A 72,089-nucleotide genomic window follows, 5' to 3' on the forward strand; every position below is an offset into this window, starting at 1 on the left:
CTGTTGAGCTCAACCTTAAGAAGGTAAAGCCTAACTCCATTTTGATGGTGCAAAATCATAAAGGCAAGGGCAAGCCTAAATGTAAGGGAAAGTCCCAAGCCAAGTGCAAAGGCAAGGTAATGAAACCTAAAGGAGGGGTTGCCAAGGATGCTACCTGCTTCCACTTCGGTCAGACCGAACACTGGAAGAGGAACTGCAAAGGATACCTGGAAGATCTTAAGAAGAAGAGAAATGAGATTTCTACTTCAGGTATATATGTTATAGAAGTCAATCTCTCTATTTCTTCATCGTGGATATTAGATACCGGATGTGCTTCTCACATTTGTACTAGTATACCGGCGCTGAGGAATAGCAGGGCATTGACGAAGGGCGAGGTGGACCTATGAGTAGGCAATAGAGCACGGGTTACTGCTGTTACATTGCCTGTATGGGTGACAATATGAATCCAGAAATACATATTTCTCAACCATCGGCTCACACGGCCGGAATAATACACACAAATAGTAAACAATCCATGCAGTTATATTCAACATTTCACACAGATATAATATGAACAATCCACGCAGTTATATAAAGGAAGACGATATAAAATCATCATAGATATATGTAAAACCTCCTATTCCACTATAATGAAGAAACGAAGTCTACGAAGTAATAAAAATATCCGCAGCGGAAAACCAAAAGTAGTAAACCCAAGTATTCGATATAAAGTCCACAATACAAAACTCACATCACAAGTATATAAGATGCAAAAGCAAAACATATCCCGACAACAGGAAATCCTCGCAATAAAGGGGGCTAGCGATTGGAATATCTCCCGACGGCATCAACCTGAAATGTAGTAATATAACGGTGTGAGTCCAAAGAACTCAGCAGGTAATCCAATAGATATGTACAGCAACATATAACTACCAGCAACAATCCTACGGTACAGTATCCTAACGGTACAACATATAGTACAGTCTCCTAATAGTAAACAAATATGCATAACTGAATAAACTGCAGTAACCAATAATAGGCATGTAATACAGTCTACTGCAAGAATAATAAGAAATGTAATACTGAAATAAACTGTACTCACCTGAGAGGCATGGGCAAATGACTGTGGACATACACAGACAAAGATAGTCAGAGCAAATAAGCATGTATCCTGTATGCATGTCAATCATATGCAGTCACCCAAGTGCATCATCCAATATGCAACAATCACAAAAAAATGCAATATGTGCATATGATGCAATATGACATGGTCACCCCTGACGTCAGTCAGCCATCTCACACACAATTGTGAGACCGAGTGGGTAGGGCTGTGACACCGTGCACTCTGCCGTCACTATCCCTGAAGAGTGACCGAGTGGACGGGATGCACCGGAGTACACCTATCCTCCAACCTCAACCATAGTGAGGGAGCGCAATGCTCTCATCTCCCTGTATACAATGACGGGGAGGGACCCCTGTCCTGCTACTACGCTGCGTCACACTAACCCATGAGTGTACTAGCGGAGTCCTCGACATAGCAACCTACCATACACACCCTGAGTGTTGTGCCACTACCCATGTAGTGATCACGTGTGTAGAGGTCCATGTAGTCGACCGACGAGCTCAATAATAATGGAGTCGTCAATCGCCCAGCATACAATCATACGATATGGTGCATGCGGCTACAATATGTCAACCTGAGCATATCCTCCATATGTGTAGGTGCCAAAAAGATAAACACATATATAACAAGGATAATAAACAACATAAACCCAACATCACATATCAAACATATCTATCAACTAATCCAGTATAGAGGGAGGCACAATAAATACCTCTATCTCTATGAACACAGATAAACATAGGCACAAAGAAAAGCATGGCAGACTAATGTATAGCAGCTAACAGTAGAAGCATGTATCAGGTATCAACTAAACTAAACCTAGGGAAAGTGCTAAACTACCAATCACTAGTAATTATATATAAACTATACATATCATAAGACAATATCGAAAACATAAGTCAAAGGGTACCCGCCTCAAATAGCAGGTAGTATCACGCCAAATCCAACGTCGAGACACCTGTCTCGAACCGGAGTCCTGTGTAAAACAAACAATATATATATATATATTTTATTTAGCTAAATCCAAATGAATAGCTAAATAAATCCCTAAACTAAATTAGGGTAAAACCCTAATCACATCCAGCTAAACCTACCTAATTAATCTAACGGTCAATTAGGGTTAGTTATCTAATCCCTAATCACTAGTTAGATTAGTAATCCAACGGCTGACTAGGGTTAATTACCTTAACCTTAATCATTCCATTAGACAAATTCTAAACAAAATAAATCTATACATGAACAACCATCTTATAATCATCTACCACATGTATTAAAATCCCGACACATACCTCGATTCACAGCCCCTGTTGATTGTTGGATCAAGGAATGCTGCTGGAAATCACCTCACAACCACAATTCCAGCATCACAGCAGAACTGTGCTGAAACCCACTCCACTGTTCCGATCAAGCAGTGAGTCTGTGGCAGCTGCCAGTGATCGACGCTGCTTGATCAACAAACCACAGAGATGGAAATCAGATATTCGGTTTCGCTCCCAATGAGCACTTGGTGATCACGACCAAGAATTTGTAGCCGACGGCCAAGATCCCTCTCCGACGATGGTTCTAGAGCACAGATCCGAGAGAGCGAGGGTCAGAACAGGGAAGAACCCTAATCTAGCTAAGCACATAGATCCGACGATGCCTTACCTCCAAGATCACTCCTCGGTGGCGTCTCTCGATCCAAATCCGGCCGTGAAGAGGTGGATCGCACTGTGAGGGGAGCGAGGAGAGGAAAAGAGAAGGTCGATTAATTGAGAGACGACATGAATCTTGCTCCTCACCGTGCCCTAGCCACCAAGGAATCGTCGTTCGGCAGCAAGCACCACCGGAGCAAACTCCTCGGCCGAAGACAACCCTGGACCCCGTTGGTTTCCGTCGAGCTCCGGGGACTCCCTTGCGTCGAGCTCCGGTGAACGAGGATGATCGTCAAAGGAGAAGCTCCGCTCCCATCACCTCCGATTCGTCCGCGAGAGAGAGAACCGAGAAAGAGGGGAGGAAGGGAGGTTGCGTCGAGGCAGAGAGGAAGGTGATCGGGATCGCGAGGGTTTGGGGGGGGGGGGGGGGGGGAAAAAGGGGCGGCGTTTTGGGAAAGAAAATAAGGAAAAAGGATTATATAAATAAAACATTTCCTCACTTAAACGGGTATCCCAAACAGGCTTTATCCGAATCCGAAATTGATCCCCTCAAAACCCATCTTACGAGCTCCGAAAACTTTCCATAAAATTTCTAAAAATTTCGAAAAAAATTTATAAGGTTATTTCTCAAATAACCCTATTATTTAAATTTTTCCGATATCTCACATTCTCCCCTACTAATAAAAATTTGGTCCCTAAACTTTGCTATAACCAACAGCAAACACTCAAATATAACCAAATAGTATAAATGCTGAAAAGAACTCTAACCCACATACCTCAAGTAAAAAGATGGGGGTATCGAGCTCGGATTGTATCCTCCAGCTCCCAAGTAGCATTCTCGTCAGAATGATGCTACCATCCGACTTTAACCAGTCGGACCATCTTGTTCCACAGCTGACACTCTCTATGGTCCAAAATCTGTACCGGAACCTCCTTGTAAATAACGTCAGGCTGAATAGGAACTAATATATCTGACAGAACATGTGATGGATCGGATACGTATCTACTCAGCATAGATACATGAAATACATCGTGAATGCTCACTAAAGATGGTGGTAGCGCCAGACGGTAAGCTACTGCTCCAATCCTCTCCAAGATCTGGAATGACCCAATATATCGTGGAGTTAACTTACCTCGGAGACCAAATCTCTTCACCCCTTTCGTGGGTGAAACTCTCAAAAATACATGATCACCAATAGAGAACTCCAGGGGTCTCCGTCGCCGATCAACATAACTCTTCTGACGGTCCTGAGCCTCTGACATCCTCCGTCTGATAATACAAATCAACTCTGCCTCCTGCTGAGCTCTCTGAGGTCCTACCAACGGGGCCTCCCCAACCTCTTCCCAGAGGGTGAGTGTTAAACAAGGTCTACCATACAACGCTTCAAACGGTGCCATCTGGATAGCCGAATGATAGCTGTTGTTGTAGGTGAACTCCACCAATGGCAGGTGGTCCTCCCAACTGCCTCTGAAATCCATAACGCAAGACCTCAGCAAGTCCTCCAAAGTCTGAATGGTTCTCTCTAACTATCCATCTGTCTGCGGATGGAATACAGTACTGAAACGAAGCTGTGTGCTCAAAACCTGCTGCAGACTCTGCTAGAACTAGGACGTGAATCGTGGGTCTTTATCTGATATAATACTCAAAGGAACATCATGCAACCTGATAATATCATGACAGTGTAACTCTGCTAATCAATCCAGAGAATCAGTCTTTCGGATCGCTATAAAATTTACGGATTTGGTTAATCGGTCAACGATTACCCAAATCGCATCATGACATCGTCGAGTCCTAGGCAATCCGACCACAAAATCTATAGTAATATGCTCCCACTTCCACTCTGGAATAGGGATCCTCTAAAGTAAACCAGCAGGTCTCTGGTGCTCAGCGTTCACCTACTGACAGATAAGACACCTAGCTACAAAATCTGCGATGTCTTTCTTCATACCGTTCCACCAATAGGAACGCCTCAAATCACGATACATACAGGTCCCACCTGGGTGGATAGCAAATCTAGAACGATGAGTCTCCTGAAGTAACTCCTCCATGACCGGGTGAGAATGAGGTACACATAATCTGCCTCGGAAATAAATAATACCCTCGTCATCTCGTGCAAACTCGGCCTGCTGTCCGGAAGCTATCTAGCTGCCAATGAACTGTAAATGTTGATCTCCGGCGTGGGCCTCTCGAATCCTCATCCTGATCGACGACTGAGCAACCATGGTAACAAGAATACCCTGCTCTGTCCGTCCCTTCTCCTCAAGGCCCAACTCGGAGAATCCCTGAATCAAGTTCGTGACTAAAACTCGGTGTCAAGCTAAAGTCCCTCTGGACTTCCTGCTAAGTGCATCAGCAATCACATTAGCTTTACCCGGATGGTAGCTAATAGTACAATCATAATCCTTCAGGAACTCCATCCATCTCCTCTATCGGAGATTGAGTTCCTTCTGTGTAAAAATATATTTAAGACTCTTATGATCAGTAAGAATCTCAAAAGTAATACCATAAAGATGATATCGTCAAATCTTCAAAGCAAAGATAATAGTGGCTAGCTCTAAATCATGTACTGGGTAGTTCTTCTCATGCTCCTTCAACTGACGAGAAGCATAGGAGACTACCCTACCGTGCTGCATCAAAACAGCGCCCAAGCCCTGAAGAGATGCGTCTATGTAAAGTACGAATCCGTCATCACCAGAAGGAAAAAACCAAAACTGGTGCTGATACTAATCTCCGCTTCAGCTCCTGGAAGCTGGTCTCGCAAGCCTCTGACCACGTGAACTTCACGCCTTTCCTAGTCAGACGTGTCAATGGCATAGCAATACTGGAGAAACCCTCAACGAATCATCTGTAATATCCAGCCAGTCCCAAGAAACTGTGAATCTCCTGGACTGACTTCGGTTGCTCCCAGCTAGTGATAACCTCGATCTTTTGAGGATCTACTGAAATACCTCGGCTTGACACCGCGTGTCCTAGAAAACCAACTGAAGATAGCCAAAATGCACACTTACTGAACTTCGCATACAGATGATGTCGTCACAGAGTCTCCAAGACTATGCGAAGATGCTGCGCGTGCTCCTCCTCAGAACGTGAATAGATCAGTATATCATCGATTAACACAATAACAAATTGATCTAGGTACTCCAGAAAGATACGGTTCATCAGATCCATAAATACTACGGGAGCATTGGTAAGCCCAAATTGCATCACCAAAAACTCATAATGTCCGTATCTAGTGCGAAATGATGTCTTCTGAATATCAAAATCTTTGACTCTCAGATGATGATATCCAGACCGCAGATCAATCTTAGAATACACTGATGTATCTCTGAGCTGATCAAATAAATTCTCAATCCGTGGCAAGGGGTACTTATTTCTGATAGTCACTGCATTCAGCTGCCTATAATCGATGCACAACCTTAGAGTACCATCCTTCTTGACTAATAGTACAGGAGAACACTAAGGCGGAATACCGTGGGGTTTTTCGCAAGGACACCGGAATGCTCCTGCCCGTGCATGCCATATGCAGCTTCTGCAGGAGAAGTTGTCCTCTGCTAACGATGCGAAGATTGGGCTTTCAGCCCTCCTCGCTGAGTCCCAGACTGACCAAATGGCCCTCTTGAAATAGAAACTCCGGAAGCTACATGCTGAGCCTTCAACGAACAACCTCGGCTCAAGTGCGCGAGCAGTTTGCAATAATAGCAAACTGACTGTCCCAGGGTGCATGCAGAGGTGATGTGATCTCGGGATCCACATCTGGTGTAGCGAGGGTCAATGGTGGACTGGTTCCGATTCTGCTGAGCAGACCAGGAACGTCCTGATGAAGATCGTCCTGACTTCTGGGGTTGGCCTGATGACCCAGAAGTACCCTGACCCGTCTGAGTGCGACTGCTCTGCTGTTGTCCAATAGTCTGTGGCTGCTGGATCTATTTGAAAGTCCGATCAGTCTACTTCCTCTTCTTGTCTGCATTCACTCTCTGATGAGCAAACTCAATCATAAGAGCTCTACCCAGTGCCTCTGTATATGATGAACTACCAAAACCGGCAATCTTCACCTGAAGATGTCCGTCTAGTCCCTAGACAAACTGGAGCATACGAGATTTGTCATCGGCAACTAACTCAGGACAGAATCCGGCCAACCGATTAAATTCGGCATTATACTCCGTCACTGAGCGGTTATTCTGTCGAAGACTCAAGAAATCCTACCAACGTGTCATCTGATACGCGCGGGGAAAATACTCTCTCAAACGCCTCCCTAGATCTCGTCCAGGTAATAGGCTGCTCGCCTATAATTGAGCGCTGTGTGTCCCACCAGATCTCTACCTCATCTCGTACCTCAAGTACGCAGTAGTAGGCACGATTGGAGGGGGTACCGGGTATACTGAAGGTGATACCACTGATGGGAAGGAGCCGGATATACCAACGGTGGTACCACTAGTGGTACTATCGAGGTAGGTACCTATGAAGCCAGAATCGTCGGGGTCTGATAATTTGACGTACCCACAATACCCTGAGGAGTCTGTCCCTGACGGACAGGCTCAAGCCTAGCAGACCTCTCTGAAGACTCTGTCTTAGGGGAATCTATCGACCTCTTACGTGGTCGCCCACATCTCGGTACCGGAACACGTGTATGTGTCATATCTGTAACAAAATGTTACCCAGATATTATTACAGATATGAAAACTATACAGTTACCTAATTTACCTTATTTGCCGTCTGGAGATTTCCTGTCGCTGCTTAGCCCCCAATAGAACCTCGTCAAAATACCTCGAAATTCTGAATCGAAAAATCGACGAAAATCCGCAAAATCCGAACATATCGAGATAAGCTCACAAAACTCGTAAGAACCAGTATCAGAACTGCTCTGATACTAAATAAATTGGTATCAGATAAACTCACAAATCCATAACACAGAAGCAGATATCGCAAACTAGCTCTGATACCAAATAAATTGGTATCAGATAAAATCCTGAAAATCCAGAATGCCTAGCAAGTATCATAAACCTGCCCTGATACCAAAAATATTGGTATCAGATAAAGTCGAAAAAATCCAGAACTAGCAAAACAGGTATCATAAACTTGCTCTGATACCAAATAAATTGTCACGCCCTAGGTAGTCCCTGCCAGAAGAAATTTCGACAGCATCTCTCCGGTATGGGTGACAATATGAATCCAGAAATATATATATCTCAACCATCGGCCCACACGGCCGGAATAATACACACAAATAGTAAACAATCCACGCAGTTATATTCAACATTTCACACAGATATAATATGAACACTCCACGCAGTTATATAAAGGAAGACAATATAAAATTATCGTAGATATATGTAAAACCTCCTATTCCACTACAATGAAGAAACAAAGTCTATGAAGTAATAAAAATATCCGCAGCAAAAAACCAAAAGTAGTAAACCCAAGTGTTCGATATAAAGTCCACAATACAAAACCCACATCACAAGTATATAAGATGCAAAAGCAAAACATATCCCGACAACAAGAAATCCTCGCGATAAAGGGGGCTAGTGATTGGAATATCTCCCGACGGCATCAACCTGAAATGTAGTAATATAACGGTGTGAGTCCAAAGAACTCAACAGGTAATCCAATAGATATGTACAACAACATATAACTACCAGCAACAATCCTACGGTACAGTATCCTAACAGTACAACATATAGTACAGTCTCCTAACAGTAAACAAATATGCATAACTGAATAAACTGCAGTAACCAACAATATGCATGTAATACAGTCTACTGCAAGAATAATAAGAAATGCAATACTGAAATAAACTGTACTCACCTGAGAGGCTTGGGCAAATGAATGTGGACATACACAGACAAAGATAGTCAGAGCAAATAAGCATGTATCCTGTATGTATGTCAATCATATGCAGTCACCCAAGTGCATCATCCAATATGCAACAATCACAATGAATGCAATATGTGCATATGATGCAATATGACATGGTCACCCCTGACGCCAGTCAGCCATCTCACACACAATGATGAGACCGAGTGGGTAGGGCTGTGACACCGTGCACTCTGCCGTCACTATCCCTGAAGAGTGACCGAGTGGACGGGATGCACCGGAGTACACCTATCTTCCAACCTCAACCATAGTGAGGGAGTGCAATGCTCTCATCTCCCTGTATACAATGACGGGGAGGGACCCCTGTCCTGCTACTACGCTGCGTCACACTAACCCATGAGTGTACCAGCGGAGCCCTTGACAGAGCAACCTACCATACACACCCTGAGTGTTGTGCCACTACCCATGTAGTGATCACGTGTGTAGAGGTCCATGTAGCCGGCCGACGAGCTCAATAATAATGGAGTCGTCAATCGCCCAACATGCAATCATGCGATATGGTGCATGCGGCTACAGTATGTCATACCTGAGCATATCCTCCATATGTGTAGGTGCCAAAAAGATAAACACATATATAACAAGGATAATAAATAACATAAACCCAACATCACATATCCAACATATCTATCAACTAATCCAGTATAGAGGGAAGCACAATAACCTCTATCTCTATGAACACAGATAAATATAGGCAAAAATAAAAGCATGCCAGATTAATGTATAGCAGCTAATAGTAGAAGCATGTATCAGGTATCAACTAAACTAAACCCAGGGAAAGTGCTAAACTACCAATCACTAGTAATTATATATAAACTATACATATCATAAGATAATATCGAAAAGATAAGTCAAAGGGTACCCGCCTCAAATAGCAAGTAGTATCACGCCAAATCCAACGTCGAGACACCTGTCTCAAACCAGAGTCCTGTGTAAAACAAACAATATATATATATATATTTTATTTAGCTAAATCCAAATGAATAGCTAAACAAAATCCCTAAAACTAAATTAGGGTAAAACCCTAATCACATCCAGCTAAACCTACCTAATTAATCTAACGGTCAATTAGGGTTAGTTATCTAATCTCTAATCACAAATTGGATTAGTAATCCAACGGCTGACTAGGGTTAATTACCTTAACCTTAATCATTTCATTAGACAAATTCTAAACAAAATAAATCTACACATGAATAACCATCTCATAATCATCTACCACATGTATCAAAATCCCTACACATACCTCGATTCACATCCCCTGTTGATTGTTGGATCAAGGAATACTGCTGGAAATCACCTCACAACCACAATTCCAGCATCACAGCAGAACTGTGCTGAAACCCACTCCACTGTTCTGATCAAGCAGTGAATCTGTGGCAGCTGCCAGTGATCAACGCCGCCTGATCAACAAACCACATAGATAGAAATCAGATATTCGGTTTCGCTCCCAATGAGCACTTGGTGATCACAGCCAAGAATTTGTAGCCGATGGCCAAGATCCCTCTCCGATGATGGTTCTAGAGCACAGATCCGAGAGAGCGAGGGTCAGAACAGGGAAGAACCCTAATCTAGGTAAGCACATAGATCCGGCGATGCCATACCTCCAAGATCACTCCTCGGTGGCGTCTCTCGATCCAAATCCGGCCGTGAAGAGGTGGATCGCACTGTGAGGGGAGCGAGGAGAGGAAAAGAGAAGGTCGATTAATTGAGAGATGACATGAATCTTACTCCTCACCATGCCCTAGCCACCAAGGAATCGTCGTTCGGCCGCAAGCACCACTGGAGCCGACTCCTCGGCCGAAGACAACCCTTGACCCCGTTGGTTTCCGTTGAGCTCCGGGGACTCCCTTGCGTCGAGCTCCGATGAACAAGGATGATCGTCAAAGGAGAAGCTCCCCTCCCGTCGCCTCCGATTCGTCCACGAGAGAGAGAACCGAGAAAGAGGGGAGGAAGGGAGGTTGCGTCGGGGCAGAGAGGAAGGTGATCGGGATCGCGAGGGTTTGGGGGGAAAATAGGGTCGACTTTTTGGGAAAGAAAATAAGGGAAAAGGATTATATAAATAAAACATTTCCTCACTTAAACGGGTATCCCAAACAGGCTTTATCCGAATCCGAAATTGATCCCCTCAAAACCCATCTTACGAGCTCCAAAAAATTTTCAGAAAATTTCTAAAAATTCCGAAAAAATTTTATAAGGCTATTTCTCAAATAACCCTATTATTTAAATTTTTCCGATATTTCACAGTCATATCGAACTAAATCCACCTGTAGAGTTTAACATGACAATCCTTATGAGCTCCTCTTGGGGACATTCTCAACCTAGATAACTAGGACACAATTTTCTTCTATAATCAATAACATACACTATAAATAATATCATTTCTCAACTTATCGGACCTTTTGATTTATCGAACTAAATCTCACTCTTTGATAAGTTAAAGAAATAAATACTAAATATATGTGCTTATTATTATATTAGGATTAAGAGCACACACTTCCATAATAACTAAGGTCTAGTTCTTTTATTAAGTCAGTATAAAAGGAACTTACCTTAAATGGTCCTACTCAATACACTTAGAGTGTACTAATGTAATTTATTAGTCAAGATAAACTAATATCTAATTATACTACGACTATTGCAATGGTTTGTTCCTTTCCATCTTAGTTGTGGGAAACTTTTTATAATTTATAAAGAGCTAATAACATGATCTTCTGTGTGTGACACCACACACCATGTTATCTACAATATAAATTAATTGAACAACTACATTTAATAAATAAATATAGACATTTGACCAATGTGATTCTTTTATTTCAAAAATAAATGTTTACAAAAGCTAAGCTTTTAGTATACACTCTAACATAATGCACTCATAATAAGGAGCTCATATTGTAATATGGGGTTAGTGCGGTAGTTCAATAATAACCCTTTAGTGGTATGAGTTATTATTGATGGACTTGAGTTGGGTGTTCGGGCCGAACACTGGAAGCCCAAGCCCATCAAGAGGCCTAAACCAATTCCTCCTTTAGGTTTCTGTTGTAGCTTCTATATAAAGCCTCGCATCCACCCATCCGGTTTGGTTTAACTTAACTTAGTTTGGTTTAACTTAACTTGGTTTGGTTTAACTTAACTTAGTTTGGTTTAATTCGGTTATGAAAAGAGAGATTTTTTCTAAACAGAATTTGGTTATGAAGAAAGAGATTTTTTCTAAACAGAATTTGGTTATGAAAAGGAAGATTTTTTCTCAACAGAATTTGGTGATAAAGAAAAAATAAAAGTGAGATTTTTTCTAAACAAAATTCTGTTATTTTTTCTTTCTTTGTAACCGACGACAAGCCTATAAAAAGGAGTAGGTGGTGGCTCCTAAAAATTAACTTTCTAATTTTCCTAACCTTCCTCAAGCCCCTTCTCCACCTAGGGCCGGTGGCACACATCCTTCCCCTTGTGGCCGGCGCCCCTCACCTCCCCTCTTCCTCCTTGGTGGCCGGCGGCACCTTCATCTCCACCTAAGGCCGACGCCATTCTTCCCAAGGTAGGGTCGGCGCCCCTCCCCTCATCCTTGAGGGTCGGCGCCCCTCCTACTAGGGTCGGCACCCCTCCTTGGTAGATCACTTGGTGGTCGGTGGCTTGGAGAAGAGGAAGAAGTTGAAGAAGAGGAAGAAAAGAAGGAAGAAGATTAGAAGGTACCCCATCCTAGAGCCTCCTTTTGTAGCCGGAGGTTTGGAAACTGAGAAGAGAAGGAGAGTAGTGTTGTCTTGGAAGATCGTCGTCCACACAACGTCCAAGAAAAGGAGAGGAATACGCCAGAAGATCAAGAGGTCTTTAGTTACAAAGAAAAGGTAACTCTAGTTCTTAATTCCGATGCGTAATTAGTTAGTTTTCTTTGTATCATTTTTTGGAATACCAATACAAGAGGCCAACGATCTTGTACTTCGATCAAGGTGTGCTTTGATCCATCAAGAACTTTCTTGATTGATCAAACACATGTCTGATCGAACATGCGGGTTGCTAGGAAAAGTTCTATACTTGTACAATTTTTGTACAGGGAAATTTAAACAGAACAGAATTCCAGCGCCTTCACCTAGATCATTGTTTTGAACTTGGTTTCCTTTCTGGTACACATTATGAGGAGGCTGGTATTTTTCAGGATTTACATGGTTAGTGTCATGCACCATCTTGCACTATTGCATGCTGAGCGATTGTTGGCTTCATTATTGTTGAGTACATCGCCAGTTACATGGATCTGCACAAACAACCATTCATGGGTTAGTGATATATCAGGCAGGTGTGTTGCAGCAGGTTGCTCTGTCAGGGCTCCATTGGTCCACTCATGGGTAGTGTGATTGTAGCGTGGTAGCGGACAGGGATCCCTTCCCTCAACTATGACACAGGGAGATGAGAGCATTATGCTCCTCCACTATGATTTGGGGTAGGGATAGGTGTACTCCGACAGCATCCTGTCTACTCGGTCACTCAAGAGTAATGATGGAAGAGTGCACAATTGTCATAGCCCTACTCACTCGGTCTCACTATCGTGTGTGAGATGGCTGATTGTGTCAGGGGTGACCATGTCATTTGCATCGTATGCATGGATTGCATTTATTGCTTGTGATTGTCACATATTGGATGCTACATTTTTGTGATTGCATATGATTGACATGCATACAGGAGACATGATGTGTTTGGTTTGACGACCCTTATATCCGGATAGGAGGTCCTGGTGAGTACAACTTCTTTGTTTGTTCAGTTTTCATATTTCCTGTTATTGATTAGGAGACTATACTCCATGACTATTATTATTAGATATATCTTACTATGCATGTCAGCTTGATACCCGCTGAGTTCATTGAACTCACCCCGTTGCTTTATTTTCCTATTTAGGTTGAAGTTGTTAGGAGGTTCCAGTCGCTAGTCCCTCACCTCGTGTAGATATGATTTTCTACTTTTAGATTATGTTTCCTTGTTTTGTGATCTACATCCGTGTGATGTGTAGATCTTGTACTCGTGAATTTTATATCAAGTTTTGGTCTACTACCCTTGTTTTCTACTGCAATGGTTTTCTGTTGTGGGTTGGGTTTTCCTCGAGTAGTGGAGTAGGTTGTATAATGAACTGCGTGTTGTGATGTGTTGTGTAGTCAGTCGGAGACTGATTTATTATAAATTGTGTGGATTGTTTATTTATATTATTGTATATGTTCCGGCCGTATTGGTCGAGGATCGTGAGGGGCCTTGAGGGCTATATAGTCAAGTTTCAAATTGTCACCCGTAGGAGAGATGCTGCCGAAATTTCCTCGACAGGGACTCCTCGAGATGTGACACTAATAGGTCGGGTGGACTGAGGGGCAGAAAGACCTAATAGTTTGGTTGGACCAAGGTGTAGGAAGATCTGATGGATCGAGAATCGGACATGAAATGGATATGCTTTCCGCTTGGGGGGGTCCTGTGGTCCTTCGTTTGAGGGGGGATTGATGGAATTGTAAGTTTGTAAACAAAGTCCTATATTAAAAATACATGGAAAAAAATCATATCCTTATAAGAGAAAGATATCTCCATTGATTTAAGATTTTTTGGGTAAAGTATAAAAAATAAAACTATGAGGGTTTAGGTCTAAAATGGACAATATTATATTATTGTGGAGATATCTAAATTCCTTCGGTCTTAACATTACAGTGGCTATTACTATAGTTGTACTATCTTCTTGAATGATGAACTTATTAAATCAACCATTTCATTGAGATAATTGATCAATTATCTTTTGAGTACATACCCAATTCTCATTTGAAAAAAAATCTTCTTTATTAGAAGAAGAAATAAAAAGAAATTCAGAAAAGAAAGTAAAATCTTTGAAATCCGTATTCGATATAATTACAACCAATGTAGAAAAAATCATTGAAGAAGAAGAAGAAATCCTTGAAAAAATCATTTAAAAAATGAAATATATTTCCTGTAGTCAAATCTGAAAAAATAATATGATTAAAGTGGATATAACAATTTTTTAACTAAAAAAACTCATAGATTTGGAATTAATGTTAATTCCACGAGGGTAGTTAAGTATTAGAGTCATTCCAACTTTTTAAGATAGATGATATACTTTTGAGATTATTCTATCTGCCCATATAGTTTCAATATAATTATCTTGCTAATCAGCTATACTTCTAATCCAAGATAAACTAGCAAACTACTTACAAGCTTCGTTTTGACTTGATTGTGCTTAGAGATGGTTCAATACAGTATATTGAACTCTAAACTCGTATACTATATCAAAAAGTTCGGTATAAAAAAAATATACCAATACCCTATCAAAATTTTAGCATACCAAATTTTTAATATGGTATAAATTTCATATCGTTTATATTAAAATTTCAATATTAGTACAGCATATGCAACATACCGATACTAAATCCCATACCGATATCGATATCAAAAATTAGGTATAATATAATACCATATTTACATTTTTAGTATACCAATAAAATTAATATGATTTTATTATATTTTATTATAGTATATACAGTATACTGAATTTTTGATATATCATTAATGATAATTTGGATGTCGATTAAGTGCATATATCCTAACAGCTCTTTCACAATCTAATTCCAAGGCTTAATGCTTAAGTCATCTTACACGTGCAGCTTCTTTCTAAAAATTTATAATTTTTACTAATCTAGTGCAACTATATATATTTAATGGAGCTAGCTTCTTCTTTGAATGCTTTTTGAATGACATATTGTGTAAGGGAAAATTTATTATTTTGAGTATGATGTCCCATTAGAGATGTTAATTGCAGCCCATATGCTTTGGTTTCATCTTGCCAGAGCACGTCTACCTTGGTAACTATGCTCGCAATAAGAATTAAGAAGATCTCTTTCAAAGTCCTCTTTTCTTTCCTTGGCTTTCTCAGCAGCAGATACAATGACTGACAAATAATCATCCAACTTTTAATTAAATTGGGATTTGTGGGAGAAGAGCGGAGTCAAGAAATACGTAATTAAGTATTGTAAATTCCTGATTCTAGTTCAATTCGAATTCAATAAAATCGGTTTAACCGAATTCAAAATTTTAAAATTGAGAATGATGTGAATGAAATAATCAATATTTTAAGAAGAAAAAAATGAACTTATGAATTAATGTAAATTTTAACATGAATACATTGAATCATGAAACACCGATTTAAATATAACAATCGATTGATATCAGCTCGGTTTAATTCAATTTTGAAATTGAGACCGAAATCAAATAAATTGGAATATTTGATATTTTTTTTAAAAAAAATCTAAATTAACTTAATAATTCGATCTTATTCCTATTTATATTTTGTTCATCCCTAATACTTCAGTTTCAAATTTAGTTTATTATTGTGAGCAAAAATTAATCATAAACTTAGAAAGTAAATAGGTTCTGGACTAGCATTTCTAATTTTTGAGTGAAATCAACTAGTAATTACTTAATGGACAAAAAAAAAAATAGAAAGGAATAGAATTTATCTTTTAATTAGAAGTTCAATAAGTATTCAGTAAGCTTAAGAAAAAGCGATTAAAATTTTGATTTAATCGAATAACTAACTAAACTGAATTAATTTGGAAATTCAATTCCATCTATTTGAAAGTTTAATTTTTATTTTTATTTTTGGATATTTTGATTAAATCGGTTTGGTTTCATTTATGAATTTTGAAATTCAATTAAATCGATCAAACTAATATTTTTTTAATTAAATAATAAATAATTTTAAAATAGTAAGATTTCTAATTTTTAAATTTTTTAATTAAATTGATTAATTTTTTAGTAAAAGTCTTAAAATGTTTAATTTAAAAAATAATTTATTTGATTACCGATAGAATTGATTGAATTAACTAATTTTTTATTGTCTTAATTTGTTTGATTTTAATAACAAAAATTGATTAGTTTAATTTTAATAGATTCAATTTAGTTTAAGATTAATTTAGAATTTAAGATTTAGGATAGAGTTATTACAAACCATGCATCATCACTAGCTTATTTGTAATATGCTTAAATTCTAAACAAAATTGAATATGTTAAACCTTAACCTCTGATCTTTAACTTAGAATTTTGTAATATGCTCCATGCTATCTAGATCTCCTAAATTGATTCATTTCTTCTGTGAAATATGACAACATGACCTAATGTGTTTAGGTAGGGTAAGTAAGTGTAGATGCTTGATTTGTAATAATCCTTTCCTAAATTCAAAACAAAATCTACGACAATAAAATGATAATAGTCTAACTTTAAAATTAGTCGTATAACATAAGTATAGAACTTATGAGCAACACAAATTAGAAGTTTATTATATTTGATATTATTTGAAAAAAAAATAAGATTAATGTTTTTTAGAATGTTTATTCTATTCAAAACAAATAAGATGAAATTGAATTTCTAATATAGAAATCAAATAGTATTGTATTAGAATTAATTCAATTATATTTGTTTTGATTCAGCTATATATATATATATCAAGCTTTAATTATCCAGTTAAATTTTTTATTATTTTAAAATCATCCGATGACAAATGAAAAAATTTTATAATACCAAAACTTTTATCTCAGAATTAATGAAACTAAGTGAATTTTTTTTTTCTATTATTATTTTAAAATATCATTCCGATTTATTTTAACTTACCCATTGGCTGGATCATATTTGTGTTTATCTATCGCACCTGATGCTTGTCTTTTACTATAAATTATCTAATGTTGTTAAAGGGATTGGGCAGCCTGACATGTTGACCCTAATTTTATCCGTGTGGCTAATTAGCAGAGATGGCAGGCCTGAGGCACGAGCGGTGCTCAGCTAGGTACGAAATTGAGCCGGATATAGCACACGGATTGTTCTAGTTTTCATGTCATTTTAAAGCTACTAGGAATTAATGCAATGCGTTATAAATAAAAGGTTTCTGAAATCTAAATACCCCTTTGATAAATTATATTATATCTTATCTTAATCGAAAATCGATGATAGAAAGTTGGAGGAATATTTCACTGATCGTTCATAGACTCTGTTTCATCTCGTAAAACAAATGATGTCAGTGTCGAATCAGGGAAGAGGTCTCTGGCATTAACCCTCAAATACTCAAGTCAGTCACCAGCTATGATGCAGAAGACGGAGCAACAAGAATGAGCACTGTAGAGCAAATAGTGTGTCTCGCGTACCTCCGCTAATGCTTGGACCCTCCTTTATATAGAGCTCCTGTAACGCGTGTGCACGCTTCCTCGAGCGGGCAGGCTTCCCGAAGTTTCTCCTGACAAGATTTGTCAATGAAGTGTCTCTGACACAATACCTTAACAAGACGAGCATATCTCTGAAGTGATAGTGAAAGTTTCCGTCGTACGATCTTCTAGTTGATCATGCCGGATGTCAGCGGCAATAACTCCCAAAAGAATGTCAAGGGATAACACAAGGGGTCTGCTGCTAGGCCGAGCGGGATAGTCGCTCGCCCAGAGTTTCGCAGCGTCCATACTACATCCGCTCGGCCGTAACTTTGCTGCGACGGCCGATTCCTGTTGTCGAGCTGAGTGGGGTATCTGGTCGGCCAGGATATCGTACCCTCCTGACGTCCAACAACATCTCGTTAAGTGTCGACCGTTCGGCGCATCGCCCCTGAGTCAAAGGTAGGGTCGGATCGGACACCTTCTTCTCCCAGTTGGCTTGGCAATAGGATTCGGCAGTCACAGTCGACTTACGGCCGAGCGGCTATCCCGCTCGGCGTAGCAACATACCCCCTGTGTTATCACTCGACATCCTTTTATGGTCTGTTTGGGAGGAGGTGAGGGAAGGGGAAGGAAGAGAAAATAAGGGGAAGGGAAACTTTTAACCTCGTTTGGGAAGGAGTGAGGAAAGGAAAGAAAAGGAAGGGTAAGCTTTAACCTTTGTTACCCATGGAAAGAGAGATTTTCTTACACCCCGAATTGGGATGTAAGGAAGAGAAAGAGAAAATAAAATATTTTTTATTCCAATTTTATCCCTGTTCTTAATAGTTTAAGAAATGTTCCAATTTCTAATTTTGTTGTGTCGCCGGAGTTCAATTTCCTCTCCTTCTTCAGCTTGCTGCCAGATTATTAGAGGAGGGGATCCGACACGTATTCTAACTGAATTGAAGGGAAAAATTATTTTTGTCGTCAAAATTTAAGAGGATATCTACTATTTTTTTAATTTTTCCATCAAAATTTAATAAGTTTTTAAAGAATAGAAATTCTCGTTATAAACATTATCTTTCAAATTTTTTTATTTAAGGTTTCTAAAATCATTATTTTCATTATTTCTCCTTTAATTACTTGATTATCGATAATTTATTGTTTTGTTATGAATAGTATAAAAAAATTAATTTTTTATTAAAAAAATAGCTATTTAAATGATAATATAAAAAAATAATTTTATTATTAAAAATATCTAATTTATTTTTATAAAATAAATATTAATATTATAAAAATTTTCTAATTTAAAAAGTAAGGATATTTTAATAAATTTATCTATTTAACCTTCATTGCCCTTCCTTTCCTCCCAAACAAAGTAATACATCTTACGTTAATGAACCTTCTCTCCCTTCCAAACAAGGAGAAGTTAAATACTTTACATCCCCTCACTTCCCCTGGTCCTTCCCCTCCCTTCCCCTTCCGTTAATGAACTTTCTCTCACTCCATCCAAACAGAGGGTTAGGAGTTAATGTCGTTGACATCCGACATGGTCAACCAGAAGATCGTATGATGAAAGTTTCCACTGTCATATCAGAGATATGCTCAGCTTGTTAAGATATTATGTCAGAGATACTTTACTAGCAAGTCTTTTCAGGAAAAATTTCGAGAAGCATGCCCGCCTGAGGAAGCGTGCATGTGCACTACAGGAGTTCTATATAAAGGGGGGTCCAAGCATCGGTGAAAGTACATGAGACACACTACTTGCTCTACAGTGCTCATTCTTATTGCTCCGTCTTCTGCATCATCACCAGTGACTGATTTGAGCGTTGGAAGATCAACGCCGAGAACCCCTTTCCTGACTCGACACTGACATCATTTATTTTACAAGGAGAATTGAAATCTACAAACAATCAACAGAATATCCACATCCATAATTTTACATCTCATTAATTTTTGGATAGGACCCATGCCTATGGATTCAACAATCCGTGCAAGAGGAATTAAAATTAAAAAAAATACCTATTAGTTCCTAGGATTAGTTCCTAGTTGCATTACTTGTCTCGCAGATGCCAATTGCCAAGTGGTGGCCGTGTGGCATGAGCTGGAGGTGATAGTGCCAGTCTTACACGAATATATTGCTAATTTTCTTATGTTTTATACCTATGTATTCTTGCATAGAATGTTGGATCAGGGAGTAATTAATATTTAATATAACTTTTGATCCGGTCCAAGTTCAATGATGCGGTGCAGAAATTTCACGGCGGTGACATGACGATAGAAATTCACCTCGCACCCTAGAGCTATGACGTTGAAGCCTTCTTTGCCTTCTACTCGTGCGCATGATGATTCATACGAAAAGTAACAAATATTAAAGGATTTGTCGGCAGTTGTCTTAGTAAAATTATTCTAATACCTAAGTCAGTACAATATTTTAATAGTAGAGGAAAAAAATTAAATACGAGAGCTATAGTTAGAGAACCCCTACGCGGATATATATATATATTCTTTGATGAGTGGAGGGAAGCCCCTGTGGGAAGAAAACAATGGAAAATTGGGATCATGCCCCATGTCATCTTGTGCTCGATTAATAGATCTTGGTTGGTCAAATTGCTCAAGAAGTCGGGAGGTTGGTGACTTGATTGGTTAAGTCAACTCAGTTGGTCGAGTCAACTCTTGGGAAGTTGGAAGTGCGGTGACTTAACTAATCAAGTCAGCTTTTTGTGTTTTTTGCTTTTGTAAATCTTTAATCGTCATATGTCGGGTTAAACCTGTAACTTGTCTTTGTAAATCTACAATCACATCTTGGGTGTTACGACCACGATGCGAGCCTTCCTCAATCGAAATTTGCCTCGCACGACCATGATCATGACCAAAATGACCTTCCATTGAATATGATAGTTGACTTTCTCAAATCGTTACCTGTCAGCTCTGATACCAACCGACGCGGGACAAGGTGGTGATTATCCCGTGGGCTGACATAGGGGGGCTTTTGAGGAAAAGACAAAAAAAGATAACTACTGCCTGATCTTTTTGGAAAAAAAATATTTAATAATCAAGGATTAATTCATCAAACAACTAAACACATGTTTATATAAACTCTAAATACAAAAGAAAAGAAATAAAATTTAATATATAAACTACAATTTCTATCTGGTAACGAAAGAAAAAATTACTAACATATTCACAATTCTAAAATTCCTAAAACTCAAAATATAAAAAATAATAAAGCAAGAAAGTACCCAAAAAAAACCTAAAATATCAAAAATTCTAAAATTATCAAAAACAAAATTAATACTAAAATTAATAATAAAAATTTTCGGATCCTCATATATCATTTTCATGGTTTATTTATAAAATGATTTGAGCTCTCAGTCAAGTCGCTCCCTCCCCTTTGTTCTAGAGAGAGAAGCTCTCCCTTCTCTCTAGAATTTTTAGAGAGAAGTTGATTAGAGGTAGATAGGGACACCAGAATCACTCTCCGATGACTTGTGTGGGTACTTTTATCTCTTCTCCTCCTCCTTCTCCTTCTCTCTCCATCACTAGTGCAAGGTGGAGCCTTTTCCATCCGATGGGTTCCCCCTTGTGTCTCTCTAATTGGTTTTCTCTCTGAGTTCTTTAGCCTCTCCGAGTACTACGGACAGTGTTGAAAGTGGTCAGCGGATTTCCATTTATTAACGAATGGCTCATATTTGGATGAAGGTCAATTTGATGGATGTCATGGAAGAAAAATCTATTAATATTTTTTTATAATAAAATTATGTTACCATTTTATATATCAGAATTATGTTATACTTTGTCATAACAGAATTCTATTACGATTTTTCATAACAAAATTCTATTATGATTTTACCGGGTCTAGAATTTATACATTATTTATAGAAATCATTGTAAACCTATTGTATAACAACAATCACAAGAATCGTGGAATATGATTCTCTTGTATAGAGATAATTCTAATAAAGGTTTGGTCATTTTGGTCGAGTAAACACATTGTCAAACCACGGTAACTCTTCTTCCTCTTCTTCTTCTCCTTCCTCATGTTTGCTCCTTTTGTGTGGCTTTGTCTCGTTGCTTTGCGCGATCTCTCTTTCTTCCTCTTCTTCCGCATTAGAGGTTGAGAGGTGTTCACCCCTCTTTGCGCAATAATTAGTATCAGAACTATATGTTTTGGCGGATTTCTTCAACATGTCGGGGATGACTTCTACGAAATTTGATATGGTAAAGTTTGATGGAACCAAAAACTTTGGATTATGGCATAGAAGAGTTAAAGACTTGTTGGTACAACAAGGCATGGTGAAGGCACTAGGAGAAATGAAATCGGAAAGTATGGAGAGATCGAATTGGGAAAAACTTCAGGTGAAGGCAGTGACAATAATCAGGCTTTGTCTTACAGATGATGTAATGTACCATATCATGGACGAGGAGTCACTGGTGGCAGTTTGGCAAAAGCTAGAAAGTCGATACATATCAAAGTCATTGACAAACAAACTATATCTTAAGTAGAAATTATTCAGACTGAAGATGATAAAAGGAACCGATTTGAGCCATCACATCAACGTATTCAACCATATTGTAAGTGATATGAATCAGGTTGAAGTGAAGATCGAAGATGAAGACAAGGGCTGATGTTGTTGAATTCTCTACCTTTATTTCATACGTACGAGAATTTGATTAATACTTTAATGTGGGTAAGGAAACTCTCAAATTAGAGGAGATCACAGGTGCATTGCTAGGTATTCACTAAAGGAAGAAAACAAATGATAAAGTTGCTCAGGGAAAAGGACTTGTGATAAATAACAACCAAGAGCATGGTAGGAACAAATCTCGACATGGATCTAGTAACGACAAGAAAACTCATTCTAAGTTAAGAAGGAAGAAGGTGATCACGTGCTATAAATGTTGTGACAATGATTATATGAAGAGAGATTGTCCAGAGATAAAGAAATATGTTGCAAAGAACAAAGGTAGTTCGGCAAAGTCTGCAAACATAATTGAAGAGGAAAAATTTAGAGAGCGGTGATGGAGATATGCTATCAGTTATGTCGAGTTCAAAGCAGCTAATGGATGCATGAATTTTATGTTGGGATCTTAGATGGCTAGAGGGGGGGTGAATAACCCCTTTAAAAACTTAAACAAAACTTCTACACAGATAATTGTTAGCACAGCGGAATTAGACAACTAAAGGAAAGAAAAACACAAGCACACTAACACTAGGATTTACGAGGTTCGGGGATAACTTGCCCCTACTCCTCGGCGTGTCCGTAAGGTGGACGACTCCTTGATCTTCGGTAGATCGCACCCCGGATAACTTCCGGCTACAAATCCTCCTTCTCGGTGGAGTAACCTCCCCACAACGTCTCAAGAAATATCTAAGTTAAAGCACGAGACTTACAGAAGCTCGGTGGCAAAGGAGAATAAAAATGCTTATAACCACGCGAGGATCAGTAGCAGAACAGAGATCGCAGTTCACCCGAGAGCTCAAGAACTTCGCACAACAGCACAGACTTTTCTTTCAAGCTTTCTTGTTGTTCTTCTATTATCTCCTCTCGCTGTTTTTACTGCTTCTCAAACCTGATCTCTGCTGTCACCGATCTGGTCAAAAACTGCGCAAATCAGCGCTGCAGCCAATCCCTCTTCCTCCTTACCTGGTTCTCTGAACTCACACCAATGATATCACAGTCATCACTGGCGTCTTCTGAGCTCGAACCAATCCCCAGGAGTCAAGCGGATCGCAGCCCAATCGCAATCAGATACCCAGAAATGCACCATGCGCCGCTGAAACCAGTAGAAAGACCATTTGTCGCATTCCTCTTATGAACTTAATTTGAAATTAGGCTTGGAATGATATCTGTTAACCTGCAAACTCAAAAGCTAACAGCACAGAGGATTATATCACATAAATGAATGAGGTATATCAAAAGCAGTGAAGGAATCGATCGATGAACAAATCGAGTGTGTGGATCGGTCACGGACCGATCACGGTTTAGACCGATCGAGCAACGCGGCTGATCGATGCAGGCTCGATCGATCGTGGGACCGATCAGTTGAGTGTGGATCGGTCCACGACCGATCCACCCTTCTCTCTTCTGCGGGCTCTTCTCACGATCGGTCTCACGGCCGATCAGTTACACTGTGCTCGAGTGTTTTCGATCGATGCGTAGACCGATCAGATTCACTCGATGTGCTCTGGTGTCATCGTCGGTCATCGGACCGATCCATGGAACTCAGTTTCACTGGATCGGTCTGCAAGATCCATCGATTCTGTACCTTGGATCGGTCTACCGACCGATCCAATGTGCCATGGAATGTCCACTTAGGTCCCTCTCTGTCCTAATCCGGAGAACGAGCTACCGTGCCCTCTCCGAGTCCATCAGGTCCAGAGAACGAGCTACCGAGCCCTCTCTGACCTAGTCAGGTCCAGAGAGCGAGCTACCTAGCCCTCTCTGACCTAGTCAGGAGAACGAGCTACCGAGCCCTCTCCGACTCCATCAGGTCCAGAGAACGAGCTACCGAGCCCTCTCTGACCTAGTCAGGTCCAGAGAGCGAGCTACCTAGCCCTCTCTGACCTAGTTAGGAGAACGAGCTACCGAGCCCTCTCCGACCTAGTCAGGAGAACGAGCTACCGAGCCCTCTCCGACTTCGCGTGCCAAGTTTCCAACTTGGACTTTTTCCTTCCACCTGATCACCCTTGATCAGTTCAATTAACATCTGATACAAACTTAAATCAGTGTCAACATCAAAACAACAGCCAGGTCAGACTGTATCAACATTTTAGACTCTGCATGTTTATATCACATGACTCCAAACAAGGATTAGTTTAACACTTATAGGACAGTGGATTTAGTTCAGTGTTGATGGGAAATGATATGTCATGCAAAGTTATCGGCATAGGAAACATCATAATCAAGATGTTTGATGGTGTGATCAGAACTTTATGTGATGTCAAACACATACCAAATCTAAAGAAAAATTTGATTTTACTAGGCACACTGGATGGTATTGGTTGCAATTATAAATCAGTGAGCGGGGTGATAATGGTTAGCAAGGGAGCTCTAGTAGTAATGAAAGGACAAAAGATAGCAAGGAACATCTACAAGTTGATAAGGACTACAGTTGTAGGTGGAGTCACCTTGGTGGAGTCACCTTGGTGGAGTCTGAATCAGATAGTACTATCTTATGGCATATGCGGTTAGGGCATATGGATGAATATAGGATGCTAGAACTTCACAAAAGAGATTTTTTGAAAGGTTTCAAGACATGCAAGCTTGAATTCTGTAAATTCTATGTTCTTGGGAAACATAGCAAAGTGCAATTCAAGACGACAACAAATAAGACGGAGGAGATTCTGGACTACGTACATATGAATCTCTAGGGACTAGCCAATATAGCATCACATGGAGGGCACTTATATTTTGTGAGTTTTACTGATGATTACTTACGAAAGGTTTGGACATACTTTATGCATCACAATTTAGAAACTTTTGCAAAGTTTAAATTGTGGAAAACTAAAGTGGAGAACCAAACCTGAAGGAATATCAAATGTCTTAAGTTAGATAATGTGACTTAGTATACAGATTCAAAGTTTCAGGAATTTTGTGAGCAGCATGGGATAATGAGGCATTCTCGGTTCGCAGGACACCTCAACAGAATGGGGTAGTGGAAAGGTTGAACAGGGCAATCATTGAGAAGGCAAGATGTCTCGGACTCAATGCATGGCTAGCAAAGAATTTCTGGGCGGAAGTAGTTAACATGGCATGTTATCTCATTAATAAATCACCAAGAGCAACACTAGAAGGTAAAGTATTAGAGGAAGTATGCGTTGGTGCAACCTTAGGTCAAGGTTGACCTGGTTGACCAGACTCGAGTTGACTTTACTCGAGTTGTGTTTTGATGTTTGACGAGTTATGTTTGACAATGTTTGACGTGAACAGAAAAGTTGTATCTTGATATTTTACAAGGATACAAGCTTGGGAGATTGTGAGTGCAACCCGTGGTCAAGGTTGACCTGGTTGACCCGAGGTGAGTTGACCTGACTCGGAAAAGTCCAAGCAGGGAGTTTGGCACGGGAAAAGTCCAAGCAGGGAGCTTGGCATGAGAAAAGTCCAAGCAGGGAGTTTGGCATGGTGAAAAGTCCAAGCAGGGAGCTTGGCACGGGAAAAGTCCAAGTATGGAGACTTGGCACGGAGAAGTCCAAGTATGGAAGCTTGGCACATGGGAAGTCGAAGAGGGCTCGGTAGCTCGTTCTCTGGACCAGATGTGGAAAGTCCTGGTGAGTGAATCCAGGCAGACGGATAAGTCCTGGTGAGTGAAGCCAGGCAGTGTGAAAGTCCTGGTGAGTGAAGCCAGGCAGTGGGAAAGTCCTGGTGAGTGAATCCAGACAGTTGGAAAGTCCTGGTGAGTGAAGCCGGGCAGATTGGAAATCCTGGTGAGTGAAGCCAGGTGAAAACCCTAGTGAGTGAAGCTAGGTGAAAGTCCTGGTGAGTGAAGCCGGGCAAGGGAATATCCAGATGGATCAAGGGTGATCGGACATCTGGTGTTGAGAAGGTCAAGTAGGTCAAGGGAGTGACCGGATACTTGACACGAAGAGAAAAGTCTAAGTGGGTCAAAGGGATTGACGGGACACTTGGTGGGGAGTCTTAGCAAGTCAAGGGAATGACCGGATGCTAAGCATGATGTACCAAGAGGTCAAGATTGACCGAATATTGGTTTGGACTTGGTTTGGGCAAATACCAAGACCTGGATCGGTCTGGTGACCGATCCACTGATACTGTGGTTTCCTGATCGGTCTGGAGACCAATCAGAAAGCGATCAGTGTGCCTCTGTGAGCTTACTAATCGGTCTGGGGACCGATCAACAGGAAGCTTGATCGGTCCCCGGGACCGATCAGGGTACGCACAGAGAGTTGGGCAACTCTCTGTGAAAGCTTTCTGATCGGTCTGGGGACCGATCAGCATAGAGCCTGATCGGTCCCCACGACCAATCATATCAGCCCCAGACCGATCATGGTGATGCCTGATCGGTCTGGCCCTAGCCGTTGGCTCACAACGGCTAGTCTTTTGGCCTCTGTTCTTCTCGCAGGTGGATGCATGCTATAAAAGGGCTGAGGGCTTCTACAGTGGACTCTCTCGATTGCTCTTCTTCTTGTCCGAAGCTTTTGCTTCTTCTTCTTCACTGCTGTGATTTGAGCTTTGCTGAGCTCGCTTCTGCTTGAAGCTTCGTGTGAGCTTCATCGGCTGGTTCCTGCTGTTGTAGGCGTCTTGTGAAGCTGCTGCTTCATCCAGTCGAAGAGAAGGCAAGTAAGCGAAGGTGTTTTATACATTTGTATTGTATTTTGCTTCTTGCTGCTTTCTACTCCTGTATTGCTTTTGCAAAACATTGTGGCGAGGTTTCTCCACCCAGAAGGAGTGTTACATTAGCCGGTTCTCCGGGGTCTCATCCACCGACGAATTGATCGGATTCGTCCACCTTACGGACACGCCGAGGAGTAAGAGTTTCATCTCCGAACCTCGTTACATCGACGAGTTTGAGGTTTGCTATTCTCCGCTTTCGTTTCTATTCGTTTTATTTCCGCTGCGCTAACTCGACTTGTAGAAAGAAACGAACGATTTGGGGTCGGCTATTCACACCCCCCCTCTCTAGCCGCGTCCATCGATCCTAACAGTATGGACAGGAAATTAAGTAGATTATTCTCATCTTTGAATTTTTTGATGTCCAGCATATATGTGTTGGTGCAACCTTAGGTCAAGGTTGACCTGGTTGACCAGACTCGAGTTGACTTGACTCGAGTTGTGTTTTGATGTTTGACGAGTTATGTTTGACAATGTCTGACGTGAACAGAAAAGTTGTATCATGATGTTTTACAAGGATACAAGCTTGGGAGATTGTGGGTGCAACCCATGGTCAAGGTTGACCTGGTTGACCCGAAGTGAGTTGACCTGACTCGGAAAAGTCCAAGCAGGGAGCTTGGCATGGGAAAAGTCCAAGCAGGGAGTTTGGCATGGTGAAAAGTCCAAGCAGGGAGCTTGGCACGGGAAAAGTCCAAGTATGGAGACTTGGCACGGAGAAGTCCAAGTATGGAAGCTTGGCACATTGGAAGTCGGAGAGGGCTCGGTAGCTCGTTCTCCGGACTGTGGTCAGAGAGGGCTCGGGAGCTCGTTCTCTAGACCGGATGGAAGTCGGAGAGGGCTCGGTAGCTCATTCTCTGAACTGTGGTCAGAGAGGGCTAGGTAGCTCGTTCTCTGGACCGGATGTGGAAAGTCCTGGTGAGTGAAGCCAGGCAGACGGATAAGTCCTGGTGAGTGAAGCCAGGTAGTGGGAAAGTCCTGGTGAGTGAAGCCGGGCAGATTGGAAATCCTGGTGAGTGAAGCCAGGTGAAAGCCCTAGTGAGTGAAGCTAGGTGAAAGTCCTGGTGAGTGAAGCCAGGCAAGGGAAAATCCAGATGGATCAAGGGTGATCGGACATCTGGTGTTGAGAAGGTCAAGTAGGTCAAGGGAGTGACCGGATACTTGACACGAAGAGAAAAGTCCAAGTGGGTCAAAGGGATTGACCGGACACTTGGTGGGGAGTCTTAGCAGGTCAAGGGAGTGACCGGATGCTAAGCATGATGTACCAACAGGTCAAGGTTGACCGGAGGTTGGTTTGGAAGGTTTGGGACTTGGTTTGGGCAAAAACCAAGCTCTGGATCGATCAGTGGATCGATCCAGTGATACACTGGGTATCTGGATCAGTCTGGTGACCGATCAGTAACCAAACAGTAGCCTACTGAGTGTTATCTGATCGGTCTGCAGACCGATCAGAAAACAACGATCAGAAGGCAAGAAGTTCGGGAGAAAAGGAAGGGGCATGCCTGCTGATCGGTCCCTGGACCGATCAGAGGAAGCTCTGATCGGTCCCCATGACCGATCAGCAGCACCCTGGACCGATCAGGGTGGAGCCTGATCGGTCCAGGCCTAGCCGTTGTGACTCAACGGCTAGGCTATTTCGGGTTTCTGTGTTATGGTCTTTTTGGCTTGCAGGTTCGCAGGTTGGTTCAGGATATCAGAGGTTATAAAAGGAGATCAAGGGCAACTTCTTCCTTCTTCTTCCTCCTCGGAACTGAGCTGATTCTTCTTCTTCTCCGAAGCTTTTCCTTCTTCTTCCTCTCTGTTTCTTCTTGCTGCTGCAAGTTCTTCTGCGAGCTTTGCTGAGCTCTTCGTTCCTGAAGCTTTTTGTGAGCTTCCACTCGGCTGGGACCAACTGATCAGTTGTTGTTGCTGTTGTGGTTGGATCCGAGAAGCTGCTGCTTCATCCAGTCGAAGAGAAGGCAAGTAAGCGAAGGTGTTTCATACATTTGTATTGTATTTTGCTTCTTGCTGCTTTCTACTCCTGTATTACTTTTGCAAAACATTGTGGCGAGGTTTCTCCACCCATAAGGAGTTTATATTAGCCGGTTTTCCGGGGACTCATCCACCGACGGATTGATAGGCTTCGTCCACCTTACGGACACGCCGAGGAGTAGGAGTATCATCTCCGAACCTCGTTACATCGACGAGTTTGAGGTTTGCTATTCTCCATTGTCGTTTCTATTGTTTATTTCCGCTGCGCTAACCTTGATTTGTAGAAAGAAACGAACGATTTGGGTCGGCTATTCACACCCCCCCCTCTTTAGCCACGATCATCGATCCTAACAATATGCACATATCTTGTGATGAAAGATCAAATCTAGATGTGACGTCAAAGAAGTGTATTTTCCTGGGTTATCAGAAAGGAGTTAAAGGATTCATGTTTTGGGATCCTAAGATAAACAAGGCGGTGATCACCAGAGATGTGATGTTTGACGAGAAGGTTATGCTACAACGTAGTCAAGAAGAAGAAAAGGAAATATCACAGAGAAACATTGAGAAAGATGTTATGTAGGTGGAGCTAAAGACTCATAACTCCGATGATTCTAGCTCAGAGCACACAGAGCATCGCACTATAGATGGTAGCAGAATGAGACAAGTCATAAAACCATCCACTAGATGCGGATTCGAATGCTTGGTATCTTATGCGCTTATCACTAGTAGCGAAGACCCTACATCTTTTCAGGAGGTGATACACAGCTTTGAGAAGGATAAGTGGGAGGGTGCTATAGCGAAGGAGATGGAGTCGTTGCATAAGAACCAAACGTGAGATCTAGTGAAACTTCCTAAAGAAGAGAAAGCTATAGGGTGCAAGTGAATTTTCAGATACTTGAGAAATACAACTAATTATGACATCATATTCAGTAGACAACCAAAATATCCTTCAGTTGCTGGGTACATAGATGTAGACTATGCAAGAGATTTAGATAATAGGAGGTCTACTACATGATAGGTATTCATTATGGCAGGAGGGTTTATCTGTTGGAAATCTATGATACAATCTATTGTTGTATTGTCTACTACGGAGTCGGAGTACATGACAGCAGTTGAAGCAGCGAAGGAAGCTTTATGGCTTATAGGGTTGGTCAGAGAAATGGACATTCAGTAAGGTGGAGTCAAGTTATTATGCGATATTCAAAGTGCTATCTATTTGGTGAAGAATTATGTGTATTATGCGAGAACCAAGTACACTGATGTGAGGTTTCACAAAATTAGAGAGTTGATTGCTTCCGGAGAAATTCAACTTGAGAATGTTCACATTACAGACAATGCTGTAGATATGTTGACAAAGCTAGTGACTACAGATGCGCAACTGTCTCGTCTTCCCTAAGTCGTCGGCTGGTGAGCTGGTTACGGAGTAATCCCGTTTTACTTTGTGCAGTTCAAGGAACTTCTCCCAAAGGTCCTTCGTGGAGTCGTAATTGCCGATCCGGTTGACTTCTTGTGGTGGAAGAACGGTTAGTAGATGGTACTCAGCTTTGCCGTTTGCCACGTAGTCGGCTTGTTCCTTTTTCGTCCAGTGGTATTTCTCCTTACCTTCTGGTGTTGTAAAACCGAATTCCATAATTAACATTAAATCAAACTCAGTTTTAAAGAATACCTACATTCGCTTTTTCCAGCTAGCGAATTTCCCTTCGAACTTCGGCGGGTAGATGCTTGATCCGACCATTATATCATTGCTTCATTTGGCGGTTGTTCCTCCTGAAGCGCCTTGGCTCTAATACCACTTGTTGGATCACGGCGTCCGGCTAGACGGGGGGTTGAATAGCCTATACACAAAAAAGAAAAACCTTTCTTGAACTTTTTTAAACTAACACTTGCATAAATTAAGAAAGCAATAAATTAAAACTGAAAGGACGAGGCACACAGAGATTTACTTGGTTACAACCAGGGAGGTTGTTAATCCAAGGAAGATGTCGCACTAGAATATCTCCTTCAGGCGGAGAAACCTCTTACAGCAATGAACGCTCAAAAAGAAAAAAGCTAAACTCTAAAATAAGCACACAAGTGCTGGAATTACAATTTCTGAGTTGATTGAAAGCTTCTGGACCAAGACTGTATTTATAGCTTTGGTCGGGGCGTCCCGAAAGGGTTCCGGGCACCCTGGGGGGATAAAACTTTATCCCCCAATGTTTAGATCATGATTGACGCGATCTGATCAAAAAGTCAACTCCGGGCGCCCGGAAGGGTTCCGGGCGCCTCGGACTGGTCCGGGCGCCCCGCACTGTTCCGGGCGCCCCCGCTAGAAAAGTCAACCCCATTGACTTTTTTCAGCCCGGGTCGTCTGCTCCGGCTCCATTCGCCTCAGTCCGAGTCTTCCGCTCGCTTGGGTGATCTCTGCCATCCGGAATAGAGTTCATCCAAACCCAACTTCCGGTCTTCTCGAGCAAGCTTCCGCTCCGGTTTCTCGTCCCTCGGAATCGCCGCGTGCTTCTTTCTCGTCCGCCAGCGTAATCATCTGTAGTCTTCGTCCCTCGGTCGCACCCCATGCCGCCTTTCTCACTAGCTGCGTCTCTTGCTCCTCGAGCAGTCTTCCGCTTCTGCTTCTCGTCCCTCGAAACCACTGCACGCTTCTTTCTCGTCCGCTGGTGCACTCTTCCGCAGTGACTCGTCCCTCGGACGTACCACATGCCGTCCTTCTCGCTAGCTGCGTCTTCCGCTCGACTACCTGTGCTCCTAAGCTCTTGCACACTTATACACAAGGTTAAAAATACACAGGACCTAGCTTAACTTATTGATCACACCAAAATAACCTTGGGGTTCCAACACCGCCCCCTTTCCTCTCCTAGCTAGGGCCGGCGACACTTCTTCTTCTTGGTGTCCGGCGGCTTGAAGAAAAGGAAGAAGAGGAATGCAAGGAAGAAGAGGAAGGAGAGGAAGAAGAAGAAGAAGATTAGAAGGTACCCCATCCTAGAGACTCCTTTTTGTGGCCGGTGGTTTTGGAGGAGAAGAGAAGGAGGGTGGTTTTGTTCTTGGTAGATCGTCGCCCACATGACATCCAAGAAGAGGAGAGGAATACGACAGAAGTGTTGGAATGTATACTGAAAGCCTAAGCTTTGTAAACATTCATTATGAATAAAGAATCACATTTGGTCTAATTATCTACATTTGTTTGTAGTTGTTCATTTAATTTATATTGTAGATAACATAGTATGTGGTGCCACATACAGAAGATGATGTTATCAGTACCTTATAAATTATAAACAGTAGCTCACGACCAGAATGGAAAGGAACAAACCATTAGAAGGTCGTAGTGTGATTAGGTATTAGTTTATCTTGACTATATAATTACACTAGTACACTCAGAGTGTATTGAGTAGGACCATTTGAGGTCGTTCCTTTTATACTGACTTTATAAAGGAACAAAGACCTCAGTTATTATGGAAGTGTGTGCTCTTAATCCTAATATAATAACAAGCACATATGTTTGATATTTATTTCTTTAATTTATCAATGGGTGAGATTTAGTTCGATGAATCAATAAACCCGATAAATTGGGAAATGGTATCATTCATAGTGTGTGTTGTTGATTATAGAAGGAAACTGTGTCCTAGTGATACTAGGTTGATAATGTCCTCAAGAGGAGCTCATAAAGATTGTCATGTTAAACCCTGCAGGTGGACTTAGTCCGACATGATAATAAGGTTGAGTGGTACTACTCTTGGACTTAGATATTAATTAAATGAGTTGTCAGTAACTCACTTAATTAGTGGACATTCGATATCTTAAACACAAGGAGACTAACACACTCATAATAAGAAGGAGCCCAAAAAATGTAATTTGGGATTGGTGCGGTAGTTCAATGATAGTTCTCTAGTGGAATGAATTATCATTGATAAAATTAAGTTGTGTGTTCGGGGCGAACACGGGATGCTTAATTTTATCGGGAGACCAAAACCAATTCCTCCTCTCGGTCCCTATCGTAGCCTCTTATTTATAGAGTACTATACCCACATATACCCACCTTTTATACCCACCTAAAGGGGGCCGGCCAAGCTAGCTTGGGAACCAAGCTAGGGCCGGCCTAAGCTTGGGTTTAAGGTGGCCAGCTTGAACCCAAGCTAGTAGGGCCGGCCATAATTAAATAAAAAGAAATTTAATTTTAGATTTTATTATTATGTGGAAGATATATTTTAAAGAGAATTAAAATTAAAATATCTCTCTTGTAAAAGATTTACAAAGATTAAAGAAAGAGATTAGATCTCTTTCCTTATTTGTAGATTGGAGAGTTTTATTTTCTCTTTAAAATTATTCACATGTTAATAAAATTAAAATTATAGATATTTCCTTTTATTAACCATGAAGAGATTTTTAAAGAGAATTTTTTTTTTTAAATTTCTGAAACAAATAAGGAAAGTTTTAATTGTTGATTAAAACTTGTCCAATTTGTTTCCTCTTGATGTGGCGGCCATCATTGTTTAATTGGGAAAATATTATTTTATTTTCTCAATTAAATCATGTCAAGGAAATTAAGGAAAATTTGTTGTAATTAAATTTCCTAATTTACCTAGGCCAAGGAATATAAAAGAAGGGGTGAGGTGCCTTCACAAGATACAACATCTATTATTCCTCTCCTCTTTTGTTCCTTGGTGTGGCCGGCCATCATCTCCTTCTCTTCCTCTTGTGGTGGTCGAACCTCTCTCCCTCCCTTGGAGTTCTTGTGGTGGCGGATACTACTTGGAGAAGAAGAAGAAGAAGGAGAAAGCTAGCATCTCTTGGAGCTTGGTTAGTATTTTGTTTTTCCTCCTTGGTGAAGTTTCCTTTGTGGCCGAACCTTGCTTGGAGGAGAAGAAGGTGGTTGGTGGTTTCTCATCTTGGAAGATCGTTGCCCACACAACGTCCGAGGTTAGAAGAGGAATACGGTAGAAGATCAAGAGGTTTTCTACAAGGTATAACTAGTAATTTCTATTTCCGCATCATGCTAGTTATTTATGGAAATAATACCAAATACAAGAGGCTTACGTTCTAGTATTTGAATATGTTTTTCGAAGTTGTGTTCTTTTGTTTCTTTCTTTTCCTTGTGATTTGATTGTTCTCTTTGGTTAACCTAAAGTTATTTTAGGAAATTAAATATTAGCTTTCTATTAAAGGTTTTGTCTAGTCGGTGGTGGTTGCTCCCATATCCAAGAAGGCCATGTGCCTCGCCACGTCAGTACTGGGAACCTTTTATGGAAATTGATATTTAATGGAATTAATAACTTAAGGAGACTTGGGTCGAACGTGTTAAGTTCCGCAGGAGATCCAAGTCAAAACCTAAAAGAACAAATAGATTAAGTTTTGGATCAAACGTGTTAAGTTCCGCAGGAGATCCAAAATTTAATTTAAAAGAACACATGGTAGCTAGGAAAAGGTTCAGACCTTTGTACAAAATTTTTGTACAGTGGAACCTATAGGCTTTCCGAGTAGCAACCAACAAGAAGATCAAGAGGTCTTTAGCTACAAAGAAAAGGTACAACTAGTTCTTTAATTCCGCTGCGTATCTAGTTTCATTTTCCTTTGTATCGATTTTGCGTATCGATTTTGAAAACCAACACAAGAGGCCAGTGATCTTGTATTTCGATCAAGGTGTGCTTTGATCATTCAAGAACTTGCTTGATTTATCGAACACATTTTTGATCGAACATGCGGGTTGCTAGGAAGAGTTCTGTTCTTGTACAATTTTTTTGTACAAGAAAATTAAAACAGAACAGAATTCCCCCACCCTTCAGGGACTCCCCCGGGATGTGACACTAATAGGTCGAGTGGATCGAGGGGCAAAAAGACCTAATAGTTTGGTTGGACCAAGGTGTAGGAAGACTTGATGGATCGAGAATCAGACATCAAATGGATATGCTTTCCGCTTGAGGGGGGGGGGGGGGGGCCTGTGATCCTTCGTTTGAGGGGGGATTGATGGAATTGTAAGTTTGCAAACAAAATCCCACATTAAAAATACATGAAAAAAATATATTCTTATAAGAGAAAGATATCTCCATTGATTTGAGGTTTTTTGGATAAAGTATAAAAAACAAAACTATGAGGGTTTAGGTCTAAAATGGACAATATCATGTTATTGTAGAGATATCTAAATTCCTTCGGTCTTAACATTACAGTGACTATTACTATAGTTGTACTATCTTCTTGAATGAAGAACTTATTAAATCAACCATTTCATTAAGATAATTGATCAATTATCTTTTAAGTACATACCCAATTCTCATTTGAAAAAAATCTTCTTTATTGGAAGAAGAAATAAAAAGAAATTCAGAAAAGAAAGTAAAATCTTTGAAATCCGTATTCGATATAATTACAATCAATGGAGAAGAAATCATTGAAGGAGGAGAAGAAATCCTTAAAAAAAATCATTCAAAAAATGAAATAAATTTCTTGTAGTCAAATATGAAAAAATAATATGATTATAGTAGATATAACAATTTTTTAACTAAAAAAACTCATAGATTTGGAATTAATGTTAATTCTATGAGGGTCGTTAAGTATTAGAGTCATTCCAACTTTTTAAGACAGATAACATACTTTTTGAGATCATTCTATCTACCCATATAGTTTTAATATAATCATTGTCTAGAATTTATACATTATTTATAGAAATCATTGTAAACCTATTGTATAACAACAATCACAAGAATCGTGGAATATGATTATCTTGTATAGAGATAATTCTAATAAAGCTTTGGTCATTTTTGTCGAGTAAACACATCGTCAAACCACGGTAACTCTTCTTCCTCTTCTTCTTCTCCTTCCTCATGTTTGCTCCTTTTGTGTGGCTTTGTCTCGTTGCTTTGCGCGATCTCTCTTTCTTCCTCTTCTTCCGCATTAGAGGTTGAGAGGTGTTCACCCCTCTTTGCGCAATAATTAGTATCAGAACTATATGTTTTGGCGGATTTCTTCAACATGTCGGGGACGACTTCTACAAAATTTGATATGATAAAGTTTGATGGAACCAAAAACTTTGGATTATGGCATAGAAGAGTTAAGGACTTGTTGGTGCAACAAGGCATGGTGAAGGCACTAGGAGAAATGAAATCAGAAAGTATGGAGAGATCGAATTGGGAAAAACTTCAGGTGAAGGCAGTGGCAATAATCAGGCTTTGTCTTACAGATGATGTAATGTACTATATCATGGACGAGGAGTCACTGGTGGCAGTTTGGCAAAAGCTAGAAAGTCGATACATATCAAAGTCATTGACAAACAAACTATATCTTAAGTAGAAATTATTCAGACTGAAGATGATAAAAGGAACCGATTTGAGCCATCACATCAACGTATTCAACCATATTGTAAGTAATATGAATCAGGTTGATGTGAAGATCGAAGATGAAGACAAGGGCTGATGTTGTTGAATTCTCTACCTTTATTTCATACGTACGAGAATTTGATTAATACTTTAATGTGGGTAAGGAAACTCTCAAATTAGAGGAGATCAAAGGTGCATTGCTAGGTTTTCACTAAAGGAAGAAAACAAATGATAAAGTTGCTCAGGGAAAAGGACTTGTTATAAATAACAACCAAGAGCATGGTAGGAACAAATCTCGACATGGATCTAGTAACGACAAGAAAACTCATTCTAAGTTAAGAAGGAAGAAGGTGATCACGTGCTATAAATGTTGAGGCAATGATCATATGAAGAGAGATTGTCCAGAGATAAAGAAACATGCTGCAAAGAACAAAGGTAGTTCGGCAAAGTCTGCAAACATAGTTGAAGAGGAAAAATTTAGAGAGCGGTGATGGAGATATGCTATCAGTTATGTCGAGTTCAAAGCAGCTAATGGATGCATGAATTTTTGACTCTGCATGTTTATATCACATGACTCCAAACAAGGATTAGTTTAACACTTATAGGATAGTGGATTTAATTCAGTGTTGATGGGAAATGATGTGTCATGCAAAGTTATCGACATAGGAAACATCATAATCAAGATGTTTGATGGTATGATCAGAACTTTATGTGATGTCAAACACATACCAAATCTAAAGAAGAATTTGATTTTACTAGGCACACTGGATGGTATTGGTTGCAATTATAAATTAGTTTGCGGGGTGATAATGGTTAGCAAGGGAGCTCTAGTAGTAATGAAAGGACAAAAGATAGCAAGGAACATCTACAAGTTGATAAGGACTACAGTTGTAGGTGGAGTCACCTTGGTGGAGTCTGAATCAAATAGTACTATCTTATGGCATATGCGGTTAGGGCATATGGATGAATATAGGATGCTAGAACTTCACAAAAGAGATTTTTTGAAAGGTTTCAAGACATGCAAGCTTGAATTCTATAAATTCTATGTTCTTGGGAAACATAACAAAGTGCAATTCAAGACGACAACAAATAAGACGGAGGAGATTCTGGACTACGTACATACGAATCTCTAGGGACTAGCCAATATAGCATCACGTGGAGGGCACTTATATTTTGTGAGTATTACTGATGATTACTTACAAAAGGTTTGGACATACTTTATGCATCACAATTTAGAAACTTTTGTAAAGTTTAAATTGTGGAAAACTAAAGTGGAGAACCAAACCTGAAGGAATATCAAATGTCTTAAGTCAGATAATGTGACTGAGTATACAGATTCAAAGTTTCAGGAATTTTGTGAGCAGCATGGGATAATGAGGCATTCTCGATTCGCAGGACACCTCAACAGAATGGGGTAGTGGAAAGGTTGAACAGGGCAATCATTGAGAAGACAAGATGTCTCAGACTCAATGCATGGCTAGCAAAGAATTTCTGGGCGGAAGTAGTTAAGATGACATGTTATCTCATTAATAAATCACCAAGAGCATCACTAGAAGGCAAAGTATTAGAGGAAGTATGGACAGGAAATTAAGTAGATTATTCTCATCTTTGAATTTTTTGATGTCCAGCATATATGCACATATCTAGTGATGAAAGATCAAATCTAGATGTGACGTCAAAGAAGTGTATTTTCCTGAGTTATCAGAAAGGAGTTAAAGGATTCATGTTTTGGGATCCTAAGATAAACAAGGCGGTGATCACCAGAGATGTGATGTTTGACGAGAAGGTTATGCTACAACGTAGTCAAGAAGAAGAAAAGGAAATATCACAGAGAAACATCGAGAAAGATGTTATATAGGTGGAGCTAAAGACTCATAACTCCGATGATTCTAGCTCAAAGCACACAGAGCATCGCACTATAGATGGTAGCAGAATGAGACAAGTCATAAAACCATCCACTAGATGCGGATTCGAATGCTTGGTATCTTATGCGCTTATCACTAGTAGCGAAGACCCTACATCTTTTCAGGAGGTGATACTCAGCTTTGAGAAGGATAAGTGGGCGGGTGCTATAGCAAAGGAGATGGAGTCGTTGCATAAGAACCGAACGTGAGATCTAGTGAAACTTCCTAAAGAAGAGAAAGCTATAGGGTGCAAGTGAATTTTCAGATACTTGAGAAATACAACTGATTATGACATCATATTCAGTAGACAACCAAAATATCCTTCAGTTGCTGGGTACATAGATGCAGACTATGCAAGAGATTTAGTTGATAGGAGGTCTACTACATGATAGGTATTCATTATGGCAGGAGGGTTTATCTGTTGGAAATCTATGATACAATCTATTGTTGTATTGTCTACTACGGAGTCGGAGTACATGACAGCAGTTGAAGCAGCGAAGGAAGCTTTATGGCTTATAGGGTTGGTCAGAGAAATGGACATTCAGTAAGGTGGAGTCAAGTTATTATGCGATATTCTAAGTGCTATCTATTTGGTGAAGAATCATGTGTATTATGCGAGAACCAAGTACACTGATGTGAGGTTTCACAAAATTAGAGAGTTGATTGCTTCCGGAGAAATTCAACTTGAGAATGTTCACGTGACAGACAATGCTGTAGATATGTTGACAAAGCTAGTGACTACAGATGCGCAACTGTCTCGTCTTCCCTAAGTCGTCGGCTGGTGAGCTGGTTACGGAGTAATCCCGTTTTACTTTGTGCAGTTCAAGGAACTTCTCCCAAAGGTCCTTCGTGGAGTCGTAATTGCCGATCCGGTTGACTTCTTGTGGTGGAAGAACGGTTAGTAGATGGTACTCAGATTTGCCGTTTGCCACGTAGTCGGCTTGTTCCTTTTTCGTCCAGTGGTATTTCTCCTTACCTTCTGGTGTTGTAAAATCGAATTCCATAAGTAACATTAAATCAAAATCAGTTTTAAAGAATACCTACATTCGCTTTTTCCAGCTAGCGAATTTCCTTTCGAACTTCGGCGGGTAGATGCTTGGTCCGGCTATTATATCGTTGCTTCATTTGGCGGTTATTCCTCCTGAAGCGCCTTGGCTCTGATACCACTTGTTGGATCACGGCGTCCGGCTAGACGGGGGGTTGAATAGCCTATACACAAAAAAGAAAAATCTTTCTCGAACTTTCTTAAACTAACACTTGCATAAATTAAGAAAGCAATAAATTAAAACTGAAAGGACGAGGCACACAGAGATTTACTTGGTTACAACCAGGGAGGTTGTTAATCCAAGGAAGATGTCGCACTAGAATATCTCCTTCAGGCGGAGAAACCTCTTACAGCAATGAACGCTCAAAAAGAAAAAAGCTAAACTCTAAAATAAGCACACAAGTGCTGGAATTACAATTTCTGAGTTGATTGAAAGCTTCTGGACCAAGACTGTATTTATAGCTTTGGTCGGGGCGTCCCGAAAGGGTTCCGGGCACCCTGGGGGGATAAAACTTTATCCCCCAATGTTTAGATCATGATTGACGCGATCTGATCAAAAAGTCAACTCCGGGCGCCCGGAAGGGTTCCGGGCGCCTCGGACTGGTCCGGGCGCCCCGCACTGTTCCGGGCGCCCCCACTAGAAAAGTCAACCCCATTGACTTTTTTCAGCCCGGGTCGTCTTCTCCGGCTCCATTCGCCTCAGTCCGAGTCTTCCGCTCGCTTGGGTGATCTCTGCCATCCGGAATAGAGTTCACCCAAACCCAACTTCCGGTCTTCTCGAGCAAGCTTCCGCTCCAGTTTCTCGTCTCTCGGAATCGCCGTGTGCTTCTTTCTCGTCCGCCAGCGTAATCATCTGCAGTCTTCGTCCCTCGGTCGCACCCCATTCCGCCCTTCTCACTAGCTGCGTCTCTTGCTCCTCGAGCAGTCTTCCGCTTCTGCTTCTCGTCCCTCGAAACCACTTCACGCTTCTTTCTTGTCCGCTGATGTACTCTTCCGCAGTGACTCGTCCCTCGGACGTACCACATGTCGTCCTTCTCGCTAGCTGCGTCTTCCGCTCGAATACCTGTGCTCCTAAGCTCTTGCACACTTATACACAAGGTTAAAAATACACAGGACCTAGCTTAACTTATTGATCACACCAAAACAACCTTGGGGTTCCAACACCGCCCCCTTTCCTCTTCTAGCTAGGGTCGGCGACACTTCTTCTTCTTGGTGTCCGGCGGCTTGATGAAAAGGAAGAAGAGGAATGCAAGGAAGAAGAGGAAGGAGAGGAAGAAGAAGAAGAAGAAGATTAGAAGGTACCCCATCCTAGAGACTCCTTTTTGTGGCCGGTGGTTTTGGAGGAGAAGAGAAGGAGGGTGGTTTTGTTCTTGGTAGATCGTCGCCCACACGACATCCAAGAAGAGGAGAGGAATACGGCAGAAGATCAAGAGGTCTTTAGCTACAAAGAAAAGGTACAACTAGTTCTTTAATTCCGCTGCGTATCTAGTTTCATTTTCATTTGTATCGATTTTGCGTATCGATTTTGAATACCAACACAAGAGGCCAGTGATCTTGTATTTCGATCAAGGTGTGCTTTGATCATTCAAGAACTTGCTTGATTTATCGAACACATTTTTGATCAAACATGCGGGTTGCTAGGAAGAGTTCTGTTCTTGTACAATTTTTTTGTACAAGGAAATTAAAACAGAATAGAATTCCCCCACCCTTCAGGGACTCCCCCGGGACGTGACACTAATAGGTCGAGTGGATTGAGGGGCAAAAAGACCTAATAGTTTGGTTGGACCAAGGTGTAGGAAGACTTGATGGATCGAGAATCAGACATCAAATGGATATGCTTTCCTCTTGAGGGGGGGGGGGGGGTCCTGTGATCCTTCGTTTGAGGGGGGATTGATGGAATTGTAAGTTTGCAAACAAAATCCCACATTAAAAATACATGAAAAAAATATATTCTTATAAGAGAAAGATATCTCCATTGATTTGAGGTTTTTTGGATAAAGTATAAAAAATAAAACTATGAGGGTTTAGGTCTAAAATGGACAATATCATGTTATTATAGAGATATCTAAATTCCTTCGGTCTTAACATTAGTGACTATTACTGTAGTTGTACTATCTTCTTGAATGAAGAACTTATTAAATCAACCATTTCATTAAGATAATTGACCAATTATCTTTTGAGTACATACCCAATTCTCATTTGAAAAAAATCTTCTTTTTTGGAAGAAGAAATAAAAAGAAATTCAGAAAAGAAAGTAAAATCTTTGAAATCCGTATTCGATATAATTACAATCAACAGAGAAGAAATCATTGAAGAAGGAGAAGAAATCCTTAAAAAAAATCATTCAAAAAATGAAATAAATTTCTTGTAGTCAAATATGAAAAACTAATATGATTATAGTAGATATAACAATTTTTTAACTAAAAAACCTCATAGATTTGGAATTAATGTTAATTCTATGAGGGTCGTTAAGTATTAGAGTCATTCCAACTTTTTAAGACAGATAACATACTTTTTGAGATCATTCTATCTACCCATATAGTTTTAATATAATCATCTTGCTAATCAACTATACTTCCAATCCAAGATAAACTAGTAAGCTTCTTACAAGCTTCATTTTGACTTGATTGTGCCTAGAGATGGTTCAGTACAGTATATTGAACTCTAAACTCGTATACCATATCGAAAAGTTTGGTATAAAAAAAATATACCAATACCCTACTAAAATTTTAGTATACTAAATTTTTAATATGGTATAAATTTCATACTGTTTATATTAAAATTTCAATATTGGTACAGCATATGCAACATATCGATATTAAATCTCATACTGATATTAATACAAAAAAAATTAGATATAATATAAGATCATATTTACATTTTTGGTATACCAATAATATTAATATGATTTCAATATATTTCATTATAGTATATATGACATACTGAATTTTTGATATATCATTAATGATAATTTGAATGTGGATTAAGGGTATATATCCTAACAACTCTTTCGCAATCTAATTCTAAGGCTTAATGCTTAAGTCATCTTACACGTGCAGTTTCTTTCTAAAAATTTATAATTTTTACTAATCTAGTGCAACTATATTCAATGCTGTCTTCTTATTTGAATGTTGTTTGAATGATGTGTAGGGGAAAATTTATTATTTTGAGTATGATGTCCAATTAGAGATGTTAATTGCAGCCCATATGCTTTGGTTTCATCTTGCCAGAGCACATCTACCTTGGTAACTATGTTCGCAATAAGAATTAAGAAGAGCTCTTTCAAAGTCCTCTTTTCTTTCCTTGGCTTTCTCAGCTGATGACAATGGCTGACAAATAATCATCGAACTTTTAATTAAATTGGGATTCGTGGGAGAAGAGTTGAGTCAAGAAATACGTAATTAAGTATTGTAAATTCTTGATTCTAGTTCAATTCGAATTCGATAAAATTGATCTAACCGAATTCAAAATTTTAAAATTGAGACTGATGTGAATGAAATAATCAATATTTTAAGAAGAAAAAAAATAAATTTATGAATTAATGGAACTTTTAACACAAATACATTGAATCATGAAACATCGATTTAAATATAACAATCGATTGAAGTTTAATTGAATTTTGAAATTGAGACCGAATCAAATAAATTGGAATATTTGATATTTTTTTTTAAAAAATCTAAATTAACTTAATAATTCGGTCGGTTCGGTTATTCCTATTCATATTTTGTTCATCCCTAATGCTTCAAGTTCAAATTTAGTTTATTATTGTGAGCAAAAATTAATCATAAACTTAGAAAGTAAGAAATGAGAAAGGAATAGAATTTATCTTTTAATTAGAAGTTCAGTAAGTATTCAGTAAGCTTAAGAAGAAGTGATTAAAATTTTGATTTAATCGATTAACTAACTAAACTGAATTAATTCGGAAATTCAATTCCATCTATTTGAAATTTTTATTTATGAATTTTGAAATTCAATTAAATCGATTAAACTAATTTTTTTAATTAAATAATAAATAATTTTAAAATAGTAAGATTTCTAATTTTTAAAATTTTTAATTAAATTGATTAATTTTTTAGTAAAAGTCTTAAAACGTTTAATTTAAAAAATAATTTATTTGATTACCGATAGAATTGATTGAATTAAATAATTTTTTATTGTCTTAATTTTTTTGATTTTAATAAAAAAATTGATTAGTTCAGTTGATAAAAAAAATTAATTAGTTTAATTTTAATAGATTCGATTTAGTTTAAGATTAATTTAGAATTTAAGATTTAGGATAGAGTTATTACAAACCATGCATCATCACTAGCTTATTTGTAATATGCTTAAATTCTAAACAGAATCGAATATGTTAAACCTTAACCTCTGATCTTTAACTTAGAATTTTGTAATATGCTCCATGCTATCTAGATCTCCTAAATTGATTCATTTCTTCTGTGAAACATGAAAACATGACCTAATGTGTTTAGGTAGGATAAGTAAGTGTAGATCTTGATTTGTAATAATCCTTTCCTAAATTCAAAACAAAATCTACGACAATAAAATGATAATAGACTAACTTTAAAATTAGTCATATAACATAAGTATAGAACTTATAAGCAACACAAATTAGAAGTTTATTATATTTGATATTATTATTTTAAAATATCATTCCGATTTATTTTAACTTACCCATTGGCTGGATCATATTTGTCTTTTATCTATCGCATGTGATGTTTGTTTTTTACTATAAATTATTTAAAGGGATCGGGCAGCCTGACATGTCGGCCCTTATTTTATCCGTGTGGCTAATTAGAGATGGCAGGCCTAAGGCACGAGGCGGTGCTCAGCTAGGTACAAATAGGGCTGTAAATGAACCAAGCGTTCATGAACAAGCTTGGTGTTCGGCTTGGTAAGAGCTTGTTTATGTTCGTTCAATATACATTAGATTAGTTAAACAAACAAGCTTGAACAGCTCGTTAAGCTAAACAAACAAGCTTGAACACATATGTGTTCAGCTCGTTAACGTTCGTGAACAACGTTCGTGAACAATGTTCGTGAACAACGTTCGTGAACAATGTTCACGAACAATATTTATTAATAAAATTCTTTTCAATATGCTAAATAAACAATAAAATAAAATATAATAAATAAATAAATTTAAATTATCAATCTTAATAACCAATCAAACAATTAAAAGTTTCAAACAATCAAACAATCTTGAATTGAGAGTTTGATAACATCTAAATGAACCAAGCTCAAACCAAGCTCAAGTCAAGCTCGAACCAAGCTCAAGCCAAGATTGAATTGAGAGCTTGATAACATCTAAACAAACCAAGCTCAAACCAAGCTCAAGCCAAGCTCGAATCAAGCTCAAGCCAAGCTTGAATTGAGAGCTTGATAACATCTAAACGAACCAAGCTCAAGCCAAGCTTCAAACAAGCTCAAGCTCATAAAAAATAAACCAAGCCAAGTTTGAACACTCATTTCAAAAGCTTGGTTCATTTTAAGCTCGGCTCGGCTCGGCTCGGCTCGATTATCTTATCAAACAAGCTTGAACACCCTAAAGCTCGGCTCGGCTCGGCTCGTTTACAGCCCTAGGTACGAAATTGAGCCACTTCTAGTTTTCATGTCATTTTAAAGCTACTAGGAATTAATGCAATGCGTTATAAATAAAAGGTTTCTGAAATCTAAAAACCCCTTTGATAAATTATATTATATCTTATCTTAATCGAAAATCGATAATATAAAGTTGGAGATGAGAATATTTCACCGATCACTCATAGACTCCGTTTCATCTCGTAAAATAAATGATGTCAGTGTCGAATCAGGAAAGGGGTCCCTGACGTTGACCCTCAAATACTCAAGTCAGTCACCAGCGATGATGCAGAAGACGGAGCAATAAGAATGAGTACTGTAGAGCAAATAGCATGTCTCGCGTACCTCCGTAATTGATGCTTGGACCCCCTTTATATAGAGCTCCTGTAACGTGTGTGTGCACGCTTCCTCGGGCGGGCATGCTTCTCGAAATTTCTCCTGACAAGATTTGTCAATAAAGTGTCTCTAACACAATACCTTAACAAGCCGAGCATATCTCTGATGTAACAGTGAAAGTTTCCGTCGTACGATCTTCTGGTTGACCATGTCGGATGTCAACGGCACTAACTCCCAAAAGGATGTCAAGGGATAACACAGGGGGTCTGCTGCTAGGCTGAGCGGGATAGTCGCTCGCCCAGAGTTTCGCGGCGTCCATACTACATCCGCTCGGCCGTAACTTTGCTACGACGGGCGATTCCTGTTGTCGCGCTGAGTGGGGTATCTGGTCGGCCAGGATATCGTACCCTCCTGGCGTCCAACAACATCTCATTAAGAGTTGACCGTTCGGCGCATCGCCCCCGAGTCAAAGGTAGGGTCGGATCGGACACCTTCTTCTCCCAGTTGGCCTGACAACAGGATTCGACAGTCGTAGTGGAATTACGGCCGAGCGGCTATCCCGCTCGGCGTAGCAATAGACCCCCTGTGTTATCACTCTACATACTTTTGTCAACATTCGGCATGGTCAATTAGAAGATCGTATGACGGAAGTTTCTACTGTCAAATCAGAGATATGCTCAGCTTGTTAAGATATTATGTCAGGGATACTTTACTAGCAAGTCTTTTCAGGGAAAATTTTGAGAAGCATGCCCGCCTGAGGAAGCGTGCACGCGCGCTACAGAAGTTCTATATAAAGGGGGGTTCAAGTATCGATGAAAGTACATGAGATACACTATTTGCTCTACAGTGCTCATTCTTGTTGCTCCGTCTTATGTATCATCGCCAGTGACTGACTTGAGCGTTGGAAGGTCAAAGCCGAGGACTCATTTCCTGACTCGACACTGACATCATTTATTTTACAAGGAGAATCGGAATCTACAAATAGTCACCAATATCCACATCCATAATTTTACATCTCATTAATTTTTGGATAGAATCAATGCCTATGGATTCAACAATCCGTGCAAGAGGAATTAAAATTAAAAAAATACGTATTAGTTCCTAGTTGCATTACTTGTCTCGCAGATGCCAATTGCCAAGTGGTGGCCGTGTGGCATGAGCTGGAGGTGATAGTCAGTCTTACACGAATATATTGCTAATTTTCTTATGTTTTATACCTATGTATTCTTGCATAGAATGTTGGATTAGGGAGTAATTAATATTTAATATAACTTTTGATCCGGTCCAAGTTCAAATGATGCGTTGCAGAAATTTCACGGCGGTGACATGACGATAGAAATTCACCTCGCACCCTAGAGCTATGACGTTGAAGTCTTCTCTTTGCCTTCTATTCGTGCGCATGATGATTCATATGAAGAGTAACAAATATTAAAAGATTTGTCGGGAGTTGTTTTAGTAAAACTATTTCGATGCCTAAGTCAGTACGATATTTTGATAGTAGAGGAAAAAAATTAAATACGAGAGCACCCCCTACGCGGACTATATATATTCTTTTATGAGTGGAGGCCCCTGTGGGAAGAAAACATTGGAAAATTGGGATCATGCCCCATGTCATCTTGTGCTTGGTTAATAGAACTCGGTTGGTCAAATTGCTCAAGAAGTGGGGAGGTTGGTGACTTGATTGGTTTAGTCAACTCAGTTGGTCGAGTCAACTCTTGGGAAGTTGGAAGTGCGGCAACTTAACTAATCAAGTCAGCTTTTTGTGTTTTTTTTTGCTTTGGTAAATCTTTAATCGTCATATGTCGGGTTAAACCTATAACTTGTCTTTGTAAGTCTTCAATCACATCTTGGGTGTTACGACCATAGTGCGAGCCTTCCTCAGTCAAAATTTGCCTCGCACGACCATGATCAAGACCAAAATGACCTTCCATTGGATATGATGCTTGACTTTCTCAAATTGTTACCTGCCATCTCTGATACCAACCGACGCGGGGCAAGGTGGCGATTATCCCGTGGGCTGACATAGGGGGCGTTTGAGGAAAAGACAAAAAAAGATAACTACTGTCGAATCTTTTTGGAAAAAAAATTATTTAGTAATCAAGGATTAATTCATCAAACAACTAAACATATGTTTATATAAACTCTAAATACAAAAGAAAAGAAATAAAATTTAATATATAGACTACAATTTCTATCGGGTAACGAAAGAAAAAATTACTAACATATTCCCAATTCTAAAATTCCTAAAACTCAAAATATAAAAAATAATAAAGCAAGAAAGTACCCCCAAAAAACCTAAAATATCAAAAATTCTAAAATTATCAAAAATTCTAAAATTATCAAAAACAAAATTAATACTAAAAATAATAATAAATTTTTTTGAATCCTCATATATCATTTTGATGGTTTATTTATAAAATGATTTGAGCTCTCAGTCAAGTCGCTCCCTCCCCTTTGGTCTAGAGAGAAGCTCTCTCTTCTCTCTAGAATTTCTAGAGAGAGGTTGATTAGAGATTGATAGGGACACCAGAATCACTCTCCGATGACTTATGTGGGTACTTTTATCTCTTCTCCTCCTCCTTCTGCTTCTCTCTCCATCACTAGTGCAAGGTGGAGCCTTTTCCATCCGATGGGTTCCCCCTTGTGTCTCTCTAATTAGTTTTCTCTCTGAGTTCTTTGGCCTCTCCGAGTACTACGGACAGTGTTGAAAGTGGTCAGCGGATTTCCACTTATTAACGAATGACTCATATTTGGATGAAGGTCAATGTGATGGATGTCATGGAAGAAAAATCTATTAAGATTTTTTTATAATAAAATTCTGTTACCATTTTATATATCTAAATTATGTTATAGTTTGTCATAACAGAATTCTATTACGATTTTTCATAACAAAATTCTATTATGATTTTACTGGGTCTAGAATTTATACATTATTTATAGAAATCATTGTAAACCTATTGTATAACAACAATCACAAGAATCGTGGAATATGATTCTCTTGTATAGAGATAATTCTAATAAATCTTTGGTCATTTTTGTCGAGTAAACACATCGTCAAACCACGGTAACTCTTCTTCCTCTTCTTCTTCTCCTTCCTCATGTTTGCTCCTTTTGTGTGGCTTTGTCTCGTTACTTTGCGCGATCTCTCTTTCTTCCTCTTCTTCCGCATTAGAGGTTGAGAGGTGTTCACCCCTCTTTGCACAATAATTAGTATCAGAGCTATATGTTTTGGTGGATTTCTTCAACATGTCGGGGACGACTTCTACGAAATTTGATATGGTAAAGTTTGACGGAACCAAAAACTTTGGATTATGGCATAGAAGAGTTAAGGACTTGTTGGTGCAACAAGGCATGGTGAAGGCACTAGGAGAAATGAAATCGGAAAATATGTAGAGATCGAATTGGGAAAAACTTCAGGTGAAGGTAGTGGCAATAATCAGGCTTTGTCTTATAGATGATGTAATGTACCATATCATGGGCGAGGAGTAACTGGTGGCAGTTTGGCAAAAGCTAGAAAGTCGATATATATCAAATTCATCGACAAACAAACTATATCTTAAGTAGAAATTATTCAGACCGAAGATGACAAAAGGAACCGATTTGAGCCAGCACATCAATGTATTCAACCATATTGTAAGTGATATGAATCGGGTAGATGTGAAGATCGAAGATGAAGACAAGGGCTGATGTTGTTGAATTCTCTACCTTTATTTCCTACGTACGAGAATTTGATTAATACTTTAATGTGGGGGAAGGAAACTCTCAAATTGGAGGAGATCACATGTGCATTGCTAGGTTTTCACTAAAGGAAGAAGACAAATGATAAAGTTGCTCAGGGAAAAGGATTTGTGATAAATAGCAACCAAGAGCATGGTAGGAGCAAATCTCGACATTGATCTAGTAACGACAACAAAACGCATTCTAAGTTAAGAAGGAAGAAGGTGATCACGTGCTATAAATGTTGAGGCAATGATCATATGAAGAGAGATTGTCCAGAGATAAAGAAACATGTTGCAAAGAACAAAGGCAATTCGGCAAAGTCTGCAAATATAGTTGAAGAGGAAAAATTTAGAGAGCGGTGATGGAGATATGCTATCAGTTATGTCGAGTTCAAAGCAGCTAATGGATGCATGAATATTAGACTCTGCATGTTTATATCACATGACTCTAAACAAAGATTTGTTTAACACTTATAGGACAGTGGATTTAGTTTAGTGTTGATGGGAAATGATGTGTCATGCAAACTTATCAACATAGGAAACATCATAATCAAGATGTTTAATGGTGTGATTAGAACTTTATGTGATGTCAAACACATACCAAATCTAAAGAAGAATTTGATTTTACTAGGCACACTAGATGGTATTTGTTGCAATTATAAATCAGTGAGTGGGGTGATAAAGGTTAACAAGGGAGCTCTAATAGTAATGAAAGGACAAAAGATAGCAAGGAACATCTACAAGTTGATAGGGACTACAGTTGTAGGTGGAGTCACCTTGGTGGAGTCTGAATCAGATAGTACTATCTTATGGCATATGCGGCTAGGGCATATGAATGAATATAGGATGCTAGAACTTCACAAAAGAGATTTTTTGTAGGGTTTCAATACATGCAAGCTTGAATTCTGTAAATTCTGTGTTCTTGGAAAACATAGCGAAGTGCAATTCAAGACGGCAACAAATAAGACGGAGGAGATTCTGGACTACGTACGTACGGATCTCTGGGGACTAGCCAATATATCATCACGTGGAGGGCACTTATATTTTGTGAGTTTTACTGATGATTACTTACGAAAGGTCTGGACATACTTTATGCATCACAATTTAGAAACTTTTGCAAAGTTTAAATTGTGGAAAACTAAAGTGGAGAACCAAACCTGAAGGAATATCAAATGTCTTAAGTCAGATAATGTGACTGAGTATTCAAATTCAAAGTTTTAGGAATTTTGTGAGCAGCATGGGATAATGAGGCATTCTCGGTTCGCAGGACATCTCAACAGAATGGGGTAGTGGAAAGGTTGAACAGGGCAATCATTGTGAAGGCAAGATGTCTCAGACTCAATGCAGGGCTAGCAAAGAATTTCTGGGCGGAAGTAGTTAACATAGCATGTTATCTCATTAATAAATCACCAAGAGCAACACTAGAAGGTAAAGTATTAGAGGAAGTATGGACAGGAAATTAATTAGATTATTCTTATCTTTGAATTTTTAGATGTCCAGCATATATGCACATATCTAGTGATGAAAGATCAAAGCTAGATGTGAAGTCAAAGAAGTGTATTTTTCTGGGTTATCAGAAAGGAGTTAAAGGATTCATGTTTTGGGATCCTAAGATAAACAAGGCGGTGATCACCAGAGATGTGATGTTTGACGAGAAGGTTATGCTACAATGTACTCAAGAAGAAGAAAAGGAAATACCACAGAGAAACATCGAGAAAGATGTTATGTAGGTGGAGCTAGAGACTCATAACTCCGATGATTCTAGCTCAGAGCACACAGAGCATCACACTATAGATGGTAGCAGAATGAGACAAGTCATAAAACCATCCATCAGATGCGGATTCGAATGCTTGGTATCTTATACGCTTATCACTAGTAGCGAAGACCCTACATCTTTTCAGGAGGTGATACACAGCTTTGAGAAGGATAAGTGGGCGGGTGCTATAGCGAAGGAGATGGAGTCGTTGCATAAGAACCGAACGTGGGATCTAGTGAAACTTCCTAAAGAAAAGAAAGCTATAGGGTGCAAGTGAATTTTCAGATACTTGAGAAATTCAACTGATTATGACATCATATTCAGTAGGCAACCAAAATTTCCTTCAGTTGCTGGGTACATAGATGTAGAATATGCAAGAGATTTAGATGATAGGAGGTCTACTACATGATACGTATTTACTGTGGCAGGAGGGTTTATCTGTTGGAAATATATGATACAATCTATTGTTGTATTGTCTACTACGGAGTCGGAGTACATGACAGCAGTTGAAGCAGCGAAGGAAGCTTTATGGCTTATAGGGTTAGTCAGAGAAATGAGCATTTAGTAAGGTGGAGTCAAGTTATTATGCGATATTCAAAGTGCTATCTATTTGGTGAAGAATCATGTGTATTATGCGAGAACCAAGTACACTGATGTGAGGTTTCACAAAATTAGAGAGTTGATTGCTTCCGGAGAAATTCAACTTGAGAATGTTCACATTACAGACAATGCTGTAGATATGTTGACAAAGCTAGTGACTACAGAGAAATTCTAGCATTGCTTGAACTTGATCTATATCTCTAGATGCTATAAGAAGGAAGCTTGGATCCAGAGATCTAGGTGGAGTTTTGTTCATATACTCGTGTTCTTCGAATAAGTGAATATTCACTAAGGTGGAGATTGTTGACGAGTGACTCATATTTGGATGAAGGTCAATGTGATGGATGTCATAGAAGAAAAAATATGTGAAGATTTTTCATAATAAAATTTTGTTACGATTTTATATAACAGAATTCTGTTATGGTTTTTCATAACAGAATTCTGTTACGATTTTTCATAATAAAATTCTGTTATAATTTTTCATAATAAAATTCTGTTATAATTTTTCAGAATTTTAATTCTGTTACGATTTTATTGGATCTTAGGTTTATGCACTATTTATAGGGATTATTGTAAATCTATTATATAACAACAATCATAAGAATCATAGAATAGATTCTCTTGTGGAGAGAGAATTTTAATAAAGTTTCGACCGTTTTTGTGGAGTAGACACGTAGCCGAACCACGGTAACTCTTCTTCCTCTTCTTCTCCTTCTCATGTTTGCTCCTTTTGTGCGTCTTTGTCTTATTGTTTTGCGTGATCTATCTCTTCCTCTTCTTCCATATTAGAGGTTGAGAGATGTTTCCCTCTCTTTACGCAACACCACTAGTCCTCAGTGGAACATTTTTCCATTTTCTGACAGTGTACTCAGGCGGCTGGCAGTTCTCCAGCCAAGTATCTCAATTCTCAATGAAGGAAAGTTTCAATAGTCATTAATTTGTATTCATTGCATTAATTATCAAATATCTTTACATTGATTGACCAACTATTCCTATATTTGCTTAGGTGGCTTTTGAAGTCTTGGACGGGGCCATAGCATGATTCTTTTATTCGGTGGCTTTTGATTTAATTTAATTCTAAGCTTTTAATTGGAAAGCTGGTTTTCTTTAAGTGTGCTTAGGTATTAACATTCCTATTGTGGATTTATACGTGGCCTCCATTCAATGGGAAAAAAAAAGGACTCAAATACTAACCCTCGAGCCATGCACGAGTTGTTAAAGCTACCTCTTTTGAAGAGAAAAGATTTTGCACCATGGAGGCCGTCAAAATGGCAACCAATGAAATGCATCATGAGGACCAAGGGGTTGACGTGGACTCTCAAAATGTTGCGATGTACCAATCTATGCAGGACGTATTTGATGATAAGGCTTCTAATCCCACAAATATTGCTGAGCTGGATGAGCACGGCAAATCATAAGCTGTTGGTGAGAATAATGACGTGAATGGAACTGCACCAGTGGAGGAGGTGATGCCGGGACAACATCTGGGGCCGGAGAAGGTGGTACCTAGAAGGAAGGGTCGCCAGATGTTGTTCCAACTACACAATCGACATAAAAGAAGATTTGGATGAGCTTATTCGAGAACAACCAGAAGTCAACATCAGGAGTGTCTTTGGAACAATATGAAACTACAGGCGAGAGACTATCTTTCAATTTTGATGATATCGATGACCTTGAGGATACTGTGGGTTTTTGTCTTATTGGTTGTTTCATGGGCTAACATCTAAGAAGAAATGGAGTTTATGCAACAGTCAATAATGGAAAGTTCCTTACAGATTTTTCATGGACAAAAATCGATGGGTGGTCTATCTTTTTTATATGAAAGAAGATCGAGATGGAGTCTTACAAGGAGGGCCTTTTTCGCTTTTGGAGTTCTCATTTTCTTGAAGATTATGCCAAGATGTTTTCTCTTCCATGAGAATGGTCAGCTAGTCCCAGCTTGAATCCAAATTCATGGGTTACCACCAGATTGTTGGTCACAGAAAGTGTTAAGTATGATTGGTTCGGAGGTAGGGAAACCCTTATACACAAGTAACTTGACAAGATCAAGGGAGCGACTAGAGTATACTCGTATCTTAGTGGATGTTCCAATCATTGGCGATAGGGTGTATGAGGTATCGATCATGTTGCCTACTGGAGTGCAGATTGTTCTCAGAATTGTGTATGAAATGATTCCCGAATATTGTGAGATTTGTAAGAAGATTGGTTATCGTAAAGAGACTTGCAATGGAGGTGCTCATGTTGATCCCAATGCTCCCCAATCTATGAGACCGAGGTCCCAATCAGCATATATATGGTCATAGAAGGAGAACATGATCGAGATATTAAAGTCGTGTGAGACAACAACATCAACAACCGCAGAATGTAGAGACTCCGGATGTGCATAATGGTAAGGTGATTGTGGTGGTGTATAGTCTTACTCTTGTAGCGGTAGAACCTCCTTTGGATCGTATTGGAGGAACTCAGAGGGCAGCGGAGACATCTCCTCAAGTACCACAAGAAGAAGTGCCAATTGATGAGGAGTTGTCCACCATTTTAGAGGTCTCCGATAGCTCGGGTGCTTCTTCTTCGTCATTAGTGGCATCCCTGCCTTCAGTATCATCTTCTTCAGGCATATCAATAACTTTGGGTTGTACTTCTTCATCCTCTTTAGTTGAATCTATGAGTATTGGAGCTTTTGTACACTTGCAAAGTGGACGACAACTATAGGTTCGAGCAACCCAATTGGGAGGTGTCAAATAAAGGTATCGCATGGAACATTAGGGACTTTCACGAGTCCCTAAATCATGGGGGGTGCACCACCTCCTCAAGTAAAAAAAATATTCAAGTGATGGCATTATTAGAGACGAAGTTGGAGGGGAATTCTCTTGATCCTATTATGAATAGGCAGTTTTCAAGTATGAGGCATGTTCATAATTTTGATAAGTCTAACTATGGTTGTATACTACTTCTTTGGAACTTACACAGAATTGATATGGATGTGTTCTTGATAACCAAATAATTCATTCATTACAAGGTTCGATGTCGGGTTTCCGGGAGGGATTTCTTAGTGACATTTGTTTATGGACTTCATTCTATTGTTGCTCGGAGGCCGGTATGGGAGACTCTTACGGACCTTGGGGAATCTATATCGGAGCCATAGTTGATTCTTGGTGATTTTAATTCTATTATATTGACACTGGATAGACAAGGGGACTCTTCAGTCACAAATTATTAAATGCGGTATTTCTAAATTTTTACTCAAGTATGCGGTTGGATAGATCTTCTCTCCATTGAATGTCGGCTCACTTGGACTAATGGTACCATTTCATATAAATTGGATAGAGCTTTGGTGAATTCTTTTTAGTTATTGGCAGATTTCAATACTTATGCAGAGTTTACGGTGCCTGAGTGCCTCTTGAACCACTCTTGCACCATAGTGCACACTCTAGCGAAAGATCGACCTCCAAACCGACCTTTCAAATTCCTTAATATGTGGTCACTCAATGAAAGATTCACCGAGCTTGTGTTGGACTCATGGTCGGCACTGGTTATTGGGACTGCTCAATTTATTCTTAAAGCAAAGTTGACCCGTTTAAAGAGCAGATTGAGGGAGTTGAATAAAAATCATTTTGGGCACATTTCGGATAAGGCAAGAAGAGCAAATGTGGATTTAGAGGAGATATAGAAAGGGGTCATAACAGGAGGAACTATTCCCATTGACTATGATCATATATGGAGGAAGACCACTCTACTTGAGGAGGTGGAGAAACAATTTTATCAACAGTGTGCGAAAAATGTTTATTTAAGAAGCTCCGATAAGTGTACTAAATTCTTTCATGATGTAGTGAAGTGGAATAATAAGAGAAATGTCATCATCACACTCACATAGCAAAATGGGGAGTGAACATCAAGCTTTGGTAAAGTGGCAGATGAATTTGTGGGCTTCTTTCATGATCTATTTGTGCAAAAGGTGGCGTGTGACCCTTTGGACAATGGTGGACTTCCTGGAAGAAAACTCACTCATGGTCAATCTGAGGACTTAATCAGGCCGGTGGAGGTGGAGGAAATTAAAGCAACCACAAGGCACTGATGTCAACCCTATTGCATGTCACGTTGTGCTTCAAATTACTAATTGTTGAAAACCCATATTAATTCAAGAGAAGATATGCAGTATAGTCCCAAGTCGTATTTTTCCAAGGATAACTAAATGTGTGCTTGATTTTGATATCGAGTTTTTTTTGGGGTTTCTATAGAAATGTAGGCATGGATTTTAGATTTTCTTTCTAAATGAATGATGCATTGCAATCAAGATAAGTAACTATTGACCAAATCTGCTCTCAACAGAATTCAAATCCGATCACTAGCAAATTAAAGGACACTAGACTTGAGAAGCAACTTAGCTAATCTCAATTACTCAATGAAGAAGGTTAAACTCAACTTCTACAATCAATCTGAAAACAATCTTAAACAGAATTTGCTTTAACAAATTGTCAAACTAATTTGTAAAAAGAACTAAGCTAACTGAATAAGATACAAAATCTTATTACAGAATTGTTCGTGTGGAAATTTAAGTGTAATGCAGAGATCAAGGGTCTCTTATTCAATGAAACAATGGATAAAATGCTTTAATCAAATTTCAGGAATTCAAAACTAAAGGTAAGATGCAATTGCAAGTAATTAGATCATCAGATCTAAGTCATTGAATGGAAAAAATCAAAGATAAAGAAAACGTTCCTCAACTCAAATCATGGATCAAGCTTCTTCTTCCTGCAGCCAAACAGAAACGCTCCTGGAGAACACCCTTCACGCAATCAACAAGAAAATCCAAGCTCCCCGTTAGTACAACGATGTGCATAGCTCCTGGGTACCTAGCTTGCGATCGTGCGATAATCTCAACGCTCAAAGATTTAGATGATCAAATTTTGAAATCACGAACTCTAATCGATTGATCGGATCGATTCAGGACTCGCAGATGTGTTGCAAGATGAAATGGATATATAAGCTTAGGGAAAACTCTGTCAAAACCCTCTGAATGCTAGTGGAAGTCACAGATCGAGAAAACACCCTCGATCTGTGATGCGACAAAGTAACACAGATGGCAACGTCGCGATGTGGGAAACTCCTCGCCATCGCCCTCTTCTCCCTTTGGATGTTGATCGTTGGTAGCTCGAGTTCACCGCCGATGAAGAGAACTGAATCTGGGATCTGGATGGAAACGGGACTCCACCTCGTGCTTCAGAGAAGACGCTGGCATGATGAACAATAGCGAAGCCACTGCTCATCATGTCGAAGCTTAGCTTTTAAATCTCTGTTCGAACCAGGTGCAACAGTGACTAGCTTCGGTTGGGTTTCAACAGTTGCTGGGTCTAAGTTCAACTTCCAGGCTGGCTGAACTTGAGTGAACCCGAGTGTGACAATGTGTCCAATTCTTTACCTACAAAATCAAATTAAAACACACTAAGCACAAATCATGAATTAATAGTAATGAATTAAATTAGCTCAAAATATCCCTTGCTTAGCGAAAACCAACTCTCCAATCTATTTCCTAAACAAAATAATCTCCATAGCCAAACCATTCCAACAAAAATAGAATGTCACATGAACACACTATTAAAATCTCCCACACTAATTCTTGCATGTCTCATACAAGTCAAGAAAACTAAAGAATCTACTTTAATGGCACCCGCTAAACAAATTCTCAAACATGATTAGAAAATAGAGAAAGATAACTATCTAAGATTGACATTAACTTTTACTCTTGGTTAACAACATAATGACTTCCAGCTTTCCTGAGTAAATTGAAAATGATATCACACTAAACCTCACAAGATAGCATTTTGTGGCTCTCATCCTAATTCAAGATGTAGTCAATAGTCGATGTCACTCAAGCTACTTATACTTCTTGCACTACCATACGCTTGCTTATCTTCTACTCTCCACCATGTTCATGGATATAAAATTACATTATGAGGGTTAATCATGAAGAAAAAGAAAATATAAATTAAGTGCAATTCTAAACATCATCTTAAAGAAAAGATAAGAAAGGAAGATTTAGCTCAAATGTTGTTAGAAGATATGGATACAAAAGAATGCTATACAATAAAGTCTGACTTTTCTCCTCTACTTCTCTTCTTCCTTTCACACCTCCGAATGCATCTCCAATGGTTTCTCATTTCAGTTCCCATAATATTTCAGTAAACTTATCTCAAAATCTCAATATAATGTAGGCTAATTTTTTTCTTTTTATGTTCTAAAAACCTGAGCTTGATTCCCTTAGATATGAGCCTAAGGAAACATTTCATTCACTCTCAGTTAAAGTATTCTTCCTTCACTTCACTTCACTTCACTTCACTTCACTTCAATTTCCAGCCTTAACAAGGTTTGGCACAAAATCTGCATTATGCAAAATTGAATCCATAGCTTTTCCTAACTGATTTCAGTTCCAAACTTGACTTCCAAATTCTTTTCTAATTGTTTTCTTCATTCACTAACTCATGAACCTATAATTTCTTCCAGTCTGCAATTCTCTTTTTTTTTTTCTCTTTTTTTTTTCTGGTGCACTCTCTATTCTCAATCCATTTATGATTCCTACACATCAGCTTTCAAATGCAGATCTCCCAATTCTGCAATTTCTGCATACCAGCCACCTACTAATCTCCCTCTAATTCTACACATCAAAAACTCCATTTTAGCCATCTTCCAAATCAAAAATTCTTGTACCATTCATCACTTCACAGAATGAGGAAACATGTAGTCTTAATTTTTTCCAGCAATTCAAGGTCTTCAGACAATTCCTCACTGAGTTTAAAAGCTAATGATGCCAAGTTGGTACAAACTTGATACTACTTCTACTCCGGATTCTGTTTTGTTCTACTTCCTTGCTGCATTTCTGTAATTTAGATTCCAATACAAACTAATTAATTCTTAAAATTTCTATTCAAAGCAATCCAGAATGGCAAGGAAAGATCCTAATCTACTTCTTCAGCAATTTCATCAGCTACCGAGTTCACTTCACAGATCTTGTACCAAACAACACTTCAAGAAGTAAGTGTTGGTGCGGTTAGCACTAACAGTCTAACTCAAGTTTTGATAAATGACAAAGTAGGTTAAGTTAGTTTCATTTGTATTCTAAACACTTTCATCATGTGTGCAGGAGAAGTCCAGACAGGTCGACGGGCTGACCGGATGTCTGACACGGAGCCTAGCTAGGTCGACGAGCCGACCGGATAGCTGGCATGAAGCCCAGCTAGGTCGACGGGCCGATCGGATAGCTGGCACGAAGTCCAGAAGGGTCGAAGGGCTGACCGGACGTTTGGCACGAAGTCCAGATGGGTCGAAGGGCTGATCGGACGTTTGGCACGAAGTCCAGCTAGGTCGACGGGCTGATTGGATAGCTGGCACGAAGTCCAGACAGGTCGAAGGGCTGACCGGACGTTTGGCAGGTAAGTGAAGGTAAGTTACTGGAGGTGAGCGACTGTGAGGACGCGTTCCCGGGAAGGGAACATTTGGCGTCGATCCAACTTAGATCCATTTCGAAAATCTAAGTTGAGATCGTGACTAGATTCCGATCTCAAAGAGACGGAATCTAATTACTATTTTGTTTAGTTATAAACTGTACTAATACTCTGTTTTGCAGGATATATAATTTATATTTGCCTCCGGACTAACGTTTTCTTGCAGGAAGGAGATTGCTGGAAAACAAGGGTCCGGGCGCCCGGAGGTAAGTTTTATCCCCAACGAGCTTCGCCACATGGAGCACCCTGGTTGGCTCGGCTACGTCACATTCAGGGCGCCCCGAACCTCCTATATAAGGAGGGTGAAGGCTGAAGCAAAAGAACAACAACAAGATCTCTCATCACGTGCTCTGTTGTGCTCCTGCGACGCCGCAAGGCTACTCCTATAAAGTGCTTTCTTTCTTTCTTCTTTTCTTAATTATTGTCGAAATTCTCTTTTAGCATTTCTTGTAATTCAATTGTGTAATATCTTTTCGAATTGCTAGTGAATTGCCCAACGAAAACACTCGACGAGTGCGGGCCTTGGAGTAGGAGTCACCGAAGGCTCCGAACCAAGTAAAAAAATACTTGTGTTAGCATTGTTCATTTATTCTTTCTGCTACGTACTCGTTAAAGTTTTAATCCCTATTCACCCCCCTCTAACGAGTTCTCGAACCAACAAGTGGTATCAGAGCTGGTACCGCTCTGATGTGGTGCAACCACCAATCAGACGGGATGAGATCCTCTGGTCCCCTTATCTTGGTCCGCTCCTGGACCAGGGCAAGGAGATTGGTGGGAGGTAATGGCCCCCACCTGTTAATAGGGGGGGGGGGGGGGGGCATTACCTCCCACTAATGCAAAGCTGGACCAAGGATCAGACGATCCCATCTCCAATCAGACAAGGGTGTGAAACCTTTTTTATTTTCAGTTTTTCGTTATATTTCAAACTGGTATTGTTACCTTTTTGGAAATCTTCTCATCACAATTAATCTGAATTGGTGCAACACCAATTCAGTTTTAGATATCTTTTTTCTTAAATATCGCACTACTAATCCAAGACCAAGTCTTGGGACTTCTTGTCTATCTGTTTATTTGTGTGCAGGATAATTATGTCTCAAATTGAAGGCTTCAGCACAGTATGTCCTCCCCTATTCAATGGGGATGATTTCCCATACTGGAAGAAGCGGATGGAGGTTTACCTAAAGACAGATTTCGACCAATGGTTCAGCGTCACCAGAGACTATAAGGTGCCAGTCGACAACTCAAGAAATCCACTGGACTCAGAACAGTGGACTCCAGACATGAGAAAGAAGTCCTCTACAGACTTCAAGGCACTTAATACATTACAATGCGGTTTGATGAAGGAAGAACTAAACCGGGTAAGACCACACCAAAACGCAAAAGAATTGTGGGATAAACTGATTGAACTACACGAAGGAACAAGCGACACCAAGGTAACGATGTGTGATCTCTTCTTAAACAAATTATTTAATATAAAAATGCAGGAAGGAGAAATGGCGAGTCAACTGCATGCGAGGATCAAAGACATCCTCAACAGACTCCACGCGATAGGCCACCAAATGGAGAATCACGATCTAATCAGGTGCGCGTTAAATGCTTTTCCGCGTAATACTTTGTGGGCATCTATCGTGGATGCCTACAAAATTTTAATAAATTTATCCAAATTAAAACTCGATGAATTATTTTACAAATTAGAATTACAAAAGCAGACTAACGCCAGAACCGGGAAAGGTGTTGCCTTGTTTGCAAGTTCCTCCAAGGAAAGGACGAAAAACAAGTCTGAGTTTGAAGATGAGTCTGACCAGGATTCTGAAGACGAAGAATACTTGGTGAACCTGGTAAGAAAAATGTTCATCAGGAGGAAGAAGAGCTTTAGCAAAAAGGACCTACAGAAGATCAACTCCCCAACCGAACCAAGGAATGTAACGTGCTTCGGGTGCAACAAGAAGGGTCACTACAAGAACGAGTGCCCAAGAGTGAAGAGTGACAAGACGAAGACAACTAAGAAGAAGACTCTCAAAGCAATGTGGGACGACTCGTCCTCAAAAGAATCGGAAGCTGAAGATCAGAAGCACCAGAGTCACCTTGCGCTGATGGCCCGCGAAGCAAAATCGGAGGACGAATCGAAAGATGGATCCGAACCCAAATCAAGCGACGAGTCCGCACTCGTTTCCGAAGGTCCCAAAGAGATATATTCTAATTTGAATAAAAAATTCTTTAAAATTATTGCTTGTTTAAATAGGAAATTAGTTACAATAGAAAATAAAAATAAATTGCTCCTTGAGAAAAACCAAAACCTCAAGGAACAAATCAAAAATCCAACTCAAGACCTAACACTTGAGGAAGAAAATTTAACACTAAAAATAGAAAATAATAAATTAAAAAGTATGTTAGAAAAATTTACAACAAGATCTAAGAACTTAGATCTAATTTTAAATAGTCAAAAAGTAATTTACAACAAAATCGGACTTTGCTACAAGTCAAGTTTGAATAAAACATTTAAATCACTAATAACTCAACATAAACAACAAAATAAAGCGTGGGTTCCGAAAGCATGCTTAACCACGCAAGTAGGAATTAACCAATATTACATACCCAAAGATGAAATATACTATATAAAATCTAATAAATTAAATCAAAAACCCAATTACGAATCTAGAACATCAAATTCAAAATCAAAATATCTTAGAACCCATAAAAAATTAGAATATCATCAAGTTAAATATAGTTATAAAAGTAACAGACACAAACCTAGAATTAAAACTTAAAAATAACAGACCAATAATTCAGGGGGAGGCTCCAGAATAGCTGGCACCTCCAAAAATTAACCTGCCCGATAGGGTAACCAAAACCAATCTGCCCGACAGGGTAATTAGGACTAGATCAAAGGGAAAATAGTTTAACTTGACCAACGGTACTGGTGAAGTTTCGAATGATAGTACGTTAGGGAAACTATGTCTATGTATGTCTAGGAAGATACGGCTTCAACCTGGTGCATTTGGCTTAGTGGAACAAACCGAAGTTATCCTTTACGGATCATAACCAGTTAGACCAAGGTTTTGTATTAAGTTCAATGGATAGGACTATTTGGAAAACCTCGAAGGCATGGTTACTCTAATGATGTCCAAGTGACTCACCATAGCCTAGAAGTTTATCCAAAAAATGTCTATTTATTGAACCCAAAGTTAAACCTAAATCTAACACAAAGTTAAACTAAACCCTAAAACTGAACCTAATCCATCTCACAAAATTATAGGATTCTTTGATTGAAAATATAGATCGGGTGAGATGACTAAGGACTTAAAATTAAATTAAATTAAATTAAAATTTAAAAATCATTTTAGAAATTCATTTTAAAAATTCTTTAAAAATTCAATTTAAAAATTCTTTAAAAAAATTATTTTAAAAATTCTCTAAAAAATTCATTTTAAAAATTATTTTAAAATCCTTTTAAAAATCCTTTTAAAAAATTCTTTAAAAAATCCTTTTAAAATTTATTTTAAAAATCCTTTTAAAAATTTCTTTAAAAATCCTTTTAAATATTCTTTTAAAAAAATTATTTAAAAATACTTTTTAAAAAATTATTGAAAAATTCTTTTAAAAATCTTTTTTTAAAATTATTTTAAAATAATAATAATAAAATAAAATAAATGATAATTATTATTTTACTATTATTCTTACCTAAGTATGGTTGTACTTAAAACATAGACTAACCCTCAACCCTTACTTATTGTAGGAAACCAAGTGGATATTGGATAGTGGTTGCTCCAAACATATGACTGGAGATCACACCAAATTCACTCAACTTACCTACAAAAGTTTAGGAATAGTTGCCTTTGTTAACAATGGCAAACTCAAGATAATTGGTATAGGTAACATTGAGCTTAAAATTGACTTCATTATTACAAATATTTTACTTGTTGAAAATTTTAAGTATAATCTCCTTAGTATCAGTCAATTGTGTGGCACTAGATATAAAGTTAGGTTTTTGTCTTCAGAATGTCTAATCAAGCACCTAGATGACCTTACGATAAGTCTAAAAGAGTTTAGAAAAGATAACATCTATGCAATTAACTTAACCACTTCTTCAATTAAGTGTTATTTAGCACACAAAGAAGAAACTTGGTTATGGCATAGAAGAATGTCACATACTAATTTCAGAAATATAAGTAAATTAAATGGATTAGTTAGAGGATTACCAAAATTACCTAACTTAGACTCAACAATAAGTAATGCTTGTCAACAAGGTAAACAAACAAAATCTACTCACAAACCAACTAATCAAACTCAAACCAACTCAATACTAGAACTTCTACATTTAGACTTATTTGACTCCCATGGGTCAAATCAATAAATGGAAGTTTATATTGTCTAGTAATAATAGACGATTATTCTAGGTTCACTTGGGTAAAATTTTTAAAAAATAAAGATGAAACGTTTGAAATCTTTACAAACTTTTGCAAACAAGTTGAAAATAAAAAGACCTTAAAATTAAAAGAATTAGAAGTGACAATGGGGGAAATTTTAAAAATCATAACTTTAATAAATTTTGTCTTAAAAATGGATATCATCATGAATTTTCGTGTCCTAAAACTCCCCAACAAAATGAAATTGTAGAAAGGAAAAATAGAACTCTACTTGAAGCCTCTAAAACTATACTAAATGAATATAATCTACCTAAGTACTTTTAGGCAGAAGCTGTTAGCACAACCTGCTTGTACAAAATAGAATAACACTAAATAAAACACATAACAAAACCTTTTTCGAAATATATTACAATAAACAACCTAATATAAAATACTTTAAAGTATTTGGGTGTCCAACCTTCATACTAAGCACAAGAGAACACTTAGAAAAATTCACTTCTAAAATAAAAAATAGAATCTTTATAGGATATTCACTAAATAGGAGGTGTTACAGAATATATAATAAGATTACATTTAGAATTGAAGAAACCACCAATATAAATTTGAGGAATCCAAACAAAACCTAGAACAAACCCAACTTCAACCAATTGAGTTTACTCAAGGCAATAATAATCAAGAAGGAACCTATCACGAAGAGGAAGAAGAACCTCAAGAGAATCAACAGCCTAGAATCATAAGAGTCAACCCAAATCATCCAATTGACCTAATAATTGGTGATCTAGACTTACGGGTTCAGACTAGGTCATCCTTTAGAAACCTAAGCCAAATTTCTTTGATTTCACAAATTGAACCTAAAACTATAGGTGAATCTTTACTTGATCTAGACTGGGTCATTGCTATGTAAGAGGAACTAGCTCAATTTGAAAAAAAATGAAGTTTGGGACTTAGTGTCACCACCCAAAAATAAAAAGATAATAGAAACAAAATGAGTATTTAGAAATAAATTAAGTGAAACTGAGGAAATTACTAGAAATAAAACTAGGCTAGTTGCTAAACGGCTTAGTCAAGTAGAAGGACTTGACTATGATGAAACTTATGCCCCAGTAGCTAGATTAGAGTCCATTAGAATGTTACTCAATTATGCAGCCCATAAAGGGTTCAGACTGTATCAAATGGATGTTAAATAAGCCTTTCTAAATGGACTGATAAAAGAAAAAGTCTATATAGGACAACCACCTAGGTTTGAAAGTCTAGAACACCTTGACTATGTCTTCAAATTAAAGAAAGTCATATACAGACTTAAGCAAGCACCCAGGGCATAGTATGAAAGACTAATCTCTTACCTAATATCCAAAGGGTTCAACCAAGGTCAAATTGACCCAACCCTATTTGTTAAATTAATAAAAGAGGATATTTTTATAGCCCAAATATATGTAGATTATATAATTTTTGGCTCAACCAACTCAAAATTTTTAGAAGAATTTACAAATCTAATAGAACAAGAATTTGAAATGAGTTTAGTAGGGAAATTAACTTACTTTTAGGATTACAAATCAAACAAACAAATAAAGAAAATTATATTTATCAACAAAAATATACTGAAGAATTACTTGAAAAATTCGAGATGGAAAATACTAAAGAAATAAAAACACCTATGGCAGTTAACACAATCCTAGATAACGATCCTAATGGAAAATCAATTGACTTAAAATACTATAGGATTATCATAGGTTGCCTATTATACTTAACTACAAGTCGACCCGATATTTTATTTACAGTTATTATGTGTGCTAGATACCAAATATGTGCTAAAGAATCTTATTTGACTCAAGTCAAAAGAATCTTTAGATACCTTAAAGAAACATCAAATGTAGGAATTTGGTATCCTAGAACTAATAATTTTGAATTAATAGGGTATTCTGACTCAGATTACGCTGGGTGAAAATTAGATTGTAAGAGCACAAGTGGTGGATGTCAACTATTAGGTACATCACTTGTCAGCTGGTTTAGTAGAAAGCAATACTGTGTTATCCTATCTACAACTGAGTCAGAGTATATAGTTATAGGAGAATGCGTTGCACAACTATTATGGATGATGCACACCTTAAAAGATTTTAACTTGAACCTTACAAATATAAGAGTATTAATGGATAATATTAGCTCAATTAATTTAACAAAAAATCTTGTGTATCATTCAAGAACCAAACACATTGAAATTAGGCACCACTTTATTAGGGATTATATCACTAAAGGAGATATTGAACTCAAGTACATTGAGTCTAAATCTAATTTAACTGACATATTTACCAAACCCCTCCCTGAATGTGAGTTTAGCAATCTACGTAGAAAATTAGGGATGTGTTTAATAGACTAGGATCCTTGAAATTCTTAAAAATGGTTGTTTCTAAATTCTAGGATAAAATCTTTATTTTTTAAAAATTCTTCCATTTTTAGAATTTTAAATCAATATTAGCCTTAGACTAGAACAATTCCTTAGAAAGCATGATCCCTTAGGGCTAGTACTTGAGCATCTCACCAACACCCTAGGATTCCCTTGTTTGTGATTGCCCAACATAGAAAGGGGTGAGATGCATAGGCAAATTGCCCGAACTTAAGATGATTATTTCAATGTATCGACATAAGTCTGGGCGTTAAATACAAAACAGACATTAATCAGGTTAAGTTATTCAGTTTAGTCAAACACTAACTGATTACAATTAGACTTAACATGGCTAATCGAGTGAAAACTGCTATCCTCTAATTGTCAATAAGTAGTTAATTGGTTAGACAGTTTTTATAATGTCAAATTCAGGGGGAGGATTAATTGTTTTCATGCTTATTTTGAAATTAATTTTTGAAAAATATTTCTTTAATAACATTTTAAATCTTTTTAACACTAAGTTTTATAAAACTAAGTTTAAAAAAAAAATTGATTTTCCAAACTTAGTATTGACAATTAGATTTACTTAATTGGATTGTTTTAAACTTGGATTTGAAAATTGGTTTTATTTAGTTTTGAACTTTAAACTTTTCAAACTTAATTTTAAAAATCGAATTTATCTGCTTAGTTTTAAAATTTGGAACTTCCTAACTTATATTTGAAAATTTGATTTTACAAGCTTAATTTTGAAAAATAAACTTTACTCGATTTTATAACTTAGATTTTTCTATTTCGTTTTGAAAATTATATTCTACTTAGCTTTAAAAAATTAGACTGTTCAACTTTAAAAACTGAGTCTTTCAAAGAGTCTTAAACTTGCAAAACTTATTTTTTTTAAAAAAAAAATTTGGTTAATTTTGTAAAGTTTATCTTTGAAAAATTAGTTTAAAAATTTACAAAGTTATCTTTATAAAGTTGACTATCTTTCAAACTTGGCTATTTTTTAAAAAGATAAAAGATAAAAGCTTAAACAAAAGTTATCTTTCTATGTTTAAACTCCCCCAAGTCAATCTGACTTATATTTGTAGACTTTCATTCATTTTAAATTATCATTTGTTCTATGTTTATTTTTGATGAATGTCAAAGGGGGAGGGTTAGGTGGTTAAATTAGTTAAACAATAATCTACCAAATTTAAAATAAAGGCTAACTTAAAAACCAAATTGATTGTTTTAATTGCATATTTTTCACTAACATAACCAGGTTGTCATTGCATCAAAAAGGGGGAGATTGCTGGTGCGGTTAACACTAACAGTCTAACTCAAGTTTTGATGAATGACAAAGTAAGTTAAGTTAGTTTCATTTATGTTCTAAACACTTTGATCAAGTGTGCAGGAGAAGTCCAGACAGGTCGACGGGCTGACCGGATGTCTGGCACGAAACCCAGCTAAGTCAATGGGCCAACCAGATAGCTGGCATAAAGCTCAGCTAGGTCGACGGGCCGACCGGATAATTGGCACAAAGTCCAGACGGGTCGAAGGGCTGATCGGACGTTTGGCATGAAATCCAGCTAGGTCGATGGACTGACCGCACGGGTCGAAGAGCTGACCGGACGTCTGGCAGGTAAGTGAAGGTAAGTCACTGGAGGGGAGTGACTGTGAGGACGAGTTCCCGGGAAGGGAACATTAAGCGTCGATCCAACTTAGATCCATTTCGAAAATCTAAGTTGAAATCGTGACTAGATTCCGATCTCGAGGAGACGGAATCTAAGTACTATTTTATTTAATTATAAACTCTGCTAACACTCTGTTTTGCAGGATATATAATTTACATTTGCCTCCTAACCAACGTTTTCTTGCAGGAAGGAGATTGCTAGAAAACAAAGGTCAAGGCGCCGGAGGTCAGAGCGCCCGGAGGCAAGTTTTATCCCTAATGAGCTTCGCAACATGGAGCACCCTGGTTGACTCGACTACGTCACATTCAGAGCGCCCCGAAGGGATCCGGGCGCCCCGAACCTCCTATATAAGGAGATAAGGCTGGAGCAAAAGAACAACAACAAGATCTCTCATCACGTGCTCTGCTGTACTCCTGCGACACCGCGAGGCTACTCCGACAAAATACTTTCTTTCTTTCTTCTTTTCTTAATTATTGTCGGAATTCTCTTTTAGCATTTCCTGTAATTCAATTGTGTAATATCTTTTCGAATTGCTAGTGGATTGTCCAACGAAAGCACTCGACAAGTGCGGGCCTTGGAGTAGGAGTCGCCAAAGGTGTTGGAAATGGGGATAGTGGGGAACGTGGCCCATGTTCCCCACTTCTCATAATGGAAAAGGACCATTATACCCCTAGTGGATTTCCCTATATAAAGGGGGTACGTCCAAGGCTCAGGGTGTGGAAATCGCAAGCGTGCGACGAGAGTCAAAGGAAAACATCCAAGGCGGTGGGATTTGGTTTGTGGAATTGCGGAGGGCTTTTCGATCCTGTGATCGCTCTTCCGATAGCGAGCTTCGTCATTGCCGATTGCGGATCTGCGGGAGATCGCTGTAAGTTTTTATCGCATTTAATTAATTCGTCTATCATGCATTTAGAACATATATTCGACATTGGTATCAGAGCGCGTAGTTTGTTCTAAATGTATGTGCGATCTCCTGTTTAAAATTGCTGCCGTGAACGGAGTCCGTCTCCGTCTAGTTTTGCCGTAGCCAAGCATATTGCGTTCATGTTGCAATCTGCTACAGTCGTCGGCATCAAAAGCAGCCGTAATCAACGTCAGTTGAAAGGTCTTGAATGAACACTCATGGAGTTTGTCTCTGTGTGTTGGCCAACGGCGTACTCGAGGCTGCCTTTGAAATTTCTGTACAGCGTTCGTCGCTGTGAGCGGCGTGCGTGGCTTGAGCGGCCTGTGCAACGTGGGCAGTTGCGGAGAAATCGGCAGAATAACGAAGCAAAAAAAAAAACCGTGAACGAAAATACTGCATGCATATGAAATTAAGAAACATAATATGCTTATGTTTTTTAATTAAAGTATAATTTTTTGTTTGCCAAATGATGCATCGTTGAAATATGCTAATGCATGCTTATTGTTTCATGCTAATGTATGCCTACTGTAGCATTTTTTTTTTAAATTTGGATGCATGCCTACCGTAGCATTAATTTCAATTTGGATGCATACAGTAATTAATTGAAAATAAGTTCAATTAATTTCATCATTAATGATAAATGATCAAAATCATTGGTATAAATTTTGATCATTTTTTGGATCCGGTTCAGGTTTAAATCATTAGTTGGTTTAATCGAATCAATTTGATCCAAACCCAAAATCAATTTGGGTTAATTAATTAGACTTGGACCAAATATGATCAAATGACCAGATTTGTTCTGATGGGTCAGATTTGATCAAAACAATTAGATTTGTTCTAATTGGTCAGACTTAAACCAATGGGCATTGGTTTGATCAAACGGACCTGAGTTTGATCAATAAGTCTGAAATTGGTTGAAATGGACTTAGAGAAAAATTAACAGAACATAGGTACAAAAATCGCTGTCCAATTAGATTAGTTCTAATTAAGGACAATGGACCAAGCTTAGGATCTGGATCCCTAATCAACCGATCCGATGGGTTTGACCAATTAGATTAGTTCTAATTGTCGACTTAACTCCTGAAAATCAAGAAGATTTGTTTTTCTTGATTGATTATGTTGTTGGTACTATGCCTGTATAAATTGAAATAAGCCGGTTTTGTACTGGTTAGTCGGTTTTGTACTGACTTATTTATTTTTCAATTTTTCAGATGGCTAGTCGTGATTCACGACAACATGAGCATTGGGAGGAGATTAAGGAGCTTGATTTCGACCCTGTTCTAGGACTCGGATGGCTTATTGGTCGGCTCGATCGGTTGTTCTGGAAACTCGAGCGAGAAGAATTTCCAGTAGAAGACACACACAGAAGATTTGCTCTAGTCTATTCACTGCCAGAAAACCTGAGGCAGATAGCATTCCAACTTTGGGATGATTATGATGGACACATCTTGTACTCAGAGATGTGCAGACAGTTGCTTCATCTCTATTGGGGTCCTGAAGACCCAGAGGAGGATCCAGATGAATCTGAAGAGGATTCAGAAGATCCTGAAGATCCTCCAGAGGAGGATCCAGAAGAATCTGAAGAGCATTCAGAAGAGCCTGAAGATCCAGATGAATCTGAAGAGGATCTGGGAGAGTGTGTGTGGGATCCAATTGAAAATCTTGAAGCTGTCTTGCCTGGGATTACCCCAAATGAGTCCAGGCTGAGAGGGATTATATTAGCCACTGCACTAGTGTCTGTCCTAGTGGGAGTGGTAGTTGCCTATCTAGTTTATTAGAGTTCTGTTATTTTTATTGTCGTTTTGTATGAACAATAGTTAGTCCATTTCATTCATGTCAGTTGGTTATATGTTAACAATTTGCAGCATAATTTTATATTAATGATATGTTCATTTATTTATGTTGTTTGCTTGACATGATGCATGATTAGTTCATGATGTATTAAATGATTAGTTCATTTAATTAAAAAAAACATGATATATTAAATGATTAGTTCATTTAATTAATGAATTCATGATATTATAAATGATTAGTTCATTTGTTGGGATGTATGTAATAGAATTGATTAATATTAATTTGATTGGTCATACGGATGATGAGTGAAAACATAGTTGTCACTTGATTTTGTAAACCAACTCAAAGTAATATTAAGTCAATCATAAATTGCATACATATGATACACTGAATACTAAATAATTTGTTTATTTATGATAGATTATGGCAACCAAAAACATAATAGCTGAACTCAACAAAGGTGAGAAACTTAATGGGGATAACTACAAGATCTGGCACCTCAAGATACAATATGTACTTGAGGAACAAGAAGTTCTAGAGGCTGTAAATCAGGTTATGGAAGTACCTGTAGATGGTCCCACTGCACAACACAGACGAGATCTTGATGCCTATAAGGCATGGAAGAAAAAGGACTCCACTGCAAAGGGTATATTGATTAGTTCAATGGTAGACGACCTAGCTTTTGAATATGAGTCATATCTTACGGCTCATGAAGTCTGGGTTGCCCTTAAAGAAAAATACAGTGGAGTAAGTCCGAGCAAGCTTCGACAGGTGACAATTAAATTTGACAGCTACAAAAAGCGTCCGAATGTGTCAATGGTTCAACACCTTCGGGAGATGTCGAACATGATTCGGGAGCTTAAAACTGCTGGTCATGAGTTGACCGATGAACAACAGTTCAAGCAGTTATTCGTTCACTTCAGATTCTTGGGAAACCATGAAGCGGACCTTAACTCACAGTGAGAGTATCAAGACTTTCACCGATGTCTCACGCCATGTAGAATTGGAGGCGAGAGAGTTGAATCCGCAAGGATTTCTGGACAAGCCTATGTGGCTGTAGGTTCTGCAGGATCATATGGATCCAAGAAAAAGAAATGGTTCAAGAAAGGGAAGGGAAAGAAGAAGGAAGCTGCTGTTGTGGGACAGGGCCCAATCAAGAAGATAGTCAAGAAGACTGGAAAGAAACCTAAAAACAAGTTGACTTGTTTTAACTGTGGCAAAAAGGGCCACTTTGCTCGGGAGTGCACTGAGCCGAAAAAGGTAAATCCAAGTGTGTCTTCTTTTCAAGAGCATTTTGTTGCTAGTTCAGTGTTGTTAGCTGATTCTTATCCTTTGTGGATTATAGATTCGGGAGCAACCAACCATGTAGCTCAGGAACGAGTTACATTTGTTGAGTACCGTCGGGTACCAGCTGGCAACAAGTGGATCTATGTGGGAAATAATGCAAGAGTTGAAGTCAAAGGAGTCGGCACTTGCAAACTCAACCTACGTGGTGGTAGAGTTTTATTTCTACATGATGTCCTGTATGCTCCTGAAATTCGACGGAATCTTGTTTCCGTTACGTGTCTTCTTGATTTAGGGTATTGTATTAATTTTTACAGTCGGTCTGTTGAACTTAAGATTGACTCAGTGTCAATCGGATATGGTTTTTTAACAAATGGTTTTATGGTTCTTGATGTAGAACCAGATGTCAATTATGTTATTGATGGTTGTTTTTCAAACATTGCTTTAACTAGTGATGCAGATATAACTGATGAGGTTTGGCATGCTAGATTAGGACACATAGGACAAGAACGTATGAATCGATTAGCTAAAGAGGGTTTATTGGGCACTCGAGCTAAGATTCAATTGTCTATATGTGAGCATTGTCTTGCTGGAAAAGCAACTAGGAAACCATTTGGTAAGGCTATTAGATCTGAATCAACATTGCAGTTAATTCATTCGGATATTTGTGGTCCAATGAATGTGAAGGCTAGACATGGAGCTTCCTATTTCATTACATTTATTGATGATTTCTCTAGGTTCGGTCATGTGTATTTGATTTCTCACAAATCCGAAGCATTAGATTGCTTCATTCGTTATATGAACGAAGTTGAGAATCAAACGGAACGTAAAGTTAAGACTTTACGCACTGACCGTGGTGGGGAGTATTTGTCTGATATGTTCAAGAC

Source organism: Zingiber officinale, chromosome 10A, assembly GCF_018446385.1.
Source record: "Zingiber officinale cultivar Zhangliang chromosome 10A, Zo_v1.1, whole genome shotgun sequence".
In the NCBI taxonomy this organism is placed as follows: Eukaryota; Viridiplantae; Streptophyta; class Magnoliopsida; order Zingiberales; family Zingiberaceae; genus Zingiber; species Zingiber officinale.